This window comes from Mesoplodon densirostris, chromosome 9 (genome assembly GCF_025265405.1).
Source record: "Mesoplodon densirostris isolate mMesDen1 chromosome 9, mMesDen1 primary haplotype, whole genome shotgun sequence".
Lineage (NCBI taxonomy): Eukaryota > Metazoa > Chordata > Mammalia > Artiodactyla > Ziphiidae > Mesoplodon > Mesoplodon densirostris.
This window is the reverse complement of record NC_082669.1, coordinates 55,458,093-55,530,181: the sequence shown is the minus strand read 5'-3', so window position 1 is coordinate 55,530,181 and position 72,089 is coordinate 55,458,093. Positions and strand designations below refer to the sequence as shown.

Here is a 72,089-nt window from a genome sequence, read left to right as displayed (position 1 = left end):
ACATTCAAACGGGTATCTAGCCCTGTTGATTCTTCCCCCCAAGTATCTCCAACTCAGTCTCCTCCTTTCTAGTCCTACTGCCAGACCATAAATACTATTGTATTTTAAATATAGAGAAGATTTTTTGAGAACAAGAGTATTCAGAGAAAGATTCAAAATGCTCAAGATGAGACTTGAACAATCCTTGAAAGACTGGTTAGGATTTAGGTAAGCCAAAGGAGAGGTGGAATGGAATCTGTGGGACTTTTACATGGGTAAAAGTCCAGATGCAGGAATAACTATGGCGTGTGCACAAGCAATGAGAAGCTGACTAAAGCTAAATGTGTTTGTTAGTCTCCAAAGCTTACTCCCGAATAAACCACACATCCAGGTAATCACACCCTTGTGTAATCCCATCCTACTGAACCTCAGTTGGCACTCGAGGCTCTCTGTATGATTACAGAATGAGGTAGAAGTGACACTGTGTAATTTCCATGGCTGAGACGGAAAACGTCCTGCAGCTTCTGCTTTAGTCCTTTACAACGCTCTCTGTGGAAGCCAAATATGAAAACTGACTGCGGTGCTATAGAGATGCCTCAGGTAGGCATTTCTGTCAACAGTCCCAGCTGAGCCCAGGCTTTCAGGCATCTCGGTAAAGGCAAGAGATACATGAACAAAGTCATCTTGGACTCTTTGGACCAGACCAGCTGCCAGCTGAACCTTGAGTGACCTCACTCAATAAAAAGTAGAACACAATAATCACCCAGCTAAACCCTACTTGAGTTCCCAGTCCATAAATAAAGAATTTGTTTTAAGCCACGAAGTGTTGGGCTAGTTGATTAGGCACCAATTGATAACCGAAGTGCAAAGGTAAATTTTCCTGAGAAGTAGAAAATCAGATTAAATATGCAGGATGGTTCCAAATGATGGAGAGCTTTGAAAACGTCAAGCAGATAAGTTTTTCTTGCTAATGTACGATAATAGGGAGCGAATAAAAGTTGTTGAGCAGTAGGATGATGATCATAGCTTTGTATACAAGATAGTTTGACAGAAATACACAAAATGCATAGACAAATGGCAAGCATCTGGCAATCTGATACAGAAGATCTAGGGCCTAAACTTAGCTTTGTTAATACTGAGAAAATTACTAATTTCAGCTTGCTACCACCTCAAGGGGTTGTTGTGATGGGTAGATGGGTCATATACATGACAGTACTTTGAAAGCTCATTCTAAATACCACATAAAATAAATTTTTGTCAGCCACGTGAGTGAGAGACTAGAGGCATCAAAAGCAGCTCAAAAGCTGGGATAGCAATCTGGGTGTAGAGTGATGCATTCCTTACTTAGGATGATTGATCTGGTCAGTCTTGAGCTTTATTTCCAGGCACTTTCTGCTGCATAATTTTTATTCTAGCCATACTAACTATGGAGGGTAGCTTCAACATGCCATACCTTTCCTAAGCTTCAACTCTCTTGTTCATGCTCTGCCCTCTACCGCTACATCTTTCTCTGCTTCTCTACCATTCCATTCCTATTCATTTTCAAGACTCAGCTAGGGTTTTTCTTCTCTTGTAAATGTTTCCTTGATTTTCATAGTTTGAATTATTAGGACCTCCACTGTACATTGCACTCAGCAATGATTCCGTATCATATTAAATGGCATTTGTAAGTTTACGTATTGGCCTCTCCAGTGGTACTACACTCTGAGCACCTTTGATTACCTGGCACACAGTAGGGTCTTAATAAGTGTTTTTCTTTTCTTTTCATTAACTAGAACATTGGGGATAACAATATAAGAAAGATTGAAACAAGTAGCATAAAGGAAAAAAATAGGAATTTATGATTGATTGAATTTGGAGAATGACGACTGTGGAAGAACCAGAGATGATCCTGAAGTTTCAGATGAGTATGACTAGGAGAACATTAACGCACAAAGAGATTCAGGAAAAATGATATGGATTCTGGACATAATACAAGAATTTTGGAAAGCTTTGATGTGAGTATGTTGAATTGAGAAAATGACGAAACATCCAAATAGAAATATCTAGAACTAGTTGTATATATAAGGCTAATATTGAGTTCATAGAACAAGAATCAACCTTTATGGTAGTGCTTACATTAGAGTGGTGATATTTGGTTATCTCCTTGATAAAAGGTCTTCTCAGAGAAACAGTGTACAGAGAGAAGAGGTGGCTCATCTTTATGGACCAAGAGAAAGAAAGGACTTACAGAGGGAAACTGAAATAAGCCAGCGTTAATAAGGCTACCAGTAGTGATGTCACAGAAACTAGCAGCTGTTGCCTGCTAGTCAGCAGCAGATGGACATCCTGCACAATCTCAAAGATACTATGTGCAAATCTAAGTTCAAATTCACAACTCTGCCTTTCCCCCTACTTTCCCCATCTCTGTTAATGACATCATCATCCACTCAGTGTTCCAAAGGACACTTAGGAATCATTCACAACTCTTTTCTTAATCCTGACATTCTCACAACAAATTCTATGAATGTGTCCTTGAAATATGATTCTCCTCTTCTTTTTCCTGTCCAGCCTACCACCACCGTGTCATGTGATATAGCAGCTTTTTAACCGCCTGCTTCCAGCATCAGTTCCTTATGATGTATTCTTCTGTTGCCAGAATAATTGTTCTAAAACACACAAGTGCCCTACTGAAAATCCCTCAGTGATTCTCCATACCTTACAAGATATACCTTTGTCCTCCATGACATGGATACTGCCTACTTCTCTGCTTCTCCTGTGATTCTTTACTGCAAGCAGCCCACATGTTCTGGCCATGGGAAATTATATTCAGATATTTCAAACACAACATGCCTGAAAAAGAATTTGTAATTTTCACAAGCTCAGATCCACTCTTCTGTCTCAGAAATGTTACCACAACAAGGCAGAAACCTGGTAGGTATACCTGTTTTTGATTCTCACATCCCAAATCCACCTAATTCTCTTCTCACCTGATGTTATCACCCCAGACCCCACTACCATTCACCTCTTATCTGGAAGAGTCTCTTAAAGGGTCATGTTCCAGTCTCCTCTCTCAAATCCATTCTCTAGACCACAGACAGAGTTATCCTCCTAAACAAAATCTGATCAGGGTTAGCATTAGAGTGAGAGTTAGGGTTAATGTTTGGACTAGGGTTTAACAATCTTCAGTGGATTCTCATTGCTGCTAAGACAAATTCCTTAAGATGCCTTTCAAGGTCCTCCCTGATTGTCCTCTGGATAACCTGGAATATCCCTCTATGAACTCAACCCCTACCTCACCCATCTCCCTTCCTTTGGCTATGTGGTACCCATTGTTTACGGACTGAATGTTTGTGTCCCCTCACCCCACAAAAAAAATTCAAACATTGAAACCCTAATCCCCAGTGTGATGGTATTTGGAGGCGAGACTTTGTGGTGGTAATTCGGTTTAGATGAGGTCATGAGGGTGAGGCTTTCATGAGGGGATTAGTGTCCTTTTAAGAAGAGAAAGAGAGACCAGAGCTCTCTCTTTCTTTCTCTTCCATGTGAGGACACAGCAAGAAGGCAGCCATCTGTGAGCCAGAAGAGGGTTCTCATCAGGAACCAAATCTACAGTCACCTTGACTTTGGACTTCCTAGCCTCCTGAACTGTAAGAAATAAATGTCTTTTTTTTAAGTCCCCAGTCATGGTATTTTGTTATGGCAGCCCAAGCTAACCAAGACACTGTTCTAGCTCTGAGTCTGTCATTTCCTCAGAGTTCTTCCCTGTGTCCCATGGCCAGGTCAGGCCCCCTGCCATGTACTCCCATAGCACCCCACATATTTCCTGTCAGAGGATTCATTAGTTTATTATGCAGACATGCTTAATGCCTGTCTTTTCTGCTGGTCTATAAGATTATGAAGCTGGAACTCTCTCACCTTAGATTTTCAATGCGTCACAGTGCCTGAGACAGAGTAGGCATAAAATTAGTATTTAATAAATGAATGAATAACTCGATTGAACCATGGTGCTATATTTTATATATTCCTGTTTATTTCATGCAGTTCCAACCTAACAAACTCTAACCCATCAGGACTCATCATCTCCTCTTGGGGATTCACCTTAATATTCTCAGGCAAAGTTAGATACCTCATTTCTGTTTTCCCACAAAAAGATCTCCATCACATTTTTTTGTTTCTCTCTCACACATCCCCGCTAAATAATGAGCAACTTGAAGGCAATTTTCATCTTAAGCATCCTTCTCTTCTCAGTGCCTCTGATTCAATACATGTTTGCTGAATGAATGGACAAATGATTCCCTTGAGAAGGAGGTAGGTCAAGTAATATTTCTTCCAATGTTGAGGATGGAGCTATCCTAACTATTAAGTGATTCCAGTTCTTCATTACCATATTTGGAAGGTATTGTAAACATGAACAAAACAACATTCTATCTTTTAAAAGATGTGTAGAAAATAAGGGGGTAAATATGGTAATTTTACATAAGAAAACACCTTCAGTTACTTGTGACACCACTCTGCCAATTCCTTATTGGTCACTACAGTGCATCTTTTGGCCCACTCTTTACTTCCAAAAACAACTTAAGTAGTGGAGATTCCTTAATGTTCTTTGGGAAATTTGTCTAAAACATTAAAGGCCATTAGATTTTAAGTTGTGTCATGAGTTTCCACTATTCTTTCTCAATTATTTTTCTATTTGTAATCCTTCAATTTACCACTATCATTCTCTGACTTTACTTCCTACAAATATTTTGGAGATGAAGTCTACAGAAAGAAAAGATTCAAGTTCCGAGAACTGATGAACTGTACTATTTCAGACCTTTGCCACTGACTGGTCACAAGACACTGATGGAACCACTTTAGGTCTCTGGAATAACTCCATTACTCCTTACATGAAGTGCAGCAATTAGGACTATAAAAATAGAGCAAATGGTCTCTTCAATCCCTTCTTGCTCCCTGCTCCTGCCATGGGCTTTCATAGCCACTGAGGCTTTTTCTGGACAGTTTCTTCAGCTTGAAGAACATTTTGTATTATCTGAGACAATTATAGATGGCTCACATTGATTTGCCATATTTTTTACTGGTCTATCTTTCTCATGACTGAAAGCTTCCTTTTAAAAAAATTATTGAGGTGAAATTCACATAACATAAAATTAACCATCTTAAAGTATAAAATAGTTAGTACATCCACAGTGTCATGCAATTGTAACTACTATATAGTTCCAGAACATTTTCATCATCATCAAAGGAAACCCCATACCCATTAAGAAGTCATTCTCCATTGCCACCACTAGTATGTTTTCTGTCTCTACAGATTACCTATTCTGGATATCTCAAATAAATGTGATCATATATTATACAACCTTTGATGTCTGGCTTCCTTCACTTAGCATAATATTTTTGATGTTCATCTATGTTAAAGCATGTATCATTACTTCATTCTTTCTATGGCTGAACAAAATTCCATTGTATGGATACACCACATTTTGTTAATCCACTCATCTGTCGATGGACATTTGGTCGTTCCCACCTTTTGGCTATTGTGAACAGTCCTGCTATGAACATGTTAGCTTCTTAAAAACTGGAATTATTTACCTTGATACCCTTAGTGCCTGGGAAATTGGTTAATCAAAAGTCTGTTGAGTGTACTGATATAAGCTAATGTTTTAATGAGTATACAGAGACAAGCGCACACACACACATACAAATTCTGCTTCTCCTCCTATCTTCCTCATCTCAAGTAATGATACCAACATCCACTTAGCAGCCCAAGGCAGAAACTTCTCCCCCACTTTCTATATTTAATTAATCACCAACTCCTAAGAATGCTAAGTCTTAAATATCTCTCAAATCTGCCCTCTTCTCTCTAACTATCTTCACTGCTTCAGCCTTAGGTTAGGCCCTCATCATTCTGGCACTATTACAATGCCTTCCTAAGTGACTGCCCAGCCTCCAGGCTCTTTCCTTACTGCTTGGTCATCCTACTAAAACATAAATCAGATGGTATCAGTCTCCTGCTTAAAACCCTCCATGGAGCAGTTCTCCATGGACTATACATTAAAAGAAGAGTCCTTAAGATAGCACAAGATGCCCTTCCTAATTCCTCTTTACTTTATCGATAGCCTTATTACTTTCCCACTGCTCTTTAACTATACCCTAACTTCTAACTCTGAATATGTATTTTCCCTCCCCAAACATTTTCCCTCTTCTTTCATGCCTCCATTCACTCAACAAATGTTAAATGAGTACCAACTCTGCCTCAAACTATGCTAGGTTCTGTTGACACAGGGGTGAATAAGACAGGCTAGGTTCCAGGTCTCATGGGACCTATCTTATAGAGTAGAGGCAATGTTGACATTTGAGGTGGATGACCACATGTTACGGAATCTGTCCTGTGTACTGTAGGATATTTAGCAGCGTCCCTGGCCTCTATCCACTAGACACCAGTAGCATACAACACACCTTGTTGATAATAATTATAACATTAATCATTTTTGAGTATAAATTATGATAAATGTCACCTGCCTCTACACATGTGGTACCATCTCCCTAGAAAGGGTTTTCTTTTCTTTTCTGCCTGATGAATTTCCTCCAAGAGTCAATTTCAACATTCCCTTTCCCTGCTCAACCTTCCCAAGTAGAATCAGTTACTTCTTGCTCTTTGATCCTCCTTATGGACTCCCTTAAACCTTGTTAATACATTGTACACTGAATAAGTGCAAAATATCTTTGTTCTAATGAGATAATGCCTTATTTTCTCCAGTTAGGTAAAGTAATCCCTCCCCATTAGTGAACTGCCCCTACTTCAAATTTTAGTAAACAAGGGATTTCAGTATATGCAAATTTAGTTTTGTGTACTTTTTTAAGTTCCAGTATATAAGAATTATGAGTCACTCCTGTTGGGGATAATTAGAAAAAGAAGAAACTGGGTGTTGGGAATAAAAAAGTAAAGTAAAGCAGATGGCATGGCAGTAACAGAGGTTTTTGCCTTGAGGCTTTAGGAAGTAAGGGAATCTGAGGAGACATAAACCAGGACCTTAAAATGGTACTCCTGCAGCTGCAAGGAAGGAGGAAAGTGATATTTGTGTGAGAGGGGCCTGATGGCATGTGCTTTAGAGAGTTATCTCTGGGACTGAGGATGCAGGAGTCAACAATTCGAATCACGATATCTGAAAGGCACTGCACATTTGGATGGAGAAAGAGATACAGGGGGAAAAATCCTTTTACATGCATATTATCTTCAGCAAAGCAAAGCAAATTTATGGGCATTTCATTGAAATGGCAGGGGAGAAAGACCCTGAGAAATTTCTACTGAGCAAGATATGGTAAATGGAAAGCAATTGTACCATAACCATTATTAGTAATTTAAGACGTAAAAAATGTCACTGATACTCTCTTCATTTAGCATGCTGTCTTGATGCTCTAGAAATGATACAAAGATTTATAAGGGCCTGCCTTTAACCCCTCTATAACCTTATTTTCTCCCTAAAATCTTAACTACCTCAAACTGAAATATCTCTGTCCCCTAACAACTGGGGAGGACCTACTGCATTTGTGATGTCTCCTGAGACTGTAATCTATATCTTATCCCTCTATCCCTGCATCTGCACCTGGCACAATTGGAACTCCATCGCTGATTGTTGAGGATGCAATCCAAAACAAGATGTGGCTAGAGGAACTGGTAAAACCCATCCTCATCTTGCAGATGGAGATTCTGAGAGAAAAGTGAAGATTGGAAGCAGGTGCAACAGCAATGGAATCAGCTGCAGGCAATAGCTGGAAGTCAGAAGCAGGGAAAGCACAGAGATAACTAGTATGTGCTGGGCCAAGCCAGGAGTGCCATCAGTGAGGTCCTGCAAGAAGGAATGCAGGTGTCCCAACAGGTGCTGGAATACAGATCCCTGAGGAAGCAGATACAGGCAGGTAGGTCTGCAACAGTAGCAGACATGAATGTGGAGACATGGTGCTGAAGTCTAGGGGCAGGATTCCAGTCTCCAGGGTGTCAGAAAGGGTTGGGTTTCCAAGATAGTATCTCAGGTCCAGTTTCCAACATTGTGTCTTGCATAGACATTAGGTTTGTTGAGTGAATGAATGCATGAATGAGTGAATAGAGTGAATAAAGCCAATTAGAGGGGAAACAAGCACATTATCAAAAGAAGAACTCAGGTGTAAGAAGACAAGATAAAGACATATGCTGTGGGCTTCCCTGGTGGCACAGTGGTTGAGAGTCCGCCTGCCAATGCAGGGGACACGAGTTCGTGCCCCGGTCCAGGAGGATCCCACATGCCGCAGAGCGGCTGGGCCCGTGAGCCATGGCCGCTGAGCCTGTGCGTCCGGAGCCTGTGCTCCGCAACGGGAGAGACCACAACAGTGAGAGGCCCGCGTACCGCCAAAAAAAAAAAAAAAAAAAAAAAGACATATGTTGTAAGAATGGGCTTAACATGTAGACTGGGTTTCAGATATATGAAGCCCAGATAAAAGAAGAGTGCCACAGAGTCAAATCCAATGAATGGTAGTTAGAAAATGCTAGAACTGGAGCTTCTTCAATTCATCATGTACAAGGACAGGGCCTATTTCCAGAGTCTAGGCAGGACTGGGTTTGCAGTTGTGCCTAAGTGGCTACAGTTGTAACATAAGGAGCCTGTCAGAAAACCCAGTAGGGACTCACAGGCAAAAACAATGACTTCCGTGATTGTTTTAGACCAGCATATTGCACTTTCTGAAGTTCTGAACAGGAAGATCTATCCTCTTACTCTCTTGGGTGCTTCAGAAGGAAAATCCATTTTTTAAGGCTGTGGAGTGCCATATTAATTCAAGTATCAAAATGTGATATGGGAACTACAGGAAATAGGAGCATATATGTCTGTGATGTCAATATAGAAATAAAATGTTTCAAAACATCACCCGGACTTTTGGGAGCATTTTCTAGAATGAGTAATGGATTTGCAGTAAACCATGAATCTTTCCTGCCTCACCTGAACTATTTAATTACCCAGGGAATTACACCCCAGGTCCACAGAGCGAATTCCAAGCTACTGAAACAGGGAGAAGTTAATTGTTCCAGAGGGGAACTGATGCTACAAACCAGACTTCATTAGCACGAAGTTCTAAGCATTAGGCCAATCACACTCAGCTTTCTTGAAGAGTTAAGGTATATCCTTCAACACACATTTTTCCACTGTAAATATTATGTTACCCTAATAGCTTTAAATAAAGTCTGGATCAGCAAAAAAAAAAAAAAAAAAAACTGTGAGTAAAGAACAATTAATAGCCTTTCAGAATGTTCAGCTACCCATCCTCTTGAACCAAGGAGAATCAAGAAAAGACATATTAAGTCAACAGATGTATTAGAGAGCAAAAATGGATGTGGAGAAGGCTCTCTGGAGTGAAGGAGAATAAAGGAATTAACATTTTCTTAACTGGACTTTCCCACTTTTCTATCCTGTTATGCTCACAGCTATTCTCCATGATACTAGATTTAGATCTATCTAATTCAAGTTTAACTTAACAGTCACAATCCTCAACACTAAATTACCTGGAGGGTTATTAAAACACAGATTGCTGCTAACCCACAGCCAGAGCTTCTGATTTAGTAGGTCTGAGATGGGGCATGCAATTTTTCTCTCTAACAAGTTCTAAGGTGAGGCTAGTATTATTGGTCCAGGGACTACACTTTGAGAACTACTGATCTGGAGAATACCTTTAATTTTGTTGAGCCTCAATTTATCCTCTGTAAAATCATAACTAATCTTCAGATTGTTGTAAAGGTTAAATATTGCAAAATATTCCAGACAAATGCTAGATATGATTTTAGTTTAAAGAAAAGAGCAGGAGAGTGGGAATCGGGTGACCCCTGGTTACGGGTCTACCATAAGCTACCAGTCACATAACCTCTCTAGGCATGTCTTCTCATTTATAAAATGTATTATTTCATGCAACTAAAACTTATTGAATACCTGATGTGTAACTGACATCTGCCAGACATTAGAAATATGGTAGGAAAACAAATCCTGATTCCACACACTATAATTACGATTATGATTTGGATGATATCTAAATTATCTTCCAACTCTAAAACTATGTGGCTTTATCATTAATAAAATTCGCTTTTTCCTATTCTTCAATCACTTCGTCCTTCATAAATTTGACTTAATAAAATAAAATCTTTATGAGATATCAAGGAACAATTAGGTGTTATTATCAGGTGAGCTGGTTAAAATATATTCACGTATTATTCAAGTAAATTTCATATGTTGATTGCCACTCTTACCTATTAACAAAAATAATTTTTTAAGGGTGTGGGTTAAATGGTAAACCATCAGTGAAGGAAACAACCAGAATTTACATTTAGTTCCATATTCTCCAGTTATGTCATGCAAATCAGTCTTCATTTGTTGAGTAAATATTTGTTGAGCAGCTCTTATTCAGCAGGCACTGTACTAGGACCTAGAGTTGGAAGTGTGAATAAAATAGGCATTGTCTCTGTCATTAAAGACCTCACATTTAAATGAAGCCAGTCAATGAACAACTAGCTCCTTTAATTAATTAGGGATCAGTTATCATGGTGATAGATACTACATATTAGAAGTACAAGGCATTTGAAAATGTACAATAGGCAACAGATCCATGCCCAAGAATGGGCTTGACCCATTCTAGCATATCTGGGAAGCCTCAGACAAGTTACTTCATCTCTCTAAGCCTCAGTTTTTTTACTCGTAAACTTGGGAATAATAAAACATACCCCACCAAGATTTAGATAATGATTTTTGGAGGTTTGAGATAATTTATGTAAAATTCCTAGCACAGTACTTAACACACTATATAATAGGTAGTTATGATGTCACATTAACTAACTGGAAGATTATCTATGCAAGTAGCGAATTCTAAAGGTCAAAATCAAATTTAAACTCTAAAGAGTTTGTCACTAATACCATTAACTTAATTTGCTAGTTATTTTTAAAAGATGAAATATAAATTATATAAATTCTAAATATGGTATCATATATAATTAAATCTTTATAATTATTTTTCTATATGTAATATATCTCAATTCAACTTAATGGGTGAATCAATCAATTACCAACACCCAGAATCTTCAGCTGCAACTGAAGCAGAAGTCTCCTTATTTCTTTCAGCCACTTGAAAAGAATTGAAAAATATAAGTCTGGAAACCAAGCCAACCAAAGTCCTAAGAACCCAGAGTGGACTTTTGGAATGCATTAGCATTCTGGTGCTCTTCAATTTAAGGATGGATTTGGAACAAGCTGAAGAAATGTAATCAGCATCTTCTCAAAGAAAAAGGTGGACTTAAAAGCAGAAATTTGTGTGCCCTAATATATCCCTCTGAATTACAGGGCTTGGAATAGTCAGTAACAAGCTATCACAAAACACCTATATCCATACAATCTGTACACTCTAGAATACTCAGAGTTGTGCTTAAGTGAAGAAGTGGTTGTCTATTTCATATTTCTAGACATGAAAAATGGGGCACTGAATCCCAGAGGAATCTCCCAGATTAACTGGGATTCAAGAACCATGAAATAAATTGACTCTGTCTACACATTTTTTTTTTTTTTTTTTTTTGCGGTATGTGGGGCTCTCACTGTTGTGGCCTCTCCCGTTGCGGGGCACAGGCTCCGGATGCGCAGGCTCAGCGGCCATGGCTCACGGGCCTAGCCGCTCCGCGGCATGTGAGATCTTCCCGGAACGGAGCACGAACCCGTGTCCCCTGCATCGGCAGGCGGACTCTCAACCACTGCGCCACCAGGGAAGCCCTGTCTACACATTTTAAAGGGATCTCCTGAAAAAAAAATTGATCATTCACTACCAAGTTTAAAAAAAATATCTGCAAGCACTTAAGTGCTCCTTGCTTCAGTAATAAAAAGCAAATGAGGGGCTTCCCTGGTGGCGCAGTGGTTGAGAACCCGCCTGCCGATGCAGGGGATACGGGTTCGTGCCCCGGTCTGGGAAGATCCCACATGCCGCGGAACGGCTGGGCCCGTGAGCCATGGCCGTTGAGCCTAAGCGTCCGGAGCCTGTGCTCCACAACGGGAGAGGCCACAACAGCGCGAGGCCCACATACCGCAAAAAAAAAAAAAAAAAGCAAATGAGGAGAAATATAATGTAGGAAACCTGAAGAAGGAGAAGAACATTTCAATGGAAGGCTTTAAAATGGGGTTTGTATGAAGATTAAACATCTGCTTTGGATGGTCTCATTCTAACACACACAATTCTCTTCCATATTAATCCTAACATCACCCTTAAACTATATCCCAGCTCTCTCCCGACTCCTATTATACTCCTGATGTAACTTGAATTCTACTCTAGATGTGTTTATTTCCTCACTCTTCCACTTTCTCTCAGTAGGATTTCATTCCATTGAAACCACCCTCACCAAGGTCACCAGTGATCTCCAATTTGCCAATTTATGTCACCTTTTTAGCCTTACTTGACCTCTCTTGCTTTCCTCCCCCAAACAACCTATTTCCTTGCCTTCTGTGATGGAAACACTATGGTTTTCCTCCATCCCACGTGGCTGTTGCTTCTCAGTCACCTTTATGGATTTTCCTCTTCTACTGTCCACTGCTTACATGCCGGAGCTCTTCTGGCTTTTGTCCTAGGTTTTATTATTGTCAGCTTCTTCCATTTACATGTACAACGTGGGGGATTTCATCCACTCCCATGACATCAGTAATCTGCTGACTCCCTTATTGATAAATCTAGGCCCAGTACACGTTTTGGACTTTAGGCCTAAATAATCTAATCATCTATAAGACCTATCCACTTGGATGGTCCACAATCACCTAAAACTGAACATGCCCAGATTTGACTTCTTTATCCTCCCCTCCCTCACCTCAAGTCTTCCCCTCCTCAAATGTTTCCCTGCTTGATGGACGATACATCCAGGCAGCCAGTTGCTCAGCCAAGAAACCTCCTGATGCTCCCTGAGTCCTTCTCCCTCACTCCCCACAACCAAATGTCTGTCTTTTTCTTCTACTCCCAAAATATTTACAAAGTCTGCCAACTTCTCTCCAACTCGACCAGCACTACCCTAGGCCACCATCGTTTTCCTTCCGAATTACTACCACCTCCTAACCTGTTTCTTTGTCTCCACTGTGTTCTCCTTCTAATCATTTCCCTACACTGCAGCCACAGTCATCTGTTTTAAAAGCACTCTCTCATTACACAAGTTTTCTGCTTAAAATCATCCAAACACTCACCAGAACATAGTCAAGAAAACACAAACACCAGAATACAGCTGAAAGGGTGCTTTTTGATCTGGTTCCTGCTAAATCCACCAATCTCATCTCCAGCTCCTTCCTCTGCTCTCCCCACTTCCCTCCACAAACCCACCATGCTGAAATGCTTCCATTCCTCAGAACTTCCAAGTTTTCTAATGCCTCTGTGCCTGGATCTCTCCCTCATCTCTTCTAATCCTATTCATATTTAAGGCTTGAGCTTCTTGCATCCTCCAGGAAGCCCTCTTTGATTCCACCCACTTAAATCTAGATTAGGTGTCCATCTAATCGTCCCCCAAACACATAAGCACCCTGTGCTCCCCCATCACAGTACTCCCTACACTCTTAATCTCCAACAGACTATATGGCCCCCGAGGGCAATAACCATGTTATATACCCACCAATTAGCACAATGCCTGGTACAACACTAAATAGTACTTGAGTGAGTATTCATCTGGTCTTATTTAAATAATCAGCGAGAACCGAATGACCCAAAAGATGTGATGTAGGGCAGGAATCTCCATGTCTTCCAAACAAATATCACAGACAGAAGTCAGCCTTCAAACCTTCTCAGCTACCACCTTAATTATCAACTAATACCTTCTTAGCAAAAAACCAACTCAACTAGAACTAGAATAAGATAGTGTAGTACTCGTGCTTTCCACAGACTGGATCCTCAAAGATGTTTGAAAGGAGATGTCAGTTTGATGTTTGATCAAAGAAAAGAAAGGAATAAACGCATAGGCAGCATAGTCTTATCAGGCTGCCCTGCATTTTTTTAAGCAGTGGGACTCTCGATCCTCCTCTTGCCAGACTTTACGGTGTGGCCCAGTTTGTAATCTGTGGGTTATAGGGAGCTAAAGTGATCATCTTTTTTTCCAGCAGAGAATGATTTAGGAATAGGAACCCAGGTGTTAACTGTGTAACAGCAAAATGTAGAGGTCTTTGATCTCTACCTCCCTTCTTCCTTCTCGCCACTCCTCCACTCTCGGCCTCTACCCCACTTTACTCCCTTACTTTTCTTTCCTCTTACTCAGTCTCCAATTGCCCCCCACCCAGTCACCTAGCCTTCCCTTAAACTCACATACATCATCACAGCCATTGCCAGGACACTCAGTTTAGGCTCTGAGCCAGTCCTCTTCCCAGCCCCACCCCTATCCACTCACAAAGCTTCTTGCTTTGTTTGGAGGCACAAAGTATTTAACAGAGACCTAAATGTAAGCATCAAAGAACTCCTCCAATAACACAAACAATTAACTATCCTCCCCAATAAGTGATGAGTAAGAGAAAGAGAAGGGCAAAATAATGTGTAAAAACTGCTGGAACGAAAATTTGTCTCCCACTTAAAAAAGAAAAACTTCCCTTCCGTTTTTTCCATTTTCATTGTTTCCTCTAGATCCAGGGCCTCCCACCAAACACTCACGACTGCCTGCTTCAAACCCTGCCACATCAGCAGGGAGGGAGCCCGGCAGCGTTTGGTATTTGCATCAGTTTCCAGGAATGCTTTTCCAGTTACCAGTTTACTCTGCAGAGATATGTTTCCTTTAGTTTATAAATGTGTGCTTAAATTTCTCGAATTCTCAAAACCTTGCTGAGCATTTTGCTATGCTAAAAGGGAAATTATAATCACATTTCCAAAAAATGTACTACAATTTCAAAAAGTCTTCTCAAGTTATCTCCCAAGTCAGTGCTCTTAATTAGAATAAAAGAGGTTTGTTTTTTTTAATATAGTTTTTGGTTGTTCTCTTTTATTTCCATTAACTTTGTTGTTTGTTTATAAGCTAAGAGGAAGCAACCAGTTTAAGAATATTCAATCCCTTTGGTTTATAGCAGCTGCTGATAGTTAGGCAGAAATTCTTCTTAAAGTACGGGGTGGGGGGGGAAGGAGGAGCAGAGAGATGGGGAAAAGAAAGGAAAAAAGATTAGCAAGGAACTACAGCCCACTCATTTCTGTTTGGTGGAGACAGAATTGACCTAAAGATGCCCCTTTTGCACTGACTTCTGGGAGAGAATGGCTGCCTCATTGGGGGTGCTGAGCAAGCAGAGGCCTTTCCTCTGGACCTGGAATGCCATCTCAGAAGGGTTGGGGAAAAGGCCATCCACTGAAGCTGACTGCACTCGGTATTCTAGATTCTCAGGAGTTCTGGCCTCTCATTTCCAAGGCCTCAGGGTCCTCTCCTCTCCCTGGTGGGGAGCAGAGTGGGAAGTGTCCTCAAGGGGAGAAGGAGCTCTCTCCCTAACGTGGGTGGTGGGGAGAGAACTAACACCCACGTTGGTGGGAGCTCCGCTTGAGGTGTTACCAGAGAAAACAGCCTGTATCCCAAACTCAAATTAGAAGTCCCTCTAGATGGCCTAGGCGTTTTCTCCAAGGTGTGGAGATTAGCTGGGAGGTGCTTGGGCCTTTTCCGTAAGTGTGGGGTCGGTGAATGAATGGGCAGAGAGGACAAAAGGGATGGCGGGCGGCGCCTCACTGGGGGCTTATCTGAGTCTAGGCTCAGGCTGTAGCTGGTAAACCCAGACGAGGAGTCTGTGGAGAAGAGGAGGGGGAGACTGGAAACCCGAAGGGGAGGGGGTGGACTTTTCCACCGCAACCTCAGAAAGAGACTGCGAAGTAAGAAAGGAGTCCGTGTTGGTCAGCTGCAGACACTTAGCAGGGCCAGATAATCCCCAAAGCCTCGGTTTAGAATCAGCCTCAACAGAGGGAAGCGAGGAGGTCGCATGATTTCTCCCGTGGCTCGGTCTAGTCTGGTGTGCGCAAAGCACATCCCCCCTGGTGCTGGATGCCACGCTGACCCTAGCCCGCTTCCCTCCCCACCCTCCCAACGGTGGGCGTCCTCGGACTCCAAGTAAACCCTCCACCGACTGAACCCCCCTCTCACCCTTTCCCGGAGCCAGAAGAGAGCGCGTTACTGCTGAAAAAGTGGGCGCACAGACGCCCCAGAGAGGGAGAAAAAGCTGGGCGGGGGTGGGGGCGGGGTGGAGGGGCCGGAGGGAGGGCGGCCTCGGGCTGCGCCACGCAGTCGGATCCTGCTCCCTGGTCCCCTGCCCCCTCCGCGCCCGCCGGCCCTCCGCCCTGCCTGTGGCCCGCGGGGCACCAGGTAGGCAGAGCTGGACAGCTCCTGCTTTGATCTCTGGGCTCCAGTCCCTTCTACAGCTGCCCGGCTGCCCGGAGATCTGCGAACTCTGCCCACGTCGGTGTCAGCAGAGCTCTCCGACGTGTACAGAAGTGTTTCCAAACTTGGGAAGGGCGGGGGAGGGCCGGGGGAGATGGGGAGGGCGGAGGTATGCAGACAGCGAGTCAGAGTTTCCCCTTGAAAGCCTCAAAAGTGTCCACGTCCTCAAAAAGGATGGAACCAATTTAAGAAGCCAGCCCCGTGGCCACGTCCCTCCCCCCTCCGCTCCCTCCTCTGCGCCCCCGCAGTCTCCTCCCAGCTGTGGCTGCCCGGGCCCCCAGCCCCAGCCCTCCCATTGGTGGAAGCGCTTTTGGAAGCGCCCTCGGGCCAGAGAAACTTTGGCCGTATAAATAGGGCAGATCCGGGCTTTATTATTTTAGCACCAAGGCGGCAGGAGGTTTCGGCGAAGTTGGAGGTACTCGCCACGACTGTATGCCTGCGCCCGCCAGGTGATACCTCCGCCGGTGACCCAGGGGCTCTGCGACACAAGGAGTCTGCATGTCTAGGTGGTAGACATGCTCAGCTTTGTGGATACGCGGACTCTGTTGCTGCTTGCAGTAACTTCGTGCCTAGCAACATGCCAATGTAAGTGCCTTCAGCTTGTTTCGGGCAGTCTGGGAAAGAGGTTAGATGGGTGGGCACCTGGTCTGAAAGGGAAAACCTAACAAAGTTCTAGGTACAGCTTGGAGGGAAGGCTCTCTGGCATGTGGAGAAACGCTGGCATTTATGAGAAACATGGAAAATACTTTAGAAATGAAAGCAAAAAAGGCTCCTCGACTCTCGCCAAAAGTTAGGGAACTTTTCTCTCAACTCAGAGTGAACCTGTTTACTTGATCTGGATCCTCCAGTTAGTGAAGCTCAAAGGGAGCAGAAATCCTTTTCCTTCAGGATGAGATATTAACTGACATGATGAAGGAAGGCAAAGGCCTCCGCCTAAAAGGCCCCCAAACTGCACTGATGCCCACCTTGTGAAACTTGAGGCCTGGTTTAGAAAGCCCTTAATTTAGTAATGAAAAAACTCACCCCCTAAAGGCTTTTCTCTTCTGGGTGTTTTAAGACTGGTCTGGATGATGATGATGATGATGGTGGTGGTGGCCATCAGGCGCCCTCTGGAGGGAGGACAATGAGAGCACAGGGGTCCAGGGCTTAAGGTTTATGGAATCCCCATTTAAAGACTCCACAGGTTTATACAGAGAATGATCTGCATTTCTCATTGAAGCCAATCCCAACAGCTAGTCAGTGTATCCTGGGAAGAAAAATGGATACATTCTGAAAAGTAAAATTATCTTCTCATTTCATTACCTGGTCATGGAAATGGTAACATTATCTAGCTAAAATCTGCCCTGCCTTTTGTTGAGCCAGAGTTATCTCTTTAATATGTTCCCAAAGACAGGCATTCTGAACATAGCAAGTTGGGAAATATCAACACTGATCTGAGATTCAGGAGACCCGGTTTTTCCCATGCCAATAATTTATCATGTGACCTTGGGCAAGTCAAACTGAGCCTTTTCTAAAATGCAGGATAGAAATGGGATGGACTCCAAGGCGGCTTTCCAGCTGTAGGTTTTATGACCAGATTTCCATGTCAAGATAGAATGAAGAAAATCAGTCTGGTTTTGCCTTGAAAATGGCTGACTAATTACCAAAGATGCTGATTTGATGGGGATAACAGGGGGATCTGGCCACACCCAACACTCTAAAAGTTTGCTCCACCCACATGCCACGGTGTCTACCACTGCATCATTACTGATGCATTTGTGTGTGTATGTGTGTTTTCTCCCTTCATCCACTTTTAGTATACACACTGTGAATGCTAAGGAATAGTTGCATTGAACAAATTCACATTACCAACTTCATTTCTTTTTATGAGATCTGAGGGTGGCAGGGGGAAAGAGTTGTCTCCTAGAGAAAAGATGAGAACAGACCTAGGGAAGTTTGAAGGTACAAAGGGCAATTCACCTTCTGATCAACATCCAACTACAGTCTGAATAAAAGTTACCAAACACACATTCTTCAAAGTGGCTCAGTCTGAATAATTAAAAGGCAAATTTCCAAAATCATGAGAACTTCCGTTAATCAAGTCCAGGCATAATTATTCTTCCTACTGATGAACACAATGAAGTAAACATATCATTTTCCTAATTTAAAAGTAATTCTCATAAATTGCCCTTAAATGTCAGTGCTGGATGTGGTCCACCCTCCTGAACTGTGACTGTTGCAGCAGCTGTTCCCACTCCAAATGACACACTTCTTGGCCACCTAATTAAAGCAATTTTTAGGGGTGATTCATTTTGTTGCCAGCTTGGCCTTATATCCTGTGTTAACCTATAATTTTTATACCGTAGGAGAGGAATTCAGTCTTTAAGGGCTTATAGCAATTATGGCAAAGGGGAGGATATTCCTTTAGTGTATTTTTCCCATTATTTTTCTAGAGCTTTAATCCACAGTTTTTCCATTTATACAGAGCAATTCTTCCTCGGGGACAAAAGTGATACACATTGGTAAAATGACCTTACCTAACTTAAGTGAACCTATTTAAAGCAAAATTTCAGATGTCCGAATGAATCCATTTTCATGGTGACTTATTTGCAAATTAGACCTTTTGGAAAAGGACATTAAGAATGGTACAAACTCTGTAACGTTAATGTTTTAGAAAAAAACTTTAGGTGACATACTTTTCTAAATTTCCCCCTTAAAAAATTTTTAAGTATCAAAAATTGTCTAAACTAATACAAATTATTTCCTCATCAATATACTGGTTTTGCTCATATTCAGTGATTCACCTGTGCAATATAGCATCTTAATTACTAAACATTAGAAGTATCCTTTAGACACATTAATATTTCACAGCATTTATAAAGTAGTAAATAATTAACAATTTAATTCAAAATATATTTACATATTAATATTGAAAACAAATCATCCTGCTGATCCCTGCCATAATTTTGACGTGCATAATTAAGTCATTAGAATATTCTTAATAAAAAATACAATTTGTCCTTTAATTAGGTAAGTCAATTTTATAGACTAATATACCCATTTGTTAGTCACTGCTAGTGATCAATGAAATAATACTAATAATTATTTCTTTCTTTCCCCTTTCCTCTATAGCTTTACAAGAGGTGAGTAAAATTATTTTTAGAATTTGTTATTTTAGACTTTGATTGCCTTGGCCACAGTAATGTCTTCTCTGGGGAAGGAAAAGGAGGCTGTATTGATATTGACCAACTCGAATTTCCAAAATAATCATTGGGAGTTATGGTAGTCAAACCTTTCTGGCTGCCTTAGAAAGTACCCACCCCAATTTCTGAAATGGGCGGGGCTACTGAATAAGTCCACCCTAAAATGAACACCCATAAGAAAAGAGAGTAAATTATCCAGTGGAAGTTTGGGTTTTAGCATCAGCTGCTACAAACTAGAAGACTTCACAAAGCTAGAGAATTTTATCACTCCCTTGGAATCATTTGCAAGATTATTATGAACAAATTCTTAGTTCATGAATTGGATTTGAGGCATAATTACAGATAAGTATATATCTGGGTTCTATACGTATTTTATTTTATTCATTGGTAAAATTTAAAATTGTGCTTTGAAATATTAAGATAATAGTAATGCATAATATATACAATCTGTAGGTATGTTTGTATACTACATGGAAATGGGAGCCATTTTAAAGTTTATATACTTATATATTTTATATATATATTTATATATATAATCTTCCTCATAATAATCCTTTACTTATTCTTTTGTAGGCAACTGCAAGAAAGGTAAGAATCCAATACTTCTCCCTAGTACCTGAAATGATCAGCGATAACTTACAATTTAACTAAATTTATGGTACACCTCAGAAGGAAAATACTTTGTCAAGATTTTGCCCACATGAATATGCATTAGCTAAACCATAAAATAAAATGGTTTGATGTGTAAGATAACAAAGCTTTATTATCTTCCAGAGTCATCTCTAATTATACTTATATTATACAACTGGTGATTTACATACTAAAGGAAAAGAAAAGACTTGTTTTTGTTCTGGAGATGGAATGAGTATTATGTTAATTATAGGTGATAAACAAAAGTTTATTTTAAAGGGCTTTGACTATATAAATATGCTGTTATCGATGTTACAAGATGATAATTTTATCCACAGAAATCATCTTTCTAAAAATAGTGGTCATAATATTGGCCTAATGCTGGAGACTATAGCCTCCAATCTCCCAGTTTAAAAAAACTACATGTAATTATAATAAAAACAAAAACTTTTGTCTATTGTATTGTGCCATTTTTATAGCCACTATCTAATAACATTATGGTTAGATCAGCCTTACCGACTAATTATTATCAAGAATGTTTTGCTCATTCACTGGAAATTGCCTAGGCATTTATCATTGTGCCGTTTCTACCTTCCTCGTAGGGCCCAACTGGAGATAGAGGACCACGTGGAGAAAGGGTGTGTAATTTTTGAACTACTAAAGGGCTTTGGCCCATATTTTAATAACTACATATTAGAAACTACAGGAGACTGACAATTTATAAGGATATTATGTATCCAAATAATTGCCTACCTTTTAAGCAAATAATGCCTTACAGAAAGTGAATAAGCATTATTATATATAATCAATATTCTTTTTAGGTCAAGATTATCCTTTAAGAAAGTAGAACTATTACAGACAGCCATATTCTTTGCATGGTCTATCTTTCTTTGTTTTTAGTTGACCTGTCCAACACATACATAATGGAAATATATCTACCTACCACCACATGGCCCTTCTCTTTTTAACATGTTTTGTTTGCTTTTCAAGTAAGATCTCTTATCTAGGCTGGGAATAATAGTTAAACAGCAGCCAACAACATGTTTCCGTCTAAATTAATAAATGTACAAGTTAGGCTTGCATTTTATTCATCATATTCTTAGATCTCCTTGCTATGCTTATGTGGCATGTATAACCACATGGTTTCATTATATGACACTTTCATCAATATATAAATACCTATACCTTGTATCCATCAAAGTGCAGACTTAAATGTATTCCACTCAAGCAATCTATTAGAGGTAGGGTTATGTCAGTAAATTACTTTAACAACATCAATAGTGTTAATGGTAGGAAATCTGCAGGATATTCTACCCTGTGATAAAATAACTATTAATTATCATATCAGTTAATCTGCTTTTCACACATAACATACCAAAACAATTGAGTAAGTTCATCAGTCAGAAACTGACAATCAATATACACAGTACATCACTGTGCACTGTTAACCATATGAATTTATAGCTATAAATGGTAGCTATAATTTTTATCTTCATTTGAATACTGGAGCTCCATTATGAATTAATGGCTGACATAGTCCTCTTCCAAGAGGAACTATCCTGTCTTGTGTCTTCTTCAGACACCAGCTACTAAACCTCCTTCTAAAATAGACCCATGTCAATAGTGGCAAATATGGCATCTTAAATTTCCACACCACTTGTACATTCTGACCAACTGATCTTACCACATGTATTCTGAGGTCTCCTTTAGGTTTCTGCAGAGTCTGTCTAACCCTGACTTAATTCACTTTTTACATAACAGGGTCCGCCAGGCCCACCAGGCAGAGACGGTGATGATGGTATCCCAGGCCCTCCTGGTCCACCTGGTCCTCCTGGTCCCCCTGGTCTTGGTGGGGTAAGGTGTCTTAAGTATTGTTAACTTTTAGCTAACTTCAGTTTCTTACATCTGTATTGGAAGAAGATTCATTGTGGAATTTACTTTTAGTAGTTTTAAGGGAGAGTCTGCTATTTGGATATTAGTATAGTATTTTATTTCATTTCTTTGGTTTCTTCATTCAAGATTCTGCTTTGCCCGATCTCTTTGTGAGCCCTTGTCAATTACAGGACAGGTCTTTGTGTTCGCTGAAGGTAGCTGCAGCCCTCGTGACCATTATTTAATTTGGGAATTTAATATCTTTTATCAGTAGGACACAAATAAGAGGTGTTGCATTATTAAAAAGTTTGATTAGGTTGAATTATAAATGAAATCCCTGATCTTAAGCAATTTCACAAACATCCTACTCTTTTTATTCTCCTTGGCTTGAAGTCTACTGAACCAACATTCAAAGCAGTTTTTGGTTTAATTTGCTTGAAACTAATTTGAGAAAAGTACATTTCTCTTTCATTAATATCTTCTTTTAGCTTTATGCTTTAACAATGGTATGAGTGCCAAATGGCCTCACTGCAGGAAGGAAAACATATTTGCTTAATTGGTTAGCACTATGAATCAGAAGCCTGATTCTAATACCCAACTGTACGCCAGTAAAATAAGACCTTTCTCCCCCAAAGATCTTATTATGATTGCTTATCTACTGAGGGCATTAAAAAGCACCTTTCTTAATAGGTCTACCACTGTAAGAGAGATCTTTAACAGTAAAGCTATTACTGTGAACTATTTTTTAAAAGTTTAATCTTCCAAGGGGCATTTTAATTTAATTTTCCTCTAAACTTTAAAACTCTTTATATCCTTTTTGAAACTACAGCAAGAAAAAGGTCCCTTAGTCATTTTGTGTAGTCATGGAGGAGCAGGGCAACAGGTAGAAATATAAAGTTGTTCTCTTGGTTTCTGCTTAATTTATCAGGGGCCCTCACTGACTTCTAAAGTTTAGAAAGCTGTCTTCCTCAGTGTAGAGGTAGGGGGTGGGGATTTGAGTGAGAGGGTTAACAGGGCAGGAAAAGTTTCATAAATAAGGTAGGGAAGCTCTCTATTTCAAACTAGGTGTGGACTAAATTTTAAACTTGTATCTCTCCTGAATTTTTAGGAATTTAGCTCAATATGGAAGTCTAAACTAATAATTATGTCAGAAATACTGCTTCCTCTTAAACAACAACAGAAAAATCTTTAGAAGTAGAATGAGAAAATGAAATACATGGCCAATAGTTATATATATATATATATAAAATATTATTTTATTTATTTATTTTTTTCCCCATCTAGAACTTTGCTGCTCAGTATGATGGAAAAGGAGTTGGAGCTGGCCCTGGACCAATGGTATGCTTATCTCTTTTTATATAGCCAAAAAATTACTGAATAGAGAATTTACTTTATGTTAAATTTCACATTGCCATTTATTTAGCTACCTAGTTTAATACTCAATACTCAGATCAGATAAAAGCAGCAGCTCTCTTTGTATTCAAATCTATAAAAATCTAAGCCTAAGTTAGGGGGTTTGAGTTTTTCTACAAACATGCCTCCTTAGGATAGATCAGATATTTATATCCAAGAAATAATCTCTGGACATAGTAATCATAATTTAGGTACACCAACTTAATTCAGAAAAGTAATCACTCTGATTAATTTTTTATGCCCTTTAACGTTGCCTAGAATTTGAAGCAACCCACAGAGACGCAGAACTATTAAGTTCTATGAACTTGCTGGAAAGGATCAGCAAGTTCTAGTGTAGCCCGTTCATTTTCTAGGTAGAGAGTTTAAGTCCTTCCCCAAGGTCATATATGCGGTTAATGACAGAATGCCAGGCAAGATGTCTGATATTCAACATCATGGCTCATGTATCCAGTACTTGAATAAAACATTACTTTATTTAACAAGTATTTACCAAGTTGGTCTTCGATAAGACCCAAACTATATTATGCATTTGGGATATAGCAGTGAATATGACAGATTCCCACCCTCCCTCAAGGAATTAACAACATAGGAAATGTTTCTTTTTCCCCATCTTGATAAAAAATTCTTTTTTAAAGTCTAATTATAAATCAGTATAGGAGGGAATATGACTATGATGATGATGGTCTATCTTTAACATGTAAACCTTCTAACAAGCATTAGTGAGATGTGTTAGGGGGAAAAAAACTGATACGAGCATGCAAAATATATACTAGTATGTAAAAAATAGAGGCGAAAATTGCTGGAAATAAAAATGTTAAGTTGATTAAACACTGCAGTTTAGTACATACCCACACATAATCTAGTGATTTTTAATTAATTGTTTGCAAACAAAGGTATTTATCTGCCCAAGTTAAGATAGTCTTTAAAATATAAATTTTACCTGGACAATGCATTCAGTGCTCTGTCTTCAAAAGATATTCTGCTGGAGCTAATGGTCCACAATAAGCTAATACACTGTAAGGGCAAGACAATATTTTCTGTAAATTAAAACTCTCACTTGAGAAGTAATATGCCGTTAATTGATGATTTCCAATTTCCTGATTTTGCATGGTAATTTAAAACATTCATATCTGAAATGAAGAAGTAGACATTTTCTTTTGGCTTTGTTTATATTGGATATTTGAAATCAGCCATTTCAGCTAATGCTGGACATTAGTCAGTTTTAAAGCAGTACCTATATTTCAAGAAGAAGCTAAAAAGAAAAAAAAGTAAAGCATTAATTAAAAAAAAAAAGCCTACATAAGCCTGGAAAATTAATATGGATTTCAGATTCCCCTGACTTTGGAACATCTCTCTGGGGGCATAAAGCAGAGTGTTTTACTTTTAAATATCAGTGAAATATAATTTAAGCTTGCACAGTCACACACATTCACAGACATATGTAATCAACAGATATGTTTCACAAATAGGAGAGATAGGCAGCAATAAAGCATTAAAATAAATTTCCATGTTGGGAAATCAATAACTATAAAACCCCACAGGGTTCTTCTCTGAATTAATGAATAATCATCGTCCATCTCACAGCCTCCACAAAATAAACTACCTTTTATGTAAATGAAATTGTTGCAAATACATGGAAAAATGAATAAATATAATTAAAAATTCATGGTGTCAAGGAAAATTATTTTTAATGTACACCTAAAAATATTATTTTGATTGAAAAGTGACGGTTTCTTTTAACTTTGAAGCAATTTCTAAAACCAAATAAATAACTCATAATTAAGATGATGAGCTTTTTAATAAAATCCATATTATTTCACTCTAGGCATTAATACAGTGGGGCAGACTTGACTGCAGAGTCCCCATGCTTGATGTGTCATGAGCAAATTACCTGAGACTTGTCTGTGCAATATATTCAGCATTAGAGGAATGGCCCCTACAGAAGAGTTTGCACAGGCCTTGCAAAGGGGAGTCACAATGTGTATTTAGCTTCCAAACTAGTAACACTCTGTTTTACTCTGTGTGCTACAGAATGAAGAACAAAGGCGAAAACAGTCTGCTGTCATTTGGGCCATATTTTCAATAATAGTAGCATATAATAGATTCTTCCAGTAGGATGTTTCAATAATATTTTATTTTTCCTTCACCCCTTATTATATCCACTTTTGTTTGATATTTTCATCAGTCACCAATAGCCCTTAAAGGAGCTATAAGGTTATAACAAACCTCCCTCTAATCATTAAGAAAGACTTTTGATCCTTTTCAATTTATGCCCCTTGTGGCAATAAAAATATCAATTTCTTAGCTGAGTATGATATGAGGAAATGACATATGATAAGGAAATCCAAATGGAAATGCTTCGTCAGCTGCATGAACAGCACTTGTATATTCTGTACTGTGCAAAGACTGAGTCACTTCACTGCATTAGAGCAATCTCAATATGCCCAATTGTGCACAACTTTAAGGAACCTGTGGCCACCTCATCTAACTGAGTTCTGATTTGGATTAGGAGGGGCAAAGGTGAAAGCAAAGGCAGAGAAAACAGTGGAGGAAACTTGGGTCCTTAAATGCTTCCTTGAGAGGAACAAAAACTATGAAATGAGACCAGGACAATTCTGTTAATTTGTCCATCACAAAACGTCTATGGCACTACTAAGCTAGTCCTGTCTAACCCAACCCTAGGCCATGACGACTTGTCAGTGCTAACTATATCTGTCCTCTTTACAGGGTTTGATGGGACCTAGAGGCCCTCCTGGTGCATCTGGAGCCCCTGTAAGTACTGAAAGCTTATAACCTCTCCTATGTAAAAAGACAGAGAATTAAGTAAAGGCTTGGAATGTGACATACTGTTTTTTCTTAGGGCCCTCAAGGTTTCCAAGGACCTCCTGGTGAGCCTGGTGAGCCTGGTCAAACTGTGAGTACTTTTCCCGCTTTGTGATAAATATTTTTTTCAAGAAGTTTCTTAATATAGCATTAACAAAACAATGGGTCTCCCATTTTCCTAGGGTCCTGCAGGTTCTCGTGGTCCACCTGGCCCTCCTGGCAAGGCTGGTGAGGATGTAAGTATTTACTCTTAAGCATTTCCAAATGCCATTTAAATACTCCTGCCTCAACAGAATTTCTGGATTCAAATTAAGTATTCTGCCAAAAGCTGAATATGCCTGACATAATTTTCCCCATATGGATAATAACATTTTAATGAAATAATGATTACTTTTCTTGTATTTAAGGCAATATAATTGTTAATTAAATATATATTTGGATCCACATTTTTATATGATGCCTTTTTTCCCTGTTGTAAAAACCAAGATGACCCGACTTTCATCTGATAGTTTACCAAGAAAGCGTTTACCCTATGATGCTTTCATGTTTTAGGGTCACCCTGGAAAACCTGGACGACCTGGTGAGAGAGGAGTTGTTGGGCCACAGGTGAGATTTTTTTACAACAGTATATAGTCCAAACAGCAGAGGTATCTCATATATAAGATAGTTGCTAAAACTAGAATCAGACTAAGTGGCAACATAGAAGTCATACTTATAACACTCACTGAAGGCATCTGACAAATAAAGGAGCCTAGTTAAGAATGCATACAGGTTTTATTAATGCAAATAATGTAATATTAATGATGGTGAGCATCCTTTAAACAACTAAATTGTGTGTTCTACAAGTACCATAGTATTAGTTACTCAAATTAGAGCAACTTATTTGCTGCTCTGTGCTTACACATATACTAGTCTTTGATTCCAAGCTTGGACTTTGATGAGAAGAAACACTTTGGAGGGAAGAAATCATCGTCTTTTTATTTAGGACAAAAATGTCATTCGTCATCTTCTATGTTTCTTTTTAAGGGTGCTCGTGGTTTCCCTGGAACTCCTGGACTCCCTGGCTTCAAGGGCATTAGGGTGAGCACATTCTTTACCCACAGAAGAGAAAATGTTGATTACTTTTAGTAAAAACCTCAACTATATTTAAACTCCTGGATGACACATATTTGCTTCCAAATTCCTGGAATTTGCCAGAGTGGAGAGAGAGTTAAAGGGTAAGGTGGCCGGAAAGTAAAGTGGGGTGTAGTTTTTTTTTTTTTTAGTCTGTTCATAGCTTCCAAGAAAGGAGGATCCCTACAGGGAAGATGGTATAAAATGGGTATAACTTAAGAGGTATTTAAAGCTCTCTGAAGATCATAAAATTATTAATGATGGAAAGTACATGAGAGAGCATCTAGTTCTTTATCCTTCCCTTTCAAGTGTAGGGAGGTTTAGTGACTTACCTAGGGCAGCAGAGGGAGTTTGTTGGGAGCTGGGGCAATGGGACTCCATTCTACAGAAGCAGTCAGAAGCAGGAGATATTAACTGCAAAGATACAAGATGTTTGAGTTGACCAAACACTGTAATGGAATAGCATTTTACTAATAAGGATTTGCCTTTCAGGGTCACAATGGTCTGGATGGGTTGAAGGGACAGCCTGGTACTCCAGGTGTGAAGGTAAATACTAAATCAGAAGCACTGCTTTTAAAACAATTGATTGTAATTTCCCATCACCATCAGAAAGTATATTTTTACTGAAGGCTAATCATATTCTGAAGCATATCTTATTTCCTCTTCAATACTTTAAATCCCTCAGTGGTGAGGACTATGGGATTCTGTAACAAAAGGCCAATTATTAATAATATTTATTTAATTCAATATCTATTAAGCAATTGAGATTTAAAAACATGTCAATAGTTTCTTCCTCCATTTCCTTTTCTCCTATAATTTTAGTCGATCTCTGCAGCCAAAATAAAAGTAAATAAACATATAATCAGATATTAGAACACTATGTTATTTTAAATAGTAAATTCTCCTTTGCCATGCACTAATTAGATGGGTACATTCATGTCACAATATACTTTTCAACCTCTTCCCTGTGATTTATCTGTGCACACTCAAAAAAATTTTAATTAGGTAATTAAAGTCTCAGAAGTGTGTTATCTCTTGGCTGGGCTCTTCTCTGACAGCGTTTTCAACTATAAAATGTCCTCTCTCCTATTAAGGAGATAATGTGATATTAAAGTGAATACCAACGTAATCACAAATTAATGAGTAAGGAATACTAGTGGGACCAGAAATGAACATGAATATGGAGAATCCGTTCTAACTTTCCAGCTGCCACACCAATGGATAAGGTCAAACTCATTCTCCCTGGAGCCTAATATAAGAGCTCAGACTACTGATCACAGCATCATAAAATGTTAGGGCTGCAAGGAGCTTTGGAGACCCTCTCATTTTGCAGATGAGGGAAACTGAGGCTTAGAGAGAGTGAGTGACTTGCCCAAGGTCACACATCTAGAAGTTAGAAGGGCACAGGCTAGAATTCCTGACTCCCACTCTAGTGCTTACTCACAAAGAATACACTTCAGATAGAATCCTAGAAATGAAGGGTCCTTAAATGGTCTCGAAAGCCAGGTTTCTTCTATATCTAAATTAGATTATCTTGAAGGAAAGTTCCTTTTCATGTGCCATTGTATTAAATTACCACCAGCACCAGCATCACTACCACCACTACCCCCACCAACATGGTTTTTACTCAAGATAAGAATGTAGATTGGGAAAAAAAAAAAGAATGTAGATTGGAAGTAAATAAGACAGTTTTATAAAATATTATGAAACTTTAATTTTTCATGCATATTTTATAAAAATAAAAATATTGAGTGTTCAAAATAACTTTAAAGAGGGTAAATATGGTTATGTTGAAAGCAATTTATCCTATCATCTCTTTTTATGTTATCATTGCTAATATATAAGCCTAGTCTAAATGATATCCAAAATCTAAGGGGAAAATTGGGGAAAGGGTAAATAACACTAGACCACATCTCCCTGATTCTGTGATATTTGGTATTATCTAAATAAAAACCCATATTTTATAAATATTTTAAATGTATGTGATTGGCATAATTGAGAAACAATCTATGTAAGAAATGTTACAAAATATATGAATGGTTGAAATTGAAGTAATAGTGTAAAAACTACCAAATCAGAAGAAAATAATTAATATATATAATGAAAAAAACTCAATCTTTCTTTCCCATATAGGGTGAACCTGGTGCCCCTGGTGAAAATGGAATTCCAGGTCAAGTAGTAAGTATTGATTACTTTACTGTAAATCAAAAATGTGTACACTCTTTGCAAGCTGGAACTTCTTTAATGTTTTTGCTAATTACCATTTCCCTTGGCATTGTATTCTTTGATATTTTTCTAATAGCCTTCTGCATAGCTAATTGAAATCATTACCTTTTAGTTGGAATTAGAACAAGACCTATTTATTTCTAGTGGATTCTTGCGCATGTTGGAAATTGGAAAAAGGAAATGATGCCTGTAACTTTTTCTTAAATTAGCATTCTGGATTTCAATGGAAATATTTCTGCTTCTAGGGAGCTCGTGGGCTTCCTGGTGAGAGAGGACGTGTCGGTGCCCCTGGCCCAGCTGTGAGTGCTTCCACGTTTGTTCATTTTTATTCTTTTTTAAAATCTTCTAATAGGTGCCATTTAACTTTCCACTCGACTTTTTTCTTTATTTTCTTCATAGGGTGCCCGTGGAAGTGATGGAAGTGTGGGTCCTGTGGGTCCTGCTGTAAGTGGTGACACTGAGGAATTTGGAAGGGACTGAGAGTGTGGGATGGGAGCTATCTTCTTTATTAATTCCCTATGAAATAACACCATTTTAGACACCTTACCAAATGTTCTAAGAGGCCACTTAAAGGTTCTATTTATAAGAACTACTATCCCTGAGGTTTGTACTTGATACATAAAGTAAAATCTGCCTCACCTGGGATACCTGGAATGTCTTCCCTTCGATAACATACCAATGACAACAGATTAGCTGTCAGTTTTCTCTTTGCCAACATTAAGATCAAGCCACTCTAAGCCACTTCAATCTTCTGTTGTTGTTTTGTTAATTTTTTTTTTCCATTGATGATCACTTTATTTAGGGCTTTTCTTTTTCCAATAGCGTTTTGTAGGCTTTAGTGCACAGGTCATACTTGTATTTTGTTAAACATTCCACTAATAACTTGATTTTTTATTTTTTTAATATCTTTATTGGAATATAATTGCTTTACAATGGTGTGTTAGCTTCTGCTTTATAACAAAGTGAATCAGTTATACATATACATATGTTCCCATATCTCTTCCCTCTTGCTTCTCCCTCCCTCCCACCCTCCCTATCCCACTGTTTTGTTAATTTACTGAGGAAACTTCTTTCCACCTTCTCCTTTGATTTCAGGGCCCTCTTGGGTCTGCTGGCCCTCCAGGCTTCCCAGGTGCTCCTGGCCCCAAGGTAAAAATGCTGGTGACCATTGTCATTACCTTGATAAACATTTTATTGTGATGTGAAAGATAGGGACTGTGTTTGCATATAGATAATTACAGAACAGGTAGCTTAATTAGTCCCTCCTTCAAAATGGATACAGAATGACCAGTTTTCTCAGATACAGAATGACCAGTTTTCTTACTCTAAACTTGAAATAGATGATCTCTCTGTACCTGAGCACTATGAGCATAGATAGAGATGGCAACACGGAAACTGATTCCCTGGGGTTCCTCTGGGATACTCCCAAACTAGTTGGGACTGACTGGCTGAGAACCAGAGTCTCTACCAAGAGAGACAGAGGTAGGTGAAGACAGCAATGGTAGCCAAGATGGCAGAGCCAGGCCAGGAAAATAGGAACACAAACCCCAATCTGTGGTACCAGATCAGATAAGGGAAATTATTGTAATTCTGAAGAAATTTCATAGAACTTGGCGACCTAAAAACAGAGATATGCTATTTCATTATTTGCTGACTAATGCCTCAATGTCATTCCTGTTTTTAGGGTGAACTTGGACCTGTCGGTAACCCTGGTCCTGCTGGTCCCGCGGGTTCCCGTGGTGAAGTGGGTCTTCCAGGTGTTTCTGGCCCTGTTGGACCTCCTGTAAGTAGCCACTGTCATTAACTTCATTGAGTAGAAGGAAGAAAACAAAAAGAATGAAGGTGGGGTCAAAGAAGAACAGAAATACTCCTATGAACCATATCTTTCTCCCTTCCTTTTCGTCACAGGGCAACCCTGGAACCAATGGCCTTCCTGGTGCTAAGGGTGCTGCCGTGAGTATATGGCTAAAATATGCTGCTGTGGTTTTAAAGGTATTTTAATGGATGCTGTCTCTCCTGCCAGTTGCCTCCTGAGGGACCATGCTGCGTTTCTTTCCCAGGGCCTTCCTGGTGTTGCTGGGGCTCCTGGCCTCCCTGGACCCCGGGGTATCCCTGGACCTGTTGGTGCTGCTGGTGCTACTGGTGCCAGAGGACTTGTTGTAAGTGGTCATGGCTGATGCTTTCATCAATCTGAAATACCAGCTCTACCATCATTTCATCCCCATCTAGACTTCGTCTTGTCATCTTATCATCCTTATTTCTTCCTTAGCATTTTCAGTGTGTATTTCTTCTGTAAGTTCATGCACACGTATGTATACTCTCTCCCTCACACCCACACACAGACACACCCCTCCTGCTATCCTAGAACATTACCGAAAGGTCAGTGAGGCACACTTCTATTATATCAGTCTTGTCCTTTCAACCAAGACCATTCCCCTGTAGGTCGTTTAAATATGAACTGAGCATATTTCTTAGAGAACTAAAGCTCTCTTTACTTTGATTCGTAAATAGCCCCTGATGTTTGTCTTCCAGAGAGTTGTGACAAATGTTTGTCATTTGACCACTGTTTTGTATTGGACCTTAGGGTGAGCCTGGTCCAGCTGGTTCCAAAGGGGAGAGTGGCAACAAAGGCGAGCCCGTAAGTAGTTCTATAATCACCATTTTAACGGAGTTACTACTTTTTCAATCCAAAAAGTAATATTTTCACTTTTGTAAAGTGATTACTTTTTTTTCTAGCTAGATATGAACACAAATGTTACTTTTCCTGTGTCCCCTTCTTTTGTTTTTTCATTAAATAGGGCGCTGCTGGGCCCACAGGTCCTCCTGGTCCCAGTGGCGAAGAGGGAAAGAGAGGCAGCACTGGTGAAATTGGATCCTCTGGTCCCCCAGGACCTCCTGGGCTGAGGGTACGTTCCAAATGCTCTTGACACCCAGACACACCAGAGGCACCCATTCGTTGGGAATTGGTCAGAATTACTGAGTGCATTTTCTAGATGAAGGAAACATCTGCTTTCCATCTGCTTTATTAAATCACTGACTCTCAATATGATATGTTATAAAATGGGTCTGGAAACAATGTTGACCTACTTTTGCAGAATGTTTCCTCCACACAGTCCTTTGGTGTTTGGATGAAGTTTTTTGGCTTGGTTTGTAATTGTATCTCCCCCTTAAGGTCATCAAGATTTCTTGCATGCATGCCATGTTTCAGTAAATTCTGCCCTACCTGATATAAGGATACTCTCCAATTCTTTTCTATTTCATGTACTTTGTTACAGGGAAACCCTGGTTCTCGTGGTCTTCCTGGAGCCGATGGCAGAGCTGGTGTCATGGTAAGTTGTCTATTACTCACATCCTGGGAAGGAACTTGATGCTTCTGGCCGTGGGTATGTCACTGCAGTTAACAACCTCCCCTCCCCTTTCTTTTTAATAGGGCCCTCCTGGTAGTCGTGGTGGAACTGGCCCTGCTGGTGTGCGAGGTCCCAGTGGAGATTCTGGTCGCCCTGGAGAGCCTGGCCTCATGGGACCCCGAGTAAGTTTCAGATTTATTTTGAGCAAGTCACACCTAGCACTGTTTCCTTTTCTAAAGGGATGATTAATATTTGAAGACAACAATAAAAAAAATCAAAAGTTAATTTGTTAGTAGACTTGCTGATGGTTCCCTTTTTAATTTAACTTTATCAAGGCCCAGTAGATATTTTGACGAATTTAGTTAGTTCATAAATTTCCTATTTATTACTTGATACAATGGCTGTGAGGTTTTTGGAAGAATAGATTTACTTTAATATATCCAAATTAGGTTGGTTCTCCTATCAGCATGAATCTTTTATCTCAATTTGTGAGTTTTATATAAGGTGTTCATGAAATATATTAGGACTATACATTATCAGTTTATTAGATTCATAAGTGAATCATTTTTCCAGCGATCACAAAGTGCTGTAATGTATTCAGCATCACACTAGCTATGGAGAAATGACCTTTAGATCTGTAGACACTCTAATCCATAGCAATAGAGTAATTTTTTGCCTCCATTATCTCTTACGGATGAGTATCAACTGTCATTGTACCATAAACAAGTAATAAAGACACCAAATATAGCAATTTAAAAAATCCACTTTGAAAATTACTTACTAAAAGTATTTGTTTTTCTATTCTAAGGTTAAAAACATATACATTTTGCACATACAATATTTTGCTCAACAGTTTTTTGAGATATCTTTAAATGGATCAGTTGCACTAAAATTCAGTAAAAGGAAAGGCATTAAAAATAGAAAGAAGAAAGTTTTCAGAGCTCTTTCATACCTCCCAGCTAGTGGCTAATACCCCTAATGTTTTGCCCTAGTCAACAAACAAAAAGTGGGGGGAAAGTGCTTTCGTGAGATTTCAATTAATTGGAGCCTTGAGTATATGTGTTAAAGTGCCAATAGAAAAGCATCCTCATTTATTTTATAGGGTTTTCCTGGTTCCCCTGGAAATGTTGGCCCAGCTGGTAAAGAAGGTCCGATGGTAAGTATCGCTTATATTTTCAAGGATACTTACTGCACCCTTATCAAGTGTTTCCTGTAGCTTATTTATATGTGAACACATTGAAAATATATATTAGCCACATACATATCTGAGAATGCAAAGTAATAGATTGTAATTACAGAGTCCAAATGAACACAGGAGCAAAAGGAGAGAAGGAAAAAGAAAAACATGGCAGGGAATATTGAAGAGGGTGACAAGGGTATGAAAAGAGAGAAGAAAGAGGGAATTGTGTACATATGAGATTGATTTGGATGTGCATGTACCGACATCCTATTTAGAAAAGGAAAGTGGATTCATAATTTATTGACACTTTATACAGGAAGCTCTATACAATCAGAAAATGATTCTGTTTCATCTTGTGGCAGTATCACAAGCTTGAGGTTGTGAGATCCTGTGCTGAGTAAACTTTAAATAAACTCTGGTTTCAGGGCCTCCCTGGTATTGATGGCAGGCCTGGACCAATTGGCGCAGCTGGAACAAGAGGAGAGCCTGGCAACATCGGATTCCCTGGACCCAAAGGCCCCACTGTAAGAATCACCACAACCTCTTCTCCCTTGGCACTTTTTTGCCACATTTCACCAAAACTCTTATTATTTCTCTCCTGCCTCAGTCCACTCTACCTCAAGGGGGTTCCTTTCAACACAAGGAAACTGCAAGCCACTTACCACAACAAAAGTTGACCTCCAGTGTATCATTGTTCCTGCTGAAAATCCACATCTTGAGTCATATGCTCCTGCAGACATAAGTGTACTTTATTGTATCTGGAGCTGCATGATGATGGATCATGCCTTAAATAACAGAATTCAAGGACTAGGAATCTAAAAAAAGAAAAAAGGCAAGAAATTCACATTTCAAAATTGTCATGGTTAATTTGACATTAAATGTATTTTTTTTTTTAATGTTTATTATAGGGTGAACCTGGCAAACATGGTGAAAAAGGTCATGCTGGTCTTGCAGGTCCTCGGGTAGGTACTAACGTCTATGTGGCTCTATCCACATAGTATTCACGTAGGATACACATCTTTTGAGGCCATCTGATATCATTCCATCACTTTCTTTCTAAGATGGCATCCCCAAGCTTCCTTTTACTACCACAAAATGTCTTTTCTCTTTAACCACACTTATAAGGCAGTGAGCTATGATGAATCAGAATGTATATTAAGTCAAAAATATTTATGGATGCATTTGGGTTTTATTTAATTCATTTTATGATTAAAAGGGTATGAATATACTAGTAGCATTCTCTGACTTTCATAAATTGCCCTTCATCCATGGACTTCCTATGAGCCATATCACAAGTTAGTAGGTAGTATTTGGGCCTTGGCCACAATGTGTTTAATTCATGATGAAATAACAAGCTTTGTTGTGAGGAAGTAATACATGAGGGAGGCTTTGGGGTATCTTAAATTGTCTGACTCACAGGCAACTAACTCTGAGCCTTTCTGTTGAACATTTTAGGGTGCTCCAGGTCCTGATGGAAACAATGGTGCTCAGGGACCTCCTGGACCACAGGTGAGTATTTCTCTCACTCTTGCTCTATTTTGCACTAAAATGAATCTAGTCCCACAAAAATGGCCATCTCTTTTTTGTCCAGTCTAAAAGTTATGTAGCTAGATAGCAATGGTGGCATATATCTCTATTTATGTAATCTTTCCTATCACTTTCAGGGTGTCTCGGGTGGAAAAGGTGAACAGGGTCCCGCTGGTCCTCCAGGCTTCCAGGTAAGTCACCTAAAACATACAGACTACTGCTTTTGGTCAGACTATCCAGCTGTAAGTAACTATAACACTCTCCCCACCACACAGAACATGGTTTCAGAACTGAAGCAAAGAAGCGTACATTTTTTCAAGGCAAACTTTTCTGTAATCCTTTAGTAACACATAATAGTGATCATGTTGATATTAGATATTTTCCCCAAAAAACCAATTATTAGAAGATCCCCCAAATATAGCCATAAAGATTGAGGTTTGTCTTTTTTTCATCTAGGGTCTGCCTGGCCCTGCAGGTACAGCTGGTGAAGCTGGCAAAGCAGGAGAAAGGGTGAGTAAAACAAGTGATAGTAAATTCGCCTAAACTTGGGACTTTCCCTCTGTTTAATACCCTACTGTGCAATTATAATATGCAAAAGGAAACTCCATATTTCATATGTTAATGATAGTGTTCTACATATGTTGGTACTGATGGAGAGAATGAGCCAAGTTACTCATTTTCATTCAGATTACTTTGTTTTAAGGATTGAATGAAACATCACATTATGGAAGTACAATATCATGAACATTCCATTTAATAGCCTTACTTTTTGTATTGTTCTTGGTAATGTTAAAATACAAATTATTTCCCTCTCCATAGTAAAAAAAAAAAAAAAAAAAGCACTGATTTTCCATCAAACTAGACCCTGAAAAATTGCTTTTAATGTTTTTCTTGGCATTCAGACATGACACTGCTATTCACAATCAGGGCATGAGTTCTGAGTCATTTTATCTGTAATTGTGATGAATGTGCCTCAATTCAGTTACATTCTGTGGCCTGCTCTCCTTTGTCAACAGTGGGGCACATTAAGGAGACAGCTGGTCAGTAATAAAGGAGATACACTTGGGTATACAATTAACTAGGTAATGTGCAGAATATGATCATTTCTATTAAGAAAGCAGTCTGTTATATAACTAAAAATAGGCAATGTCTGATATTGTTCATCATCGTTATTTATTATATTATCAAAGGAGATAGTTTTTTGTCACTTTTTAAAAAGCAATAAACCAAATAATGAGAGACTAAAATTTTCTGATACCAGGTTCTAGGATAGATATATATTTAATGTCAGTGGAATTCTCACTTTTTAAAAATCTTTCCATACACCACTGAAAGCTTTCTTGTTCCTAATAGCCTGTGTACTTATACAGTCACGTAGGTAGAGCCTATCTGGCTTTATTTCACTCTCAAAACTTTTCTAAGTATCATAAACATATGTGGATTTAGAGAACATACATAAGTTTCACACTTTATTTTTTCTCATGCTTTGCCTAGGGTACCCCTGGTGAATTTGGTCTCCCTGGTCCTGCTGGTCCAAGAGTAAGTGTTACTTAACTTTCATAAAATTCTCGCAATGTTTTTAAAACAAATGGTGCCTTCTCCTAAAAACTATTGATGACCTTGTAACAGCAAATTCCTGACACTCTTCTGTAGTCAAACATAATCTGCAGAGAACATTCAATTTCTAAATTGATAGTAGACTTTTTATATAATTGCTCATATTTCTTATTTAAAAACCACAGGATTATAAGAAACATAAATGAACTAATATATGTATTATATTCAGTGATTTATACAAACAAGTATGATATATTTATGACAGTGGCTCGACCTGAGCTAAGGAAAAGTAATATCTTACTAAGATTTAAAATCAATTTTTCCAATGTGTGTTGGTGTTCAAAGTCTAAAAGGTGAAATCATGAGCCTACTTCGATTTTAAATATTAAATAGATTGATGTCATTTGTCTGTGGTCGTTAGAATAACTGGAGAGATTAGTTGGCCTCTGAAGTATATTGCTATGTGGCTAGTTACCATATAGCTAGGATGCCCAAACCAATTTACTGTCATAGAACCATAGTATCATAGAACCAAATTATAACAAGGGCCTTTGAAACAGTTGCAATGTGGACTGACATGTTAAATATTCTGGACCATAGAATACTATGTTGTAGTGATATTTACATGCAAATTGGGAAATATTTAGATAGATAGGTAGAAAGAGAGACACACATACAAATACACACATTTTCATACATATATTCTCTGTTAACTATATTATAGCTGTTACATCACGATTGCATGCAATTGTATAAAGAGAACATAGATATGAAATGTCTAATCTTATTTACATCTGGCATTGCTATTCACCTAAAATGATGCTACTGTGCATAACTGGCATCTATTTTTACCTATGGACCTATCACAAAAAAAGGAAATGAATTCCAAAAGTTGAATATTACACTCTAAAAGCAACAAATTTTGGAGTTGTAGCCATAGAACATTAGAGCTGAATGAGACCTTAGAGGTTATCTCATCCCATCCCTTCATTTTACTAGTAGAGAAATTAAGGGAAAAATCACTATAATTTGCTAGTAAATGGCAGAACTAGGATTCAAAAGCTAAACAAGTGTGAACTCTAATGTGTAAAGTGGTATCTCTGAAAATGATGAACAGTGTGACACTTCTTCTAATCTCCTTTTCACAGGGGGAGCGTGGTCCCCCAGGTGAAAGTGGTGCTGCTGGTCCTGCTGGTCCTATTGGAAGCCGAGGTCCTTCTGGACCTGCAGGGCCCGATGGGAACAAGGTAAAACTTTGTTACATATTGCTGGTTTGGCCCAGTGTGCTCTAGAATAAGTAAATCCTTTACAGTAGTAAATGAATTGTTTCCCAGATTTTTTTAAATTTATTTCCAGTTCTGTGATGATTTCCACCTCAGTAAATAACAATCTGATTCCAACAGACCTGAATTATTCCAAAAGAGGCAAAACCCCAGTGTTCTACACACATAAATGAATTAGTATGAGTTTTCACTCTTTTCTCATCACACTATTTATACTTTTGTCTTAATCTAGAAACATCATATACATTTGGACACTATTTTTAGAGAATGAACTTTTATCTTCCCAACATCCTACTTCATAAAGTAAAATTTCAAAAAGTAATCTAAATTTTAACAATAAGATAATTTTATGATGATAAAAATTAACTGGACAGTACATTCATCCCAAAAACATAAGCCTGAAAACTTGTGTTTCAAAATAGAATCTGTGGTCTAGATCTTAAAATAGATGGAATTACACATTTCTGAAAAACAGATTACTTCAACCACAATAAAGAGAAGGTAACATATTACTTCTGATTCTTACCTTTAAGGGGTAAAGATTTGCTATAAAAGGCTATTTTGGTATATGGAAGGATATTGGAAAAAATAAAAATAAAGTAAGAGGGAGAGAGGAAGTAAGAAAGGAAATATTGGTTCTGTGAGAAAGTACTTTCAAAGGGTTTTATCTCAGGAGCTAGTCAACAGGTTTTAAATATGTGGAATTGTAAGGTTTTATAAAAAAATGGAAGCTATAGTCCACACTCTTAAGAAGATTAGAATGTAAACATCTCCCCGGTTGATGAGGTCTCTTTCCACATTTCCTGTCTGAGCTAAGAGACTTAACCTTGAAAAACGTTTGTGGGCATTTTTCACTCTCTGCCTTCCATTGTCGTACCCTCTTCTCTCCCATGCCTGACTTCCTTAAGAGGACTGGGAGCAGGTTATAGAAAAATCACAGGCACCCATCCTACTACCCTCTTCTCTTTAGTCACTGTGTCATTAACAGCATCTTCCTCGGTTATATTCTCCCTCCTTTCAGTAGGCCTCCTTTGTGTCTCTAAGCAGGCGAGCATGCTATCCATTAAATGTTTAAATTGGAATGCTTCAAGAGTTTGGCTTTTCATTTTCTTCTTGTACCACAGAAATAACTGATTTCACATGTGTTTGATTCAAGGGCGAACCTGGTGTGGTTGGTGCTCCAGGCACTGCTGGTCCATCTGGTCCTAGTGGACTCCCAGGAGAAAGAGGTGCTGCTGGTATACCTGGAGGCAAGGGAGAAAAGGTAGCCTCTCAGTGTTTTACCTCAATACATATTGTTGATGAATTCTCACAAAGAAGGCTGTGCAAGGTCAACCTTTTTTTTTTTTTTTTTTTTTTTTTTTTACAGTTCTTGGCAGGTGGTCTGGTAGCATTTTGATATCTATCTATATACATTTCCCTCTGCCACCTAGCACCTACGCATTTCTAAACTCACTAATCTGGCAAAATTCCTTGCTACCATGGAATTTCACGCAAACAGATGGTGTTGAGTAATACATGAGGCTCATTTTAATGCCACTAACAATAATGCCTCAGCCTGCCCTAATTAATGGGAAGAAGCTATATTGAACAGCTGTCAACCGTGCTGCTGCATTAGTTATGCCATAAGAGTGATCAGGCACTGAAGCCCATTGTGATGTTGCCTTATAATTCTGTCCACATGAATTTGTACCTTGCTTGATTACGCTTCAGGAGGGTATATGGAAATTAGAAAAGAATATTTAACACTAATCTGGAAAGGGCCTTGAATTATTTTTTCCTCATTCAATATTTTATAGAATGGTAGGGAATCAAAACATTACTAAAGATCTTAAATGAACAAAAGTATTATAGCATCTTCTGTAAAAACACTGCGGATTAATTTTGATTCAAAAATTTGGTCGGAAAACAAAAAGTTGCTCTTGCTTTTTACTTTCAGGGTGAAACTGGTCTCAGAGGTGATGCTGGTAGCCACGGCAGAGATGGTGCTCGTGTGAGTAGAATTCTGTTGGTACTCAGATTGTTTTGTTCTGTTCTGTTTTGTTTTACATTTCACTCAATTTGAGTTGAGAAGCTTTCCAAAACTGAACTGACAAAAGAGGGATTCAAGTTTTGTAAAAGAGTATTCCATTCCTTCCTGGATCTATGACTAATAATATCATTTTACATGTTCCAAAAGAAAAATTCAAATGAGGACTTATCCCCTTGAAAGTCATAGCCTGAATTTTCTACCTTCCTTAGTGTTAACTATACCAAGTACAAACTACAGTCCAAAATCTCTAGGTTTAATAGAACATTAAGTGATTGTTTAAGTTATCATAGGGCTTTAGAAAAAACAATAATTCTTACATTTTAGGAAGCCAGAACCCCTAATAAGGTCCTATTTATTCAAATGTATACCCTAAGAATTTATCACTCAAAGAGCAGCCCCAAAGATTAACTGTTAATGCCATGGAGATGCCAATATAATCCCATAAAGGTATAATAATCCTACCTAGAGTGTTGATATCATGGCTCTTCCAGGCCATAAGCCACTTGGGCTCTTCTCACCTCTCCCCCAGGGCTGATAACTCCCTGTGGCACATTCATCATATCCTTTCTCCGACTCACACAGTCCTCACAGTTCTTAGCAAGGCTAGTCATTTGCTACTTTCCAGGGAATTTTACAAGAGCAGAGAGTTCAGATCTCCCCAGTGTTCCTAACCTGCCCACAACTTAGTTCCATAACCTTCACCACTAGGGTACTCTCCTCCTGAGAGTGGCTTCTAATAGTCTTGATAATTAGAACTGAAATGCTTCAAAGGCTTTCTTGGTGTCCACCCAGAGTGTTCAGTCACTGTATAAGCACAGCAAGGGGAAACAGCAAGGGTCACTTTTGACGGTATGGGGGTGTTATTAACAAGACTTGTTTTCTTTTTGGTACTAGGGTGCTCCTGGTGCTGTAGGTGCCCCTGGTCCTGCTGGAGCCAATGGGGACCGGGTAAGCATGCATTTTCACTGAGTTGCAGCTCTCTGATCCAATGGCGGTATCTAAAATTCCCTGCCACCCTGGCCCCAAAGGGCCCTGGCAATTCATTTTTATGGCTTGGTATAAAGCCCATTTATTTAAAAACTTATCCATTAGTATGGGGCAGCAAAAACAAACGCTGTGTGTTTAAAGTTCTCTTTCCCTTCCTATACACGTGCCAGGTATCTGATCTATACTTCAATCCCTATCATTTGTTTTAAAGTCTTTTAAAGTCTTTCGGGGTTGCCCATTAACAATATCCTAATGCACTGAGCCTTCTTGAAGCCTTCATTGTAAAAAAAAAAAAAATCAATAAAATACATAGTGTGCCCATTTCACATTGAACAGTCCACTTAAAATAGACCTTATTTATTGTATTGCACAAATTGCAGCAAATAGATCAGCCCTGTGTCCATCTAAAAATTAAAATGTCCTCCTCCTGGTATTGTGGGCACTGATTTATAGTGTTTTGGCAAGTGTATGACCAATACCATTTCACCCTCCAAAATGAATACAGTATTATGCAGGGTAAGAATCCATTTCACTTTTCTCTGTGAGATGTGAATTAGTTATCTCTTTGGATGCAATTGCAAACCCTGGCAAGAGCCCACTGTCTACGCCTGTTCCCTCTCCCTCCTACCTCTTTGAGCATTTGTGTGAGGAACACTGACAAACTCATTTTTGGCCCCCTTATAGGGTGAAGCTGGTCCTGCTGGTTCCGCTGGTCCTGCTGGTCCTCGTGGTAGCCCTGTAAGTAAAAACCTGGGTCACTTTAGACACTCATAACTTCTAGACACTGATGAATCTAAGATTGCTAAGACATTTTAAAATCCCTTTTCCCACCTAGGGTGAACGTGGTGAGGTTGGTCCCGCTGGCCCCAATGGATTTGCTGGTCCTGCTGTGAGTATCATGTGACACAGGTTAATCTGAAAACATTCCAAGTTAGCAAGTAGAGTAAGTTGGAACACCTGAACTATAACTGTTCCTTTCCAACAGGGCGCTGCTGGTCAAGCTGGTGCTAAAGGAGAGAGAGGAACCAAAGGACCCAAGGGTGAAAATGGCCCTACTGGCCCCCCAGGCCCCGTTGGAGCTGCTGGCCCATCTGTAAGTTGAATTCACTGATGGTCAACATAGCCTGTGCAGTTACCCATGAAATCTTATAACTCAACATAAATCAATCAAGTGCCTGCTATACATCAGGGAACATACCAGATAGAAGACAATTTTAAAATAAGAGTTAACATTTGCATACCACTTTACACATTATAAAAGTTTCATAAATATGGTTTTATCTCACTTCTTTGATTACCCATAAAGGTGGTAATATTGAAGTAAGGGCATTTATTTTATATAACACAGATAATCATTTTACATTTCTAGATTTGATTCTAATAGACATGGGGATGATCCATTTGAAGAAAAGAGTAATATTTATAAAGATTGTTTTCTGATTTGACCATCTTTTTTTGTTTCCATGTAGGGTCCAAATGGTCCCCCTGGTCCTGCTGGAAGTCGTGGTGATGGAGGCCCCCCTGTGAGTATTTACAGTGTATTCTGATAATTTTTCTTTCTTCAGAATCTATTAGGGACAACTTGAAAGTTTGGAAATTTTGGGTAATTTGGACTATAATGAGAGTCTTGAGAGTCAAGCTAAACTATTTAAAGAAATTCTGATAATGTAGTTAAGATCAGATTCATGGAATGTTAACTTAATCCCAGCTGGAACTCAGTGCACTGTATGTTGCTACCACTTCACTTGAGGTAGTGATAACCAAAGTTAACCCCAAGTAGTTTAATTGTGAAATGGGTAAAATATTTCTTTGGTACCTTTTATCGTTTTGTTGATGCCCCCCTTCTTCTGCCTGATTAGGTCCCTTCCCTTGGTGTCCAGTGCTATCACACTGACTTCCTAGAGACCCAAAGCTCCCCAGGAATCAACTCCACTGACTTCTTCCTCCTCTCATTGGACAGCAATTAATACCCTTGGTCTTTTATTATACCTTCTTCTGTAAACAAAATTACTTACTCAGTGTCCATTCCCTTAGCACCCAGCCAGGTGGTTAAGAGTTATTAATATATACAGATCATATATAATAATAGTATAGTGTCTTGTCTTCTTGCTTTTACAACCATCAGGCAATATGTTAGCATTTCAAAAAAGAACTATCAGAGCCTTAATGCACAATATAGGCATTGCAACTGGGGGCATGCTGGTCAGGAAGATGTGTAGAGATGGAGGGTCTTTGGGGTCCTGGGTATATTTAACATAATACCCTACCTGAGGCTGTCACTGCCTACTCTTTGGTCCATCCTTGGTCACATGTACTGAGGATTTTTCCAAGGGAGAAATTTCCATCTTACCCAAATTCCTGGAGTTGGTGCTGACTGTGGAATTTTAATGTGCTTGGTTCTTAGGGTGCTACTGGTTTCCCTGGTGCTGCTGGACGGACTGGTCCTCCTGGACCCTCTGTAAGTAAATCACTTCAAAATGTGTCTTGGGCCTCCCTGGTGGCGCAGTGGTTGAGAATCCGCCTGCCGATGCAGGGGATACAGGTTCGTGCCCCGGTCTGGGAGGATCCCATATGCCGTGGAGCGGCTGGGCCCGTGAGCCATGGCCGCTGAGCCTGCACGTCCGGAGCCTGTGCTCCGCAACGGGAGAGGCCACAACAGTGAGAGGCCCGCATACCGCAAAAAAAAAAAAAAAAAAAAAAAGTGTCTTCATTTATTTACTCTGGCCAAAATCCCTAGCCCCTAGTAGGAAACTGGTAAGAAACTCCCTATGAAAAACATGCTACTAATATTTTGCTATTACTTTCCTAATCTGAAATCAGTTTTTCTGAATCATTAAGGCAAAATCATCAAAAATTATATTAGAAATATCAGTTTAAGAGACTTTTATTCATGTGAACATAAGTCCCCTTGTCCCCTTTTAGGGGCATGGTCTCTTTGTTAAAAATAAAAAACAGAACAGTTTTAGTCACATATCAGATATTTCTATATCTAATTACCCTTTATGGCCAACATTCTGCCTCCGTTGTTAAAGTATAATTGTTCCTGAATTTAAAGGTGGTTTGGCCTCTAATTTAATTCTGATTCAGACTCTCCTGTCAGGACTCAAGAGAATTTAATTAATTACAAAGGATTAAGTCTTCTGGTTAAGGTTTCAGGGAAAAAAAATAGCGAAGATGTTGATTTCTTGGAATCCTTTCACAGGTTCATAACAGAAAAATCTTCATTCCCTGTAGGCATTTAATTAAACCTAGTTGAGAGCATATGTGATTCCTCAATTATGAGCAAAATGCCTGTATTGGCTTTCTTCAAAAAGAAACAAGCAGAGTCCTCCAAAACCCAAATTCCCATTCATTTACAGCTAGCTCTTATAACTCGACATAGTTTTGATTCCAGTATGCCAGGTGGCTGGTGGCGCAGCATTGCTTTTTCTCACAGACATTTGCCATAGCTTCTGCCTCGGTTGTTCACTTTATTACAGCCCCAGGAGAGGAAGATGAAAGTTGCTTCTTTCTACAAGAAAGATTGTTAAAACTTCTAAACATTTCTCCAAAATGACCAGGATATTATTTTGTTGCTTCAAGTTGTTTGCATCTTAATATTTAGAACCTCAGCTGCTCTCTCCCATTCCGTGATGATTAACAGAAAGTAAATGACCTCATGTATTTGCTCACAGGGTATCACTGGCCCCCCTGGTCCCCCTGGTCCTCCTGGTAAAGAAGGACTTCGTGGGCCTCGTGGTGACCAAGGTCCAGTTGGTCGAACTGGAGAAACAGGTGCTTCTGGCCCTCCTGGCTTTGCTGGTGAGAAGGGTCCCTCTGGAGAGCCTGGTACTGCTGTAAGTGATTTCAAACTCCTCTTCCTTAATACCTTGTGTTGAATTAATATAAATCCCTTATACAAATCTTCAGGTGGCATATATTTGTTGATGAGTATTGCAGGCTCTCAAGTAGAGCTCAGTTGAGCCAGGAAATCTATCCAACAGATATTGAGGTGTCATGGCTTCAGCAGATGCTCAGAAGGCACTAGATGGAGATGACAATAAGTGAGGGAACTCACTGTTTTATCAATACAGTCCTTTAAGCTGTTGTGAGGGTACCTCACTGGTACTGGGATTAGAACAGCATCCCATTGCTATGGTCACTCTACTATAAATTAATCAATATCAGTAAGCTACCACTTTTTTAAACATGCAATGTGCAGTATTATTGCTACTCTGAAATGGGACTTTACTAGACCTGGTGCAGTTAGAGGCCAAGGTCAAAATTTGCTTCCCAGCATAAATTCTGTAAGAACTCTATTCCGTCACTCCAAGATGGCTTCATTAATCCCAACCACATATTTTTAAATGTTCCATTGGTCTCAAGGAGGAACCAGGTACAAAGAAATAAACATGCCAAGATGTAAACTCATTGTCTTCACTAGAGAAAAGATAGCCAAAGATATGTTCTACTAATAGGAGGTCATTAGCCTTTTTCTAAACTGAGGATAAACTCATTCTCAGAAGCCTCAAGCCAACCTGTGTTATCTCCTAGGGTCTTACAGTAATACTCTATTTTTACTGTTGTTTAGGGATCTCCTGGCACCCCAGGTCCTCAAGGTCTTCTTGGTGCTCCTGGTTTTCTGGGTCTCCCAGGCTCTAGAGGTGAACGTGGTCTACCAGGTGTTGCTGGATCTGTGGTGAGTGTTTGACACCATTCTTATTCTCATTAACATAAGAAAAGATTTAAAAGCTGCCACTTCAACTGTGACAGATTGATCAGTGAATAACTCCACTTAAGATTTTTTATTCATGGCATTTTCTTTATACAGATCACATGTCACTTATCTAAGAGGCTTTAATACCACCTTAGACACATGCTATAAAGACACAGCTCAACATTATGCAGAACAATTTTTGTTCTTTTTACATGCTTAAAAACGATATAAGCTCTAATTGCATTTACTCCTCTGCAGTATGAAATGCTAGCATCATCTATCCTGTAGGAAGAATGAACCTCTAGAAGTTCTGAATCATTCCATTAAACCTAATACATGACAGCAACTAGGAACCATCTAATCTCCATAAACTCTCTCAACTTTATGAATTCATTTTATTTGGAAAATCAGATGAAACTAGACTCACCTTGTACAGAGCAACATTCCAAAAGTACATAAAGCTGACCGTCTAAGTGTGTAGGAGGAGGGCAAAGAGGATGCTAATGACACTTCTTACCATTATGTGGCCCACTCACTTTCAATGTGCCTTCTCGCTTAAAACTGGAATCCCCTGGCTAACACTGTTTTGGGAGAATGAGAGTGGCACTCAATCCAATGAGAGGAATGTTGTCTTCTCTGTCTCTTTAGGGTGAACCTGGCCCTCTCGGCATTGCAGGCCCAACTGGGGCCCGTGGTCCCCCTGGTGCTGTGGGTAATCCTGGCGTCAATGGTGCTCCTGGTGAAGCTGGTCGTGATGTGAGTCCAACATCTGGTTTGTAAAATATAACCTAGCAGTACTTCCTTGTGTGTAACTTTGTATCCTGAGCTGTGGTCTACATGTACTCACCACTCCCAGTATTGACAATCCTAAAAATAACTTGGGCTGGGGAATGAGTCTTTAAGTAGCATACTTCAAGTTGGCCAAAATATTTTTAAAAAAACAACTCTATAAAAATCTAGGTTGGCAAGTTCTTATTCCTATTTTTAACAGCCTGAAAAGGGGGTTCTCCCTTGGGCACTGGGAGTAATGAAGGCAGATAGCTGAACTGTAGGGGTCAGTGAGCTACAGAGCCTCCCTAAGCACCTTAATTGGCATGGTGTCTTCACAGGGCAACCCTGGGAGTGACGGTCCCCCAGGCCGCGATGGTCAAGCTGGACACAAGGTCAGTACACCTCACTGTTGTTCTCTAACTTAAAAAGGACTAAACTACAGGCCAGATTGATACTAAGCTTCATTTCTGCCTTCGGCAGGGGGAGCGTGGTTACCCTGGTAACATTGGTCCCACTGGTACTGTGGGCGCACCTGGTCCTCAAGGCCCTGTGGGTCCCACTGGCAAACATGGACACCGCGGTGAATCTGTAAGTTTATAAACACCAGTCCCTTAATGCTGTCATCCTCAACAGGCTTTACCTCTGACCTCCCCACACTTGGGAACTGTGGTGGCCTAGGGAGGAGGATCTTTGGCTTGGCTGATAAATTGTGTTTTTCTTTTCTAATTCACAGGGTCCTTCTGGTCCTGTTGGTCTGGCCGGTGCTGTTGGTCCAAGAGGTCCTAGTGTATGTACATGGTGAAGATTTCTGTACAACAGTTAGGGAGAATCAGTCCACACTGTCCATTAAAGAAGATAAATAATACATAGACTGGATTTTATATATTTTTTAAAATTTAGTCCATGTGGAGAGTTGCTACAAATACCTTTTAATCTCTTATATTTCAAATCTATTCTTATTTGTATTAAATTATCACAACACTTAGCCACTTTACAGACAGCTCAACTAAAGCAGATTAAGAGTTGGGAGTAGCACCCACATGGCTTTTAGACCTTTGTATGTCTTGAATTATCTTTGTAAACAGATTGAACAATATTTGTGGAGAAATGAGTGTCATCTTTCAAAGGTAAATGTCCTATCTGTCCTTTTTCTTTATAGGGCCCACAAGGTATTCGAGGTGATAAGGGAGAGCCTGGTGATAAGGGGCCTAGAGGTCTTCCTGGCTTAAAGGGACACAATGGATTGCAGGGTCTTCCTGGTCTTGCTGTAAGTACAATGTGGACATCCAGCATGTACACAGATCTTAAAGTCCTTCAACTCAGAATGAACTTCCTCACAATTTCACTGCTATTGTTCTAAAATGTCCTACATCATATTCACTTCCCGTTCTCTAACTCCATAGCTCAGAGGTAATGTGATTTCATCCCAACATGAAAAGGTGAGGGTTAGGGGAGATAGAAATATACATATATTAAAATCTCCTGGCAACAATGTCCTTCAACCCCACTTAAAATAAATATAATTAGAGGAATGACTAATATTGCACTTCTGAAATGGCTTGTAGAAAAAAATAATTGAATATAATAGACATAATGAGAGAAAAGAGTCCCATTTTACATTTTCAATTTTCTCAATCCAGAGTCCATTGAAACTAAAGTTTTCCATTCAATTTTTTGAAATCTATGTATCGACACATGTTCTGAAAGTGTGATTTTCCTATTCTCTCTTTAAAGGGTCATCATGGCGATCAAGGTGCTCCTGGCACTGTGGGTCCTGCTGGTCCTAGGGTAGGTCAACTAAGAGACGTTTATCTCTGAAAGGAGCCTATGGCAGGCAGTGAGCCCCAGACCTCTTCTCCCTTGTGGGGTTTTTGCTGGCTCACACAGACTTGGTTTCCTTCTTCCCTAGGGCCCTTCTGGTCCTTCTGGCCCTTCTGGCAAGGACGGTCGCACTGGACATCCTGGTGCAGTCGGACCTGCTGGCATTCGTGGCTCTCAGGGTAGCCAAGGCCCTGCTGTAAGTATGATTTAGGGAAATAATAAAGGGCATCACTGACCTAAAGGAATATCTTCTTTAGACTAAACCAAGACAATTACAACAACACATTAAAGTAATCCCCTGTTTCTGTATGTTCTCTAAAATATATAAAAATTGTCTTTATGTAATGAGCTCTATAAGCCCATCCCTGCAAGTATGCCTGGGAGCAAGTTGTTATTTACATGAACTTGATTCTTTTTTACTTATTAGAACATGCTTTTGTGTGAATCTCGACGGAAAACCTGCTCTCGTTCTCTCTCACTGTAACCAAATACAAAGCCTCCTCTTTCTTACTTATACTTTGCAGGGCCCTCCTGGTCCTCCTGGTCCTCCTGGCCCTCCTGGCCCAAGTGGTGGTGGTTATGACTTCGGTTTTGATGGAGACTTCTACAGGGCTGACCAGCCTCGCTCACCACCGTCTCTCAGACCCAAGGATTATGAAGTTGATGCTACTCTGAAATCTCTCAACAACCAGATTGAGACTCTTCTTACTCCAGAAGGCTCTAGGAAGAACCCAGCTCGCACATGCCGTGACTTGAGACTCAGCCACCCAGAATGGAGCAGTGGTAGGTTGAGATGTCCAACCAGAATGACCCTTCTCTCAAGTTAGGCTTTTCAAAATCAGTTCCCACTGATATTTAGAGTAAAAAGGTATTTGGGTAAAAACTGCATTATGTGAAATCATACCCACTTAATAAAACATTTTCTTCTCCCAACCAGCACCCATTTTCAAGATTGTCTTGATATCTGTTTTTGCCCTTTTCATGGTAATAAGTACCCTGATTTGATTTTCATGGAGCGGAGAGGAGGAACTGTCTAATTTAGAAAATAGCCACCCTCTTCCTGTTAATGTGGAGTAGACAATATAACAGTACAATCAAAACTGTTACTTATGGGTATCAGAATCTTTGACTAGTAATTATTAGAACCTATGTGCCACTCAATGAGAGGTTTTATGATCTGGGTCTTGTTTTTTTTAAAAGGTTACTACTGGATTGACCCTAACCAAGGATGTACTATGGATGCTATCAAAGTATACTGTGATTTCTCTACTGGTGAAACCTGCATCCGGGCTCAGCCTGAAAACATCCCAGTCAAGAACTGGTACAGAAGTTCCAAGGCCAAGAAGCATGTCTGGGTAGGAGAAACTATCAATGGTGGTACCCAGGTAAGGAATCCTACAAACATTCCTTCTCCTACTAAATAATATCTTGTTAGGATTATTTGTTTTTTAATTATCTACATTTTAGCCCTTTACCAAAATGGGCTTTTTAAAAGAAACTACTCTGTTCTTGGGTTTGGTTATATCCTAGATTGCACATTAAAGATGGATTGATTAGACATACCCATATAATTCAAAAATAATTATTCAAATGTGACTTAATTGATAATCACTGGAGAAACTGACTGATGTCATTTAGTGTGAAGGAGTACTGGCCAGCATATAGTCCAGTACTCATGCCACATGTATTTTCAAGATACGAGCTTTTCTGAATTTCTAATTAAAAGTTTTCATCAACTTTCTTGGTGGGAATTACAGAAAACGAAAACTAAAGGGGTCTGAATCTCTAGATCCTTGCTCTCTTATTTTAAAAAAGAAACTCGTGTGTGTATGTGTGTGTGTGTGTGTGTGTGTGTATGTATGTATATCTGGGCTTTATCTGAAACAGGTCCCTTTTTGAGATGACTTGCCTCAGCTTGGTAGTTCTTATGTTCCTTCTAGGTAGCTTATATTTCAAAGACAAGTGAATTGAGTTTCCTTTAAAAGTACAAGTTCAGATCTGAGTCCATTATTCCTCTCTATACCAGACTGTTTTTTTAAATTTGACTCTTAGTATCTGAGTCCTTCTTCATTTAACTGGAATGCCCATCTTATTCTCTGTAGTTTGAATATAACGGTGAAGGAGTAACCACCAAGGAAATGGCTACCCAACTTGCCTTCATGCGCCTGCTGGCCAACCATGCCTCTCAAAACATCACCTACCATTGCAAGAACAGCATTGCATACATGGATGAGGAGACTGGCAACCTGAAAAAGGCTGTCATTCTGCAAGGATCCAATGATGTTGAACTTGTTGCCGAGGGCAACAGCAGATTCACTTACACTGTTCTTGTAGATGGCTGCTCGGTAAGTAATAGTGAAATATGGGAATAACATTTATTTGGGAAGTGGGATAGTGGAGCATAGACCATTAAATGAACAGATGAATTAGAGACCGAACTTATTTGATTTTTCTTTCATAAATGTATTTGTTTAAATTCAGATGGTAAATTCAGAATATTCTTATCAGATCTTGCCTTCTGAAATTTTCTGAAATACTGAAATATATACTCTGTTCCATGTATTAGTTATTTGTCTTTTAACATAAGTTTCTTAAATGACGATGTATACCCATAACTTAAAATTACTTGCAGTTAAAAGGGCCCAAACTGTAACTTATAGTTATATGTATTTTATTTTACTTATTAGTATGGCCTACATTTAATTTTTCTTTATGCTTTCTCTATAATATACAATAAATTGAAGAAAATTTAAATTCACTAATAGTAGTACTGCATAGCCACCCAACCACACACATCCTGAAAAGATAATGTAGAAATAAACCTCTTGGAATATGCCTTGGAACGTTTTTTTTTATAAAATTAGACTGGTAGGAAACCTCTCCCTGTAAAGACAGCACTGATGCTACTGTTTCACAGATACACTTGTTGATCTGAGACACACATCTTCAGAAGGACATGAGCCAAAAAGTGGTTATTATAATATCTAGTATATAATATTATATAACATATAATTATATATAAATATTATCTAATATATAATTATATATAAATATATGTTCTATATAATTATATATTATATAATACAATTGTATGCAATATATAATTATATAATATTATACAAGATGATTAGGTTCCATAATAGTGCTGCTTTATGTATATTTTTCTTCTCTTTTTAAACAGAAAAAGATAAATGAATGGAGAAAGACAATCATTGAATATAAAACAAATAAGCCATCTCGCCTGCCCATCCTTGATATTGCACCTTTGGACATCGGTGGCGCTGACCAAGAAATCAGATTGAACATTGGCCCAGTCTGTTTCAAATAAATGAACTCAACCTAAATTAAAGAAAAAGGAAATCTGAAAAATTTCTCTCTTGGCCATTTCTTTTTCTTCTTTCTTAACTGAAAGCTGAATCCTTCCATTTCTTCTGCACATCTACTTGCTTAAATTGTGGGCAAAAGAGAAGAAGAAGGATTGATCAGAGCATTGTGCAATACAATTTAATTAATTCCCTTTCCCTTTCCCCCCTCCAAAAGATTTGGAATTTTTTTTTCAACACTCTTAAACTTGTGGAAAATGTCAACCTTTGTAAGAAAACCAAAATAAAAATTGAAAAATAAAAACCATGAACATTTGCACCACTTGTGGCTTTTGAATATCTTCCACAGAGGGAAGTTTAAAACCCAAACTTCCAAAGGTGTAAACTACCTCAAAACACTTTCCTGTGAGTGTGATCTACACCATTAGGTGCTGACCTAGACAGAGTTGAGCTGAGGTATCTGTTTTTTGTTCAAAATACAAAGGTGCTAACTAATAGTATTTCAGATACTTGAAGAATGTTGATGGTGCTAGGAGAATTTGAGAAGAAATACTCCTCTGTGTTGAGTTGTATTGTGTATTTTTTTCATTTGATTTAACATCAGTATTTTACATCTTATTCCCGAATAAAAGTAAGTGGATCGTTTGCCCAACATTGTCCTCTTCTTTAAATTCAGCATTTGTTCTTTGCCAGTCTCATTTTCATCCTCTCCCATGGTTCCAAAGAAGCCTTGTTTCTCGGACAAGCAGAAAAATTAAATTGTACCTATTTTGTATATGTGAGATGTTTAAATAAATTGTGCAAAAAATGAAATAAAGCATGTTTGGTTTTCCAAAGAAAATATTGAGTAGAATTCCTTGCTTCAATGCTCTTTGCAGTATAAATATGGATTATAGCATCTCTAACCAGCCATTAGACCAAGTATTTCTCATTAGATAGGAACTATGCAAAAAGGGCAGTTTGGTATGGTAGAAAGAGCAGAGAACAAGGACCCTAGAGATCTGAGCTCCAATTCTGGCTCAGCTCCTTCTGGCTAAATGACCTTGAGCGCTTTACCTTTCTGAGTTTCAGTTTATCTATAACGTGGGGAAGATTCCTTCTCTGAACTGTTAAACATTTGCCCTACTCAAAATACATAATACCTAGGCAACATGGCAATTGTTGACTTAAGTTTATTCTAAGTAGAGGTCCATAGAACTTTTTGGTTTATTATCTATTAAGCACTTTGAAACAGTGGCTGAAAGTTGGTCTATGCACAATTAATACTATTAACTAAAACAGTTTCAAATATTCAGTAAAAATGCCATACACTTAAATCTGATGCAACTGAGTACAATGCCTGTTAAGAGGTAATGTGTGTGCTGTCAATCAGCACAGACAGTTGTGGATAATAGTACCATGAACACCTACCTGCCAAATCAAGTTCATTTTCCTCCCCTGCACCTTTCAATGACATCTTTAATACACTTAAACATAGTAATGTGTCAAGTAAAATGTTAAGATTCATTTAGAGCTTATTTCCTGTTGCAGAACATAATTGTGATTGTAATATTTGCCTCCTGTTATAAGTCATCTCGAGATTCAATTAGTTTTTAAAGCAAAAGACTGAACATGATAAAAATCTAAAATTAACTCTAAAAAGTTAGCAAGGTCTGTTAACCAAATGGTAACTTCAAATTATGGTCCTTCCACCACCTAAATCAGAACACTAGAATGCTTATTAAAATGCAGATTCCCAATCCTCATCCACCAAATTAAGATTTAGTAAGGAATCAGTATTCTTTTAAGCACCTTGAAAAATTCTGACATGCACCAATTGGCAAACCACTAGATAAGGTGATTTCAACAATCCTTTGTAGTTTTAACATTTTATGTCTGGCAAGAACGAATCAATATACCTAACCAAGCAACATAAAGAAAACTGAACCTCTGGAATCAGAGTACTAGTACTCCCCACAAATTACTAATTGAAACAGCCAAGACAAACTTACATAATAACCAGTTAGAAATCTCTGGATAAAGCATATGCTATGCCCTCAGGCTCACAATACAAGAACACACGATAAAGTTGATAAAGTTGGTATAAGGAAGGGAGAAAGAGCAGGAAGAAAACCAACATTTATTGAGTACCAACTACGAGCCAAAACTATGCTACATGTTAGTAATGACTTTTGTCAAACTGTATCCAAATAGGGAGATTTCCTAAGCAAGCAGTCACTTAATAATCATTTAATCATCCTTATGAGATAGTATATGAAAACAGTTAAATAATGATATATCTTATCGATAGATAACAATAAAGAAATAAATGATAGAATATCTAATAAATACTAATAAGGAAAAAATAATGATATATCTAACAGATAATAATAGGAAAATAGTGAAATAAATTTTTGTATCTCAATAACATTTACAAGGATAATTAAACAAAAAAAATGTAATAGAATGTTACAATCTTTAAAATATAATATTCAAGCACACTGTCATTAAAAATATTTTAAATGCGAGTAAAAATACTGAGTAGGTACATTTATGTAGTACTGATAGAAATGATTTTTATCTCTAAATTATCCAAATGTGCTATAATGTAGTTATATTACTTTTATCATTTACAACAAATTTACTCTTAAAATATCATGAAAAGAAATAAGCAGTCACAGTGAAAACAATCCTGGTTGAGGAGTGACCAACTCCAGGGGAAGGGTGGTCACCCTCCCGCCCACCCACTTTCTGAAAGAGAAGGAAAATCCTAACCTAAGAGTCATCATTCATCATGTCCCAGCCACTCTGGGGGACACTGGGGAGGGGTGTACAAACCCATACCAGGCAGCAGCATCCTCAGGGATCTTGCAGTTCAATTGCAGAGAGAGAATAAAATAATGCCTGAACACAATTTTAAATGAAGTGTCCTCTGAGGATAGCAGAGGACATTATTAATTAAGGAGATGGAATCCCAGGAAATTGACCTTAGCCTCATGCAGTAACAGTGATATTTGGACTGAGCTGGCCAGCTCTTGCCAGAGATCTCACATCACCTTCTAGCCTTCTGTCTGGCTAAATGTTTCTTTTCCAGAATCCACATATTAGAACGATCTGGTACTTACCAAGACAGGAGGTCCACTGTTAGTGTTTCCAGGGCCTGGGCGATGTACTGAAGGCTTGGCCTTTGAACAGCAGGTCCCCTCTTCAGAGGCTAATCACCAGACTCAAGGGAACCTCCTCACAACATCTCCCGACCCTTGGTCATGTGAAGGTCAGCTGCCTCTAACTTGTGTTAGTGTGAGAGGGAAGAAGATTGCACGTGAGAGAGTTGAAGGAGCTAGGTAGCCAAGATGAGGGGAAGAGATATTAATGAAGTCTGGTAAAAACGGTCATTTAAAATTCAAAGTCAATACAGCTAATGCACTGGCAAAGAGCAAAGACACCTGAGCAATGCTGAACACATTTATTATCTTTAATGCCAAAAGACTTTTTTATGCTATTCCACTTAATATCACTGAAAAGGAAGTTCAGAAATTGGATTATATATAAGAAAAGTTGGAAATGTCATTTTGGGTCAGAACAACAATCCATCTAGATAAGTACTTTGCCTTTGACAGTGGCACCAGGGGAAATTTGGGAGAAACAGTGGTTGGCACTTCCCATGAAGCCAGCCTCAAAACTCCCATTTAATAACCCATTGTAAATCTTTTTTGTACATAGATGTATCTAAACCCTTCCAGAGCCCTCTATCTGTTTTGAAATATGTTGGTATTACAGTACCAACAGGAGAGAGCTAATGCTGAATTGTTAGTTCAGTTTCCTGGCCCTCTGATCAAGTAGCTAAATATGTTTTCTATCCCTATGCCTGGATCAGCCAGGGATCAACAACTCAGTGGCCTGGGGGAGCACCAGTAACTGCAACAATGGGGCCACAGACAGCCCATAATGATTGACTTATCCCTGCTGTTCAGTGAAATGAGCATATAATTTGTGGTTGGCAGCCAAGGTTATGCGCATCAGCTCCACCACCGACTAGCCATGGGGCCTTGGGAAAGTCTCTTAAGTTTTCTGAGAATTTGGTTAACATACCTGCTCTCAGAGATTTCCATCAGCATACCTACTGTGCCTATCTAACAGAACCATTGGGAGGACTAGGTGGGGCATATGTGAAAGTGCTTAATGAAGTGTAGGCAAATGTTACCTGTCATCATTAGGTCTAAAACTTCCAGTCACTTGTAATCCCCTCTTGATTTAAGTTCCTATCCCTGGCCTTCCAGTTTAGGGAGAGGAGAGACGAGAATTTAAATTTAATTAGCACCATTCCTGAATTGGTAGTCTATCAATTTTGAGTTGTGCCTCCCTATCAGTAAAAATGGGAGCTCTTACAACTAATTTTGTTAATCTAATTATATATAAATGTTATATGTGTACTGTTGCACTAATATATTATGTGCAATATAAAACCTACATGGACAAAAATGTTAAAAGACAGAAAATAAATACAAATAGAAAATTCCACACTCCATTGGATCATTTGGCACACACCTTGGCATGTATCACCTACCCACCCCCATTTCAGAGACTACTGCTCTAAACAAGGACTCATGGTGGGCTCCAGGGGAAAACAGAACATCAGTGAACTCCTGAAATAGAGTGCTAAATTGTGTGTGTGTGCATATTTATTGGAAAAGGGTCCATAACTTTCTTCAGCTAAGCCAAGGGGTACATGACCAAAAAAGATGTTATAAACCAATAACCAAAAGAAGTACTACTCACTTCATTAAACCTGGACTTTTCTGAACTAGACTTTCATATCTCATCTTGGGTCTCATACTCAGCACGCTGCTTCTCCTATCCTAAGACCCAAGAGAATGAACCAACAACGGCCCAAATTAAAATAGAGGTTTGTCATTCATTCTTTCACTTCGCTGCTATAGACCTCTATCCTACGCTTTAACAAGTCTTTGCACATGCTTTATGACCCAGCCTTATACTCTGCAACATCAAAATGCACCTGTCCATGGAACCTCTTCAAATGAGAACAAAGTCAATAATGGAGATCAATTAATGAGTTATTCCTTTTAGGTAAAATATGCATATGTAAGTTATATATTTTTTTTTAAAAAAAAGAAGTTTTAACCTAAAAGGGATTAAAAATCTGGGCACTATTAGAGGTTGTAAGGACAGTAATAGGAACATGTTTTTTAGGGACCCTCAAATCACCTCTTAGAACCAAAATGTCTCCTCTTCATCTGGCTGCTCCCAAGCAGAGCTATTATTCTGAGTCCAAGGTGTAAGAGTAATCTTGGCCAGAATTAGCAATCCTAATGGATTCTAGAAAGGTATCTTTAAAACTACAATTCACTACATATTTAAAGATGTACTTTATTACTAATCATAAACACTAAATGTACTTTTCTGCTAAAGTAAATATTTTTCTGCTGCAGCATTGTTGTTGGTGTCCACTGAATAATTAATCATAAACAGCATGGAAAAAAAAACAGAAACGATTTTTTTTTCATGGAATCTATTAATGCCAGGCAGGATAAGAACACTTACTCACAAACCACTGTGCTGAGTGGATGGCCTTTCTCTCCCTACTGGATGTCACTTCAAGTTCACTGCTCCCCCTGCTGACTGGATAATAGAACACCCCAGTCTTTTAGCACTGCCACATGCACAACATCAGAGAATGAAAACTCGGATTTAGGAGGAGAAAATAGAACAGTTTCCTGTGCTTATTTCCTGTCTGCCCCAGACACACAGCCTTCTCGCCAGATGATGGAGAGATAGTGTCCACAGTGGTCTACCTTATGTCCTCAATGCTCCCTTTTTTTTACTTACCCTCTCTAATTCATCCTTAATATCTCTCCCATAGAGCTAATAAATGGAAATCCCAAGGAGAAAAACATAAAGCTCAAAAGGAGAATGGCCTTTTGGGTGAGCAGTGCTGTCCAATGCTGCAAATGCTGCCCCCAAATACCATGAGTAATCCTTCAGGATTTAAACAAGAGGTTTTAAGGATTATATACAACAGAGAGAAGAGGATGTGCCAGAAAGAACAGGAGCTTAGAAAGCCGAGCTATCTGGATTTAAATCCTGTCTCCACCATTTCATCATTCATAAAATGGTGATAACGATGGCACTACCCATCGGACTGTTAGAATCGGAAACAGGAATGCATAGCAGCTTATGAGGGTGGTGTAGAGAAAGTACCCAGCACCACTGTTATCATTATCCCTACAAGGCTAGATCTTCGTGAAAGCCCCCTCTTTTTTTTTTTTTTGAAGTTTTGAATTTTATTTTATTTATTTTTTTATACAGCAGGTTCTTATTAGTTATCCATTTTATACATATTAGTGTATACATGTCAATCCCAATCTCCCAATTCATCACACCACCACCAGCCCACGCCACTTTCCCCCCTTGGTGTCCATACATTTGTTCTCCACATCTGTGTCTCAATTTCTGCCATGCAAACTGGTTCACCTGTACCATTCTCCTAGGCTCCACATATATGTGTTAATATATGATATTTGTTTTTCTCTTTCTGACTTACTTCACTCTTTATGACAGTCTCTAAATCCATCCACGTCTCTACAAATGACCCAATTTCGCTCCTCTTTATGGCTGAGTAATATTCCATTGTATATGTGTACCACATCTTCTTTATCCATTCATCTGTCAATGGGCATTTAGGTTGCTTCCATATCCTGGCTATTGTAAATAGTGCTGCAATGAACATTGGTGTGCATGTGTCTTTTTGAATTATGGTTTTCTCAGGGTATATGCCCAGTAGTGGGATTGCTGGGTCATATGGTAATTCGATTTTTAGTTTTTTCAGGAACCTCCATACTGTTCTCCATAGTGGCTGTATCAATTTACATTCCCACCAACAGTGCAAGAGGGTTACCTTTTCTCCACACCCTCTCCAGCACTTGTTGTTTGTAGATTTTCTGATGAAGCCCAGTCTAACTAATGTGAGGTGATACCTCATTGTAGTTTTGATTTGCATTTCTCTAATAATTAGTGATGTTGAGCAGCTTTTCCTGTGCTTCTTGGCCATCTGTATGTCTTCTTTGGAGAAATGTCTATTTAGGTCTTCTGCCTATTTTTGGATTGGGTTGATTGTTTCTTTAATATTGAGCTGCATGAGCTGTTTATATACTTTGGAGATTAATCCTTTGTCCACTGATTCATTTGCAAATATTTTCTCCCTTTCTGAAGGTTGTCTTTTCATCTTGTTTGTAGTTTCCTTTGCTGTGCAAAAGCTTTTAAGTTTAATTAGGTCCCATTTGTTTATTTTTGTTTTTATTTCCATTACTCTAGGAGGTGGATCAAAAAAGATCTTGCTGTGATTTATGTCACAGAGTGTTCTTCCTATGTTTTCCTCTAAGAGTTTTGTAGTGTCCGGCCTTACATTTAGGTCTCTAATCCATTTTGAGTTTATTTTTGTGTATGGTGTTAGGGAGTGTTCTAATTTCACTCTTTTACATGTAGCTGTCCAGTTTTCCCAGCACCACTTATTGAAGAGACTCTCTTTTCTCCATTGTATATCCTTGCCTCCTTGGTCACAGATTAGTTGACCATAGGTGCATGGGTTTATCTCTGGGCTTTCTATCCTGTTCCATTGATCTATATTTCCATTTTTGTGCCAGTACCATATTGTCTTGATTACTGTAGCTTCATAGTATAGTCTGAAGTCAGGGAGTCTGATTCCTCCAGCTCCATTTTTTCCCTCAAGACCACTTGGGTTATTCGGGGTCTTTTGCGTTTCCATACAAATTTTAAGATTTTTTTGTTCTAGTTCTGTAAAAAATGCCATTGGTAATTTGAAAGGGATTGCATTGAATCTGTAGATTGCTTTGGGTAGTAGAGTCATTTTCACAATATTGATTCTTCCAATGCAAGAACATGGTATATCTCTCCATCTGTTTGTATCATCTTTAACTTCCTTCATCAGTGTCTTATAGTTTTCTGAGTACAGGTCTTTTGTCTCCCTAGGTAGGTTTATTCCTAGGTATTTTATTCTTTTTGTTGCAATGGTAAATGGGAGTGTTTCCTTAATTTCTCTTTCAGATTTTTCATCATTAGTATATAGGAATGCAAGAGACTTCTGTGCATTAATTTTGTATCCTGCAACTTTACCAAATTCATTGATTAGTTCTAGTAGTTTTCTGGTGGCATCTTTAGGATTCTCTATGTAGAGTATCATGTCATCTGCAAACAGTGACACTTTTACTTCTTCTTTTCCAATTTGTATTCCTTTTATTTCTTTTTCTTCTCTGATTGCCATGGCTAGGACTTCCAAAACTATGTTGAATAATAGTGGTGAAAGTGGACATCCTTGTCTTGTTCCTGATCTTAGAGGAAAGGCTTTCAGTTTTTCACCATTGAGAATGATGTTTGCTGTGGGTCTTTCTTACATGGCCTCTATTATGTTGAGGTAGGTTCCCTCTATGCCCACTTTCCAGAGAGTTTTTATCATAAATGGGTGTTGAATTTTGTCAAAAGCTTTTTCTGCATCTACTGAGATGATCATATTCTTCAATTTGTTAATATGGTATATCACATTGATTGATTTGCATATATTGAAGAATCCTTGCATCCCTGGGATAACTCCCACTTGATCATGGTGTATGATCCTTTTAATGTGTTGTTGGATTCTGTTTGCTAGCATTTTGTTGAGGATTTTTGCATCTATATTCATCAGTGATATTGGTTTGTAATTTTCTTTTTTTGTAGTATCTTTGTCTGGTTTTGGTATCAGGGTGATGGTGGCCTCATAGAATGAGTTTGGCAGTGTTCCTTCCTCTGAAATTTTTTGGAAGATTTTGAGAAGGATGGGTGTTTTCTGCAGTGTCTGTTGTAACTTCTCCTTTTTTATTTCTAACTTTATTGATTTGAGTCCTCTCCCTCTTTTTCTTGATGAGTCGGGCTAATGGTTTATCAATTTTGTTTATCTTCTCAAAGAACCAGCTTTTAGTTTTATTGATCTTTGCTATTGTTGTCTTTGTTTCTGTTTCATTTATTTCTGCTCTGATCTTTACGATTCCTTTCCTTCTACTAACTTTGGGTTTTGTTTGTTCTTCTTTCTCTAGTCCCTTTAAGTGTAAGGTTAGATTGTTTATTTGAGCTGTTTGTTGTTTCTTGAGGTAGGATTGTATTTCTATAAACTTCCCTCTTAGAACTGCTTTTGCTGCATCCCATAGGTTTTGGATCATTGTCTTTTCATTTTCATATGTCTCTAGGTGTTTTTTTATTTCCTCTTTGATTTCTTCAGTGATCTCTTCGTTATTTAGTAACGTATTGTTTAGCCTCCATGTGTTTGTGTTTTTTATGGTTTTTTTCCCTGTAATTGATTTCTAATCTCATAGCATTGTGGTCAGAAAAGATGTTTGATATGATTTCAATTTTCTTAAATTTACTGAGGCTTGATTTGTGACCCAAGATGTGATCTATCCTGGAGAATGTTCCATGCGCAGTTGAGAAGAAAGTGTAATCTGCTGTTTTTGGATGGAATGACCTATAAATATCAATTAAATCTACCTGGTCTACTGTGTCATTTAAAGCTTGTGTTTCCTTATTAACTTTCTGTTTGGATGATCTGTCCATTGGTGTAAGTGAGGTGTTAAAGTCCCCCACTATTATTGTGTTACTGTCGATGTCCTCTTTTATAGCTGTTAGCAGTTGCCTTATGTATTGAGGTGCTCTTATGTTGGCTGCACATATATTTATAATTGTTGTATCTTCTTCCTGGATTGACCTCTTGATCATTATGTATTGTCCTTCCTTATCTCTTGTAACATTCTTTATTTTAAAGTCTATTTTATCTGACATGAGTATTGCTACTCTGGCTTTCTTTTGATTTCCTTTTGCATGGAATATCTTTTTCCATCCCCTCACTTTCAGTCTGAAGTGGGTCTCTTGTAGACAGCATATATATGGGTCTTGTTTTTGTATCCACTCAGCAAGCCTGTGTCTTTTGGTTGGAGCATTTAATCCATTCATGTTTAAGGTAATTATCGATATGTATGTTCCTATTACCATTTCTTAATTGTTCTGGGTTTGTTTTTGTAGATCCTTTTCTTCTCTTGTGTTTCCCCCTTAGAGAAGTTCCTTTAGCATTTGCTGTAGAGCTGGTTTGGTGGTGCTGAATTCTCTTAGCTTTTGCTTGTCTGTAAAGCTTTTGATTTCTCCATCGAATCTGAATGAGATCCTTGCCGGGTATAGTAATCTTGGTTTGCAGGTTCTTCCCTTTCATCACTTTAAATATGTCATGCCACTCCCTTCTGGCTTGTAGAGTTTCTGCTGAGAAATCAGCTGTTAACCTTATGGGAGTTCCCTTGTATTTTATTTGTCATTTTTCCCTTGCTGCTTTCAATAATTTTTCTTTGTCTTTAATTTTTGCCAATTTGATTACTATGTGTCTCGGTGTGTTTCTCCTTGGGTTTATCCTGTATGGGACTCTGCGATTCCTGGGCTTGGGTGGTTATTTCCTTTCCCATGTTAGGCAAGTTTTCGCCTATAATCTGTTCAAATATTTTCTCGGATCCTCTCTCTCTCTCTTCTCCTTCTGGGACCCCTATAATGCGAATGTTGTTGCGTTTAATGTTGTCCCAGAGGTCTCTTAGGCTGTCTTCATTTCTTTTCATCTTTTTTTTCTTTATTCTGTTCTGCAGCAGTGAATTCCACCATTCTGTCCTCCAGGTCACTTATCCGTTCTTCTGCCTCAGTTATTCTGCTATTGATTCCTTCTAGTGTAGTTTTCATTTCAGTTATTTTATTGTTCATCTCTGTTTGTTTGTTCTTTAATTCTTCTCGGTCTTTGTTAAACATTTCTTGCATTTTCTCCATCTTTGCCTCCATTCTTTTTCCAAGGTCCTAGATCATCTTCACTATCATCATTCTGAATTCTTTTTTTGGAAGGTTGCCTATCTCCACTTCATTTAGTCATTTTTCTGGGGTTTTATCTTGTTCCCTCATCTGATACATAGCCCTCTGCTTTTTCATCTTGTCTATCTTTCTGTGAATGTGGTTTTTGTTCCATAGGCTGTAGGACTGTAGTTCTTCTTGCTTCTGCTGTCTGCCCTCTGGTGGATGAGGCTATCTAAGAGGCTTGTGCAAGTCTCCTGATGGGAGGGACCGGTGGTGGGTAGAGCTGGCTGTTGCTCTGGTGGGCAGAGCTCAGTAAAACTTTAATCCCCTTCTCTGCTGATGGGTGGCGTTGGGTTCCCTCCCTGTTGGTTGTTTGGCCTGAGGTGACCCAACACTGGAACCTACCTGGGCTCTTTGGTGGGGCTAATAGTGAACTCCGGGAGGGCTCATGCCAAGGAGTACTTCCCAGAACTTCTGCTGCCAGTGTCCTTGTCCTCACAGTGAGACACAGCCAGCCCCTGCCTCTGCAGGAGACTCTCCAACACTAGCAGGTAGGTCCGGTTCAGTCTCCTATGGGGTCATTGCTCCTTCCCCTGGGCCCTGATGTACACACTACTTTGTGTGTGCCCTCCAAGAGTGGAGTCTCTGTTTCCCCTAGTCCTGTCGAAGTCCTGCAATCAAATCCCATTAGGCTTCAATGTCTGATTCTCTAGCAATTCCTCCCCCCGTTGCCAGACCCCCAGGTTAGTAAGCCTGACGTGGGCTCAGAACCTTCACTCCAGTGGGTGGACTTCTGTAGTATAAGTGTTCTCTAGTTTGTGAGTCACCCACCCAGGATTTATGGGATTTGATTTGATTGTGATTGTACCCCTCCTACCATCTCACTGTGGCTTCTCCTTTGTCTTTGGATGTGGGGTATCTTTTTTGGTGAGTTCCAGTGTCTTCCTGTGGATGATTGTTCAGCAGCTAGTTGTGATTCTGGTGCTCTCGCAAGAGGGAGTGAATGCACCTCCTTCTACTCCACCATTTGAACCAAATCCTTCCCTGAAAACCTTTAACTACATTGTTAATAAAAGTAATCACCTTTCTACAGGTACTATCTTCTCTGACAGCAGTGGCCTAAAACGGCAACATGTCTACAATTCAACTACTACACTTCAATTTTGTCTACCACAAATAGATTCCAGCAAACTTCCAAACCCTCACAACTTTTGGTGAATACTTCTCCACAATCCAATTTTTTAAAGTACTTTTATTAAAAGCTTGAAAATCTTTTCAATTTTTTACAACAACAAAAAACAATAATAATTTCACCCTGACAGTTAAAAAAAGAAAAAAAGTAAAATTTCTGACAAATAGAACAAATTTGCATTTAACTGGTCTCTGCCCTATGCCATTAGGTTCTTCCAATTTTTGAGAGAAAGTTTCTGAGCACAGAAATGGCCCTTTTGCTCATTTGGAAGCCAGCTTTTCTATACAAATCAGCTATAACTCATACATGTTGAATTATCCAAACTTCTGACACTTAATTTTCACAATTTGATTTTCTAAAACTTTGTCTCTGGCAGTGGAAATCCTAACTCAAGAGTTATCCGCACAAGAGATGATCATAATTATTAAATTCATGTCCTCAGGGAAATTTCTTGGCCTATATAAATTTACTCAAGGGCTTTAAACATCATTAAATCACCTATTATTGCCAGTGCTTTGAATGTCTATATGAGTAATATTATAAGTGGATCCACTTCAAGGAAACATAGAAGGAGCTTTGATTATAGTTATTTCCAACATGGTTTTTTCTATCACTGATTATAGGCCTCCTTTCCTTTATAATACAGAAGTCTAAAATAATTTCAAAAACTTTATCGATGTAACTAAATTAAAGTTTCCATCTACTACTTTGCTCATCATGATATGTTCCTAATCAAAAAAAGGTAAAAAGACCTTCTTCAGATAACATCTAGAAAATTGCCCATTTAACCATTTTTTCTGGATTATTCACAACAGATATTTACTTTTAGTTATTGCTGGGCATGCTATTAAAATATAGTGAACTTATGGTCAATTTGAAGTGCCATATGTTTTCTTAGATTTTCTTCAACTAAAATATTACAATAAACACTCACCTTGCCATCATAAATTATAAAAAAGAGCCGTGCTTTTCTTCTTTCAAGCTTGGGAAGGCTATCTATCAAACAGAGTACAAAGTCCACTAAATCCTTTGAACCTTTGAAGAGAGAAAGACAAATCAATGGCAAAAATGATGTGCCTTCTCACCAATACACAAATTAAACTGTGTATTTTATAAGATTTATAGGGTAACTGAGCTCTTTTTATTATCATTTCTGCTAGGTATCTGTCAAGTGAGTCTAATTCAGTAAAATAAATTGATACGTTGGGAAAAATCTCTAGTCTCCATTCTAGGTTGGGAAAAAAACATACAGACAGTTTAGTCACCCTATACCACTTGTATTATGATTTACTTGGTCTGAAATATTGTTTTAAAACTCCCTTGGTGATTGTAATATGCAGCCAGTCATGAGAAAAATTGTACTAGACTAAAGCCACAGTAAAATCACTGGTAAAGTTGGAAGTATGTGAATATGTGCTTTTTTCTAGGAAGAAAGTGTGCAATACTTCTCAAAGTTTTTCCAGACCACACATAATATCTACCTAATCAGAATTGCTGGGGGTGGAGCCAAGGCATCTGGTATTTTCAATGAGTAGTAAGGTGATTCTCATGTACTCTCAAAGTTTGGGCACCATTGGTTTATTGCTGTCATCATATTATTGACATTCTTGGATGATTCTGTGCCCCTCTCCCCAAAAATTATTAGGACCACAGCTCTAAAATCATGGGCTCTCTAAGCTGCTTTAAATGAGAACATGTAATGGCTCATTGAACACATGAGCAGTTAATTTGGGAACAGTTGCAGCATTATAAATGTGCTTACTTATTGCAAACCCAATTAATCCAGTCAGGAGGAATGTTAATTACAAAGGAGTTTGGAAATTAGCATGAGTGCCTGACTAAATGCCTACATTTTGACCTATTATATTGTCTGTCTGGTAATTTATTTTAAAAATAATTCCATAGGGGCTTCCCTGGTGGCAGAGAGGTTGAGAGTCCGCCTGCCGATGCAGGGGACACGGGTTCGTGCCCCGGTCCGGGAAGATCCCACATGAAGCGGAGCGGCTGGGCCCGTGAGCCCTGGCCGCTGAGCCTTCGTGTCCAGAGCCTGTGCTCTGCAACGGGAGAGGCCACAACAGTGAGAGGCCCGCATACTGCAAAAAAAAAAACACCAAACAAACAAAAAAAACAAAACAAAAATAATTCCATAGGGGGTCTCATGTATGTATGTGCATATATCTCACATTCCAGGACTGATTTTGTAATCTTGGAAATACCCTAATTATGAAAATCCACAGCTTTAGAGGTGGCTACTCTGGTATTTCAAATAGCATTATTGAAATCTACACCAGAGGATATGTTAATTAGCATAAAGGATGTTAAAAATAAATTTTCATTGTTGACAAAATGGTCTTAAAGATATTTTGACTAGCTAATAAATATTTAATATTAACAAAATTTGGGCTAAGCCTTACTCTGCTTATAACATAACACTTAATAGCAAGACTGTCAAGAAAAGACAAATAGTCCAATCTATTTTCAACCACCAGAGGCTACCTATATTTACCCCAAACTCTTGAATCACTAAACTGGCTTAGATCAGTTCACATGACTCCCCCCCAAAACTGAGAAATGGCAGAAGATGGCCAAGAAAATGACACATAAAGCAAAACTGTATTTAATTGATTTAAAAAATAGAAAAATGTACAAACCAATAACTATATTTCTCTAGGAGCAGTGGAATATCAATCAAAACAAATCCAGATATAGCAGAAAGCAATTGGAAGGCTTCCAAAGCTGCCAAGAAACTCTCTCCTAATTTAGGAACAGCCAAGATTTACTAGGTCTGTGTGCTTTTATGGCCCCTCCCCCTTGGACATAATTTAAAAGATAGAGGTAGAGCCTTAGCCAAGGTGGGCCATTCCACTCCTCTCCTCTGAGAATTTAAAACTTGGAGTGGAGAATGAGAGAGACTGACAGACACTGAAGTTGAGGCATGCTAATGATAATACTCTAGAGACAACTATGAACTACTGCTGATGAGGTCCCAGAACTGTACTAGTTTGGGGTTGTTCTTTGAATTATGAAATAATCGAGTACCCTTCCACAAACTTTCTTTTTTGTTTAAGTTAGGGAAAATTGGTTTCTGTTATGTAAAACAAACAAACAAAAAAAACAGTTTTGATTAATACACCTAGTAAAAAGAATACGGTAAAAATGGGGGAATATGGGACAATCTTACTTATTCTAAGTAGATATTTAGAGTTAATAGAAATAAGAATCAAACATTTGAATGGTTTTAGAAAGTATCCAGAGAAAGAACACTGTTGGAATACAATTCTCTAAGGGTTTATGGTGTTTCTGCAAAATGTCTTGCAAGCAAAAGCACTGACTATCTTTGTTTTGGACTATCTTTTCAAGGATGTTTATATAGTGATAGTGAACAGCCTTGGAAGACAGAGGTAGTGTCTCCCTCCAGAGTGGAGGGCAAGTTACTATCCAGTATAATAAAGATGTTTCCCTACAAGGCAAATGTCAGGCAGCTTTGCTTAAAAGATTTGGGTTCCCTATGCTTGGTGTTCCTCATTTGTGACACATTCATCGAGTTGCCCTGCATGCCCCCATGGGACATGGGGGCAAGAGGACCAGAAGTAAACAAAAAAATCATGTTGCTTGCCTTGCCACGAGTAACAAAGTCCTTTGTCTCTGACCCAGAAGTCACACGTCTTCTGCCAGCATCTATTAAACCGTGGCAGGCTCACATCGTAGCCTTAAAGGAGAGAAAATTTCAGACCCTTCACAATTCTTGACAAACATTTCAAAGAAGAATTCATATCATAATGAAGGTGCATCAGTTCTGTATTCCCGTATTTCAAGTTGCCTAGCAACTAGTTGGTCACCATTGATCTGACAATCTGCAGTAATGAAAGACCATGCTATGTAGAAAAGTGTGATTGAACTATATGCTTCTAGATGACAGAGATTGTCTGATTCATCTCTGTATCTCCTTTACCACCTAGCCCGATACCTAATATAGACTGCATGCTCAATGATTTTATGTTGAACAAATTGTTAAGTGAAAGAATTATTGACTATTAAAATAACTCTGCTGGGATATGTATAGAGCTGTAGTAAATAAGATAGTTTTAAATCTGTATCATAGGTACTTTTCCTCAGAATCATTCTGTTTCTTCAGGTTCACCTAAATGTAAATAACAGAGGTCCACTCAAGGAAGTTTAAGAGACAGGGTGATGCATAGAGGAATAAGAGCAGGAAAGGTAAACAGCACTGCTGAAACTGGAGCTGGAATGTGGCTGTTTAATGTAGCTTTAGAGATCTCAGGAGCAGGAATTTGTGACTCTTTTCTCTACAGCTCCACCACTAATCTGGCTCATTCATATTCTGCATGTTTGTCCTTTCAGATCTGCTACTAACTGGCAATCTTTTTTTTTAAACTTGCTATTCTAATTCCCTAGGGAGACATTCCAGTGCAGTTCATATATCCCCTGACAGACTATTAACTCGTGACCTTTGAGTAGACATCCCATCAACTATGATCTTTAAAGTCATGTGGTATAACAGGTGACCACCTAGGCACCAGAAGCCATAGGTGGGGTAATTTTTAAAGGGGGTGAGCACATGAAAGGCTATTCTACTTGAATGTATGTTGCCTATCTATCCTTCTCACCCTCTTCCTATCACTTCTTTCTCTTGAAAAATATGTATCTTATTTCATGTGGTTTGAGTATTATTTTAATACAAAGTGTTCTTACACATTAGTTTTTATTTTAAAATGCTTGCACCAAAAACCTTGTTGGAGAGGGGACAAAGAATGTGAGTTTAAAAATAAACGACTAAAGGTCATTAAACATGCAAAAAGACTGTTCAATTCCTCTAGCAATTAAAGAAATACAAAGTAAAACCTCACATGGTCTATGGCTAGGCTTCTTTTGAAAATAATAATGTTTTAGCCAAAAGGTCAGCCTCATATATAGTTGACATGATATATACAATGATATATATAGTGACATGATATGACTGTGACATATATAGTCTCATATATAAATTGGTACAAAATTTCTAGAGAGCAGTTTATCAGTATGTATCAAAAGCCTTAAAAATGTTTACACTTTTGACAAGTCATTATTCTACATCTAGGAATTTATCCTAGGAAATGAATCCTTGATTTTTCTAAAGATTTTTGGACAAGGAGAGTCTACATGAAGAGTTTCTCATAAAGCTGTGAGACCCTGGTTTTCTTTCTTCTGTCCAAGTCAGAGCAACGCACAGCTATCCTTCAATGCAGCTGTTCAGAGCAACCTAAGCTTTGAAGGAGAGCTATGCCAGTCTGAAGGACAAGCACATGAATCACAGAAGTCTTCGAGAAATGCCATGTCCTTCTTCATCGCAGAATGAAGCCAACAGAAAGAACTGGAACACTGCAGCTCTCAAAAAAGCCACAGCAAATACACTCTTTGAACTGGCTCACCTGACTAAGTGCTAATCCAATCCTCTGAACAGGAGATGTCATGGCAAGAAGTTTCCAAAAGATACCAAAGATTGTATTTAAAATGTATGTTTTATTGCCCCCTCTTCCATTGGAGGCAATCTCCAATTGGCTATTGTAAAGTCACATTCCCCTAGCTTCTATATCTCACCAGCATGAAAGTGTTAAAAATGCCTGAAGGAAAGACACTATAACAGCAGTAGGTACATGTGCAAAAACAATGACTGACCATCACATCATATCTTGGGTGCAACAGTCATCATAGCCTTATTTACAGCAAAACATTGGAAAGTAATCAAATATCTAAAAAATAGTGGATTGGTTAAAGTAGATATGGCACATCCATATAATGGATTGCATTGCAGTTATTTAAAATGTTCTCAAAGAATACTTAATGATATGAGAAAAAAATAATAACCATATACTAAAACAAGTAGATTACAGTGACGTTGCATCTCATACAGGAGACAGGTTTTAAATCAGCACATGTTAAAAAAAATCTCATGTGGTTAAGACTACCCTTGAAAATCTCCAGTTTGGACACCAAATACTATAACTTCAACACAGTTTTTCTTTTTAGTATCAGAATAGATAATTGTTTCTGTGACTGAGCATCAAAGCAGTTGGCTTAAGTTTTGACCACATTGTAGGAAAATATATATTTTTACCATTGGAATCATAGTCAGTGTAGCAAGATGCACATACTATAAGAGACAGAGAAATTGAGAATGATTGAGGAAATAGCAAATTCCTATCCCCTATCTCATGCTTATTCCAGGGCATACACTCATGAACAAAATGAACAGGAAATTTTAAAAATCTATTTAAATTGTTCTCTCTCTCACACAGGCAGACTAAAATTCACATAAGTTAAAAGTAGTGGGACTTCCCTGGTGGCACAGTGGTTAAGACTCTACGCTCCCAATGCAGGGGGACCCAGGTTCGATCCCTGGTCAGGGAACTAGACCCCACATGCATGTCACAACTAAGAGTTCACATGCCACAACTAAGGAGCCTGCAAGCTACAACTAAGGAGCTGGTGAGCTGCAACTAAGGAGCCCGCCTGCCACAACTAAGACCTGGTGCAACCAAATAAATAAATAAATATTTTTTTAAAAAGTAGTGACTATCTACATAAATCATTATATAAGTCCAAGTTTGTTTAAAATTTTTCATTTTATAAAGACATGCATAAAAAAATCCAGAAAGGATATATGTAAACATCTTAATAGCCATCACCCTTAATGAGACATGAGTATTGTCAGGTTTCTTTCCTTTCTCTTTCTGAATTTTTCAAAAAAATGTAAATGAACATTTAATATTTCCATTATAAGAAAACTGATTATTTTTAAATGATACTCAAAAAACATAGATGATATCTTTAAAACTAAGCCTTATTTTGTTACAAATGCTTAAAAATATGTAGTTTTTGGTGTGCAATTTCTGTATCCAAAGAACAAGGATTTGGTTAAACAAACTGCTAAACATGACAGAAACACAAGAACACATTTATAATTCAGGAATTTCAATCAACAGAATTCTATTAGTTCACCTCAGTAAAGCAGTGCTATTAGGGACTATTGAACAGAACTATACAACAGCCTCCTTATGTTGAACTGGACATTCAAACGTACCTGTCGAAAGAAAAGAAAGGTTCTATCTAGACATGGATTATATAAATATACATAGTCTACAGTAAATTACCTTAGGAGGTGCCTTCTGAGCTTCCATAAATTCCTATCCTTTATGCACTTCCCTAAAATATCATTAAAATACCTATTACAGCAATACTTTCTCTCCTTCATTCATAAAAGATGCATAGATGCACTCATGTAATAAAGGAAATTTCTCACTGAAACACATATATCACTCTAGGAAGGCTGTTTCAGTGACTGAAAAAAATAAATGTCTCATATGAGAAGGATTTAAAAGACAGGTCAATTAAAATAGTTCTTTGATTACGTAAAATTACTGGTGGTTGATCAATTGTGTCAGATGTGAAATGAGGTCAAACTGTAAGAGTAAGTTTTAAATTCTCAACATTAAATTGAATTAATAAATTGAGCAAAGACATGGTTCAAGTAGGATTGAAAGGTTCTGCTAAAACCAGACTGTTTAGATACATTAGCAACACAGCTACAAAGACCGAATATCTTATCAGAAAGCAGTATAGGCTGTGGAAAATTAATAGAGAGTGCTAGACCCCATCTTGGTGTAAAATTACATGGAAGGGATTAGGAAGTGAGGGGAAGGTAATTAAGTAGAAAGAACAGCCGGAAAGAATTGAAAAGCGAAAGATCAGATGGTCTGAGTTTGAGCCCCTCACCATCTGTTGGCAATCATCAAAATTTATTTGATCTTATTGTGTATTTACTTTGTAAAAGGGAAAAAAATAAAACTTCATTCTAATGAATGAATAGGTGAGATGCAAGGCGAATGCC

The 72,089-nt window shown here is 38.6% G+C and overlaps 1 protein-coding gene across 1 annotated transcript; it reads left to right on the top strand.

The window, feature by feature from the left end:
* The first annotated feature begins 16,728 nt into the window (after positions 1–16,728).
* COL1A2 (collagen type I alpha 2 chain) lies at positions 16,729–52,990 on the top strand. The gene is made up of 52 exons (XM_060107595.1): positions 16,729–16,951; positions 19,478–19,488; positions 20,122–20,136; positions 20,781–20,816; positions 21,940–22,032; positions 23,335–23,388; positions 26,191–26,235; positions 26,324–26,377; positions 26,469–26,522; positions 26,839–26,892; positions 27,313–27,366; positions 27,892–27,945; positions 29,533–29,577; positions 29,871–29,924; positions 30,025–30,069; positions 30,721–30,774; positions 31,310–31,408; positions 31,534–31,578; positions 31,686–31,784; positions 32,210–32,263; positions 32,424–32,531; positions 32,901–32,954; positions 33,056–33,154; positions 34,075–34,128; positions 34,578–34,676; positions 35,061–35,114; positions 35,608–35,661; positions 35,817–35,870; positions 36,136–36,189; positions 37,174–37,218; positions 38,385–38,483; positions 39,676–39,783; positions 40,459–40,512; positions 41,446–41,499; positions 42,223–42,276; positions 42,374–42,427; positions 42,524–42,631; positions 43,008–43,061; positions 43,943–43,996; positions 45,213–45,374; positions 46,109–46,216; positions 46,883–46,990; positions 47,344–47,397; positions 47,486–47,593; positions 47,739–47,792; positions 48,165–48,272; positions 48,740–48,793; positions 48,915–49,022; positions 49,351–49,609; positions 50,027–50,211; positions 50,929–51,171; positions 52,008–52,990. The coding sequence occupies exons 1-52, from the start codon at positions 16,882–16,884 to the stop codon at positions 52,152–52,154; spliced, it is 4,101 nt and encodes a 1,366-aa protein (XP_059963578.1). The 5' UTR covers positions 16,729–16,881; the 3' UTR covers positions 52,155–52,990.
* Positions 52,991–72,089: the final 19,099 nt, after the last annotated feature.

What these genes read in the sequence shown, in the direction of transcription:
- COL1A2 (XM_060107595.1), top strand. Translation starts at nt 16,882, where the DNA reads ATGCTCAGCTTTGTGGATACGCGGACTCTGTTGCTGCTTGCAGTAACT. An exon ending in CTGGTCCTCCAGGCTTCCAG is followed by an intron (nt 35,871 to 36,135) that starts GTAAGTCACCTA and finishes TTTTTCATCTAG; the next exon opens with GGTCTGCCTGGCCCTGCAGG. An exon ending in CTGGTCCTCCTGGACCCTCT is followed by an intron (nt 43,997 to 45,212) that starts GTAAGTAAATCA and finishes ATTTGCTCACAG; the next exon opens with GGTATCACTGGCCCCCCTGG.